This window comes from Entelurus aequoreus, linkage group LG07, assembly GCF_033978785.1.
Source record: "Entelurus aequoreus isolate RoL-2023_Sb linkage group LG07, RoL_Eaeq_v1.1, whole genome shotgun sequence".
Lineage (NCBI taxonomy): Eukaryota > Metazoa > Chordata > Actinopteri > Syngnathiformes > Syngnathidae > Entelurus > Entelurus aequoreus.
Genome location: NC_084737.1, coordinates 62,177,100 through 62,249,188, shown reverse-complemented (window position 1 = coordinate 62,249,188; position 72,089 = coordinate 62,177,100). Strand labels below are relative to the sequence as shown.

The following is a 72,089-nucleotide window of genomic DNA, read 5'->3' as shown; positions in this document are numbered from 1 at the left end:
TTCAATTTCAACTTGTCTGCATTTCTGGGTATTCTGTTACTTGCACTCACAACTTAATATGTTATCATCTTTTGCAGATTGATAATTTTTTTCAAGCTTCATGTGGCAGCCTCCTAATGTTAAGCATTACCAAGCTCCTTGTGGCAGCATAGTGATTGTAAGTAATAGGTTTAATGCTGGTACAAGCTGATCTCTATCATTGTCATCCTTTTGATGTGATACATGCTAATTCTCTTTATTCTCTATTTCAGGATTATGAATGTGGCAGTGTAAAGAATGCAGTTTGGAACTAGTTAGCAGGTATTTGTTGTTGCAGCATTTTAGGCAGACTCATGGGCATTTAAGGGGCAGTTATCGCTATCCATGTCCATACACAGATTGCCCGTGCAGTTTTAGTACATGGAGTAAGCTACTAAATCATACATACAAAGTTCATGGTAAACAGCAAACTCCCAAAACAGCAGAAGTAGCTACATTGAAGTGTCATGTGTGCACATGCAAAGACCTAACAACAGAAAGAGATTATTTTCAACACATAAATCGACATCTGAGGCGTAATGAAACAATTCCATGTACCGGTATGTTTTTAGGTTGCTCATTTAAAACAAATGTATATAGTACATTTAACACACACAAAAACAGGAAACACAACCAACATTCATCGATACATTTTAAAGCTAATGTTGTCAGCACAAGAGGTCAGTTGCGTGAGTCAGACAATTCTGAAGCTGGATTAATAGAGTCTGTCAATACAGATCATGAATTTGAAACACTTAGTTGTGATGATGCAACAGAATTGAACCTGCAAATATCTATTGAACAGAAAATTGCTTGCATTTTATTGAAGTTAGAAAATATTGTTCATATTTCAAAGTCAGTTATTGATGAGGTCCTTTCTGAATTTCACTACATATTAAGTACAGCATCTTGGCCTGTCACAAAAGCTTTAGTTTCGGATGTATTCCAGCATCATAAAATACAACTTCAAGAGTCACTAACTGATGAGCTGTCCACTGTCCTATGCCAATCTAATCCATTAGGCGTAGCTATCGCAAAGGATGGCCCCCTTGCTACTTCATATAAACGTAAACAGTACTATACATCTCACTTTTCTGTTTTAGAGCCAGTTGAGTACATACTAGATGCCCAGAGAAATAGAACATTTCAATACGTTCCAATATTACAATCTCTTCAACAATTGTTCACTCATAAAGGTGTTCTTGAGCATCTTGAAACTCAGAAAATACAAGACCATACAGGCTTCCAAGAGTACAGAACCGTAAGAGACGGTGAGTACTATAAACAAAATCTTTTTCTGTCTGGGGAAGGTTTTAGGATAGCAGTAAATCTATATGTTGATGATTTTGAGATTTGTAACCCACTTGGGACATCTCGTAGAAAACACAAACTCTGTGGCGTCTATTGGGTTTTAGGCAATTTACCACCAGGTTCCCATTCAACACTCGTGTCAATATATTTAGCGGTTTTATGCAAATCTGATGATGTCAAGGCCTATGGCTATGTAAAAGTTTTGGAACCTCTCTTGCAAGACTTAAGCATATTAGAACAGCACGGTGTCTTTATTTCTGAACTTGGTCAGTTTGTCAAAGGTACTGTCCAGTGTGTTATAGCTGACAACCTCGCAGCACATGGGTTAGGTGGATTTGTTGAGAGTTTTTCCAGTGGGTCTGTATGCAGGTTTTGTACTGGTGATAAATCAGAATTTCAGACCAAAGATGTAAAGTCGGGTGCTTTCCAACTTAGAAACAGACACCTTCATGATATTCATGTCCAGTCTGCTCAGGAGAATACAATTACTTGCTGTGGTGTCAAAAAACAGTGTATTTTAACAGAACACCTTTCACACTTTCATGTTAGCACTGGCTATCCTCCTGACATTCTACACGATCTCTTCGAGGGTGTTGTTCCTGTCGAACTTTCACGCTGTATTAGTTTATTGATCGCAAAAAAGTACTTAACGCTTGATGGGCTTAACATATCGATTCAGACATTCCCATACAAGTGTGTGGACAAAACCAATCGCCCCCATGCCATACCACGCTCTTTCACATGTAATAACACTATAGGTGGCAATGCGCATGAAAATTGGACCTTGCTAAGATTGCTTCCTTTGATGATTGGGCAAATTCTTCCGGAGGATGAGCCAGCATGGCAGGTGATTTTAGATCTTAAGGACATAGTTGAGTTGGTCACGGCTCCAGTTCACACAGATGAAACCATTGCATATTTGGAGTCCAGAATCTACGATCACAGACAGCGCTATCTTGAACTCTTTCCACATGTCAAACTCCTACCAAAACATCACTTCTTAGAGCACTATCCACAAATGATACGTTGCTTTGGACCTCTTATTGCCCTGTGGACGATGAGATTTGAGGCTAAACATAGCTTTTTCAAGCAGGTTGCTCGTCACACTAACTGCTTCAAGAATATTTCTCGTTCACTAGCTATAAAACACCAGTACATGCTTGCCTATCATGCACATTCATCCAGTCTTAAAAAGTCATCCCTAGAGGTCACAGATGTCTCAATTATGCCCGTTGATGTCCTTAATGAGGGAGTAGTGTCTGCTCTTAAGAAGTTACACCCAGATGTTACTGAGGTTCATGTGGCAAAAAAAGTGTCCTGCAATGGTCTGCATTACAGTGAGGGGATGCTTATTGTACACGGATTTGTAGATGGACTGCCTAAATTTAATGAGATCCTGCAACTGTGCATTCTTAAGGAGAAACTGTGTTTTGTAGTTAAAGATCTATGTGCTTGGTATTGGGAGCATTATGGTGGATTTGAGCTGTCGTCCCCACCCACTACAGAGGTTTCCCTTGTTGAGCTTGGTGACCTGGTAGATCCATATCCTCTTGTGGCGTACATGGTTGGGGGTTTGCGCATGGTAATGATAAAAAGATTCATCATTGTCAAAGGTTAGTGTCATTGTTAAACCTAAATGGTCTGAGCTCTAGATGCCAGGCTCTTGCACATTTTTTTAAACTTGAATTTTAAACATAACTCTAATGTATTGCTTTCCTCTCCTTCTCTTTTTCTTTGTCTGCTCAACATTAGATTAAAGGTGTTCCAACATGGGGAGCCCAGCTGTTCTGCGGATAATTTTTGGTGATGAGTCTGACTCTAGAAAACTAACACTCGATTCTGGAATTCCATCAGCAGTGGAGGACCTATATTTGTTAGTTAAGACATTCTTTCAACACAAAGAGGACTTCAGGTTGCAATATATGGATGCTGACTTCAACGAGTTTGTTAACTTAACTTCAGTGTCTGAAATTAAAAACAAAAGCACGCTGAAAGTTATATACATTCCTGTTTTTTCACCTGTGGAGCCCTGCATCACGCTGTATACAGTAGACTCATCTGGTGAGCTCTCAAATACCTCTTGCTCAAATCCTGAAACTCCTGCTTCATCTATAGACTCATCCTGCAGGGATGATACACCGTTCACATCAACCCCAGAGTCATCTCTAGAAACTCAGCTTTCAAAGTTGTCTTCCTGGCCCAAGGTGTTTTTGGTACCCAAATTCACATATGATGAAGAGTTTGAGCTACAGGACAAGAATAGAGAGTATGAGACAATTGGAACATACTTTAACCCTGGCCCAAAGTTAAAAGGAGTCATTCTTGATGGCCTAGCCCAAGAAATGTTGAAATACACAAAATATCCAAAAGACTATCAGTGTGAAGAGGTAGCAGCAGCATTGACGAGAGCTCATCCTTGTTTGGGACAGCTGGGATCCAAGACAGGATTTTGGGGATGGAAACAGTCACTGAAGTATAAAATGCAAAACTATCGAACAAAGCTGGGGCGACTCGGACATCCTGAAATACGTGTGAACTCCTTTAAGCACAAACGTGAAGGCCAAGGCAAAGCTGCAGCCAACATCAAGAAAGCGAGAAAGGCTGAAGTTTACTACATACCACTGCACCCAAAAGGCGAAACCACAGAAAGCTTGGAAAGTGAGAGAATCACTTTGTTGTCAGAAATAAAAAAACTTGACAATGAAGTGGTGATAAAAGCAAAAATGGAAAAAACCTTCTCCCACAGATGACGAGAGGTCGTTGAACAGAGGCCCATGATAGAGGAATTTAAAAACCGGTGGCCTGCCCTGTTCCAGCAGAGTGAAGTAAGTTAACTTGTATTTTTATTTATGGATATTTAAATGTAAGAAAATGGCAATTTTTTCGAAATACATTTTATTGAACATTTTTCAGATTAATGAGGAGTTCTTGAGGATCACTACAAAGCCACTGCTGTCAAAGTTTATGTCACAACTGGACCACTTTTCACTCAAGCTGATGCAGATCTTCAAAAGCAAAGGAGGCGTGAAGGGGCAACGAATCAAAGAAGTTCTGGCAAAAATAGATTTGGTAAGTACAAATAGTAGAACTGTTATATATATATATATATATATATATATATATATATATATATATATATATATATATATATATATATATATATATATATATATATATATATATATATATATATATATATATATATTGTGGATAATGCATATGTTTAAGAGCTATTTCTTTATTCATAATCATGTTTGAATCAGCTCATATTTTTTTCCTTAATTTTACTCTGTATACTAGTTTCTCTTTGTCTTCAGATTGCCTGGTTAGACAGGGTCGTAAACCATCAGGAATGTGAACACAACCCCCAAGTCTCTCTTCTTATCAGTGTTGAGGGGGGGGGAAATGGGGGCTTTCTTTGTGTGAAAAGAGTTGCTTTTGGCCGGTGGAAGGCCAGATCAACTTGGGCTGCGCATTTGTATGTGTTGTTCGAGGCTGGTCTCATTATTGCCAAAGCTTTGACAATAAAATTACAAAATACCTATTCTGTGCTTGGTGGTACGTTTGAGTTCAGTTGATATGTCATTAAGGAACTTGGGACTGACCAGCGTTTTACATCCCACTTGGAGGAACATCTGGTCAAACGCAACAATTTGGGGGCTTCGTCCGAGATGACACGCTGACAATTGGACCTTCTCTTGCAATCTTCTGGACAGACTCACATGGCCAAAACATAATTCAAGGTAAGCAGAACCTTTCTTTTTAGATAAAATCTGCATTAGGAGTCTGCCCAGAAGTCTGTAAGTTAAACACTGCTTTGTACCCCAGACACAGAATGGTGATTTTGATAGATTGATTGCATTTTTGCCGAGCCTGCCATTGCATTAAAATTGTAAATAAGTGGTCAACTCTCGTCATTGTGTCTCGATTACCGTGACGGGCAGTTTCATTGACGAGTGAACTAATAGTTGGGTGTGGCTCACCCTGGGTAGTTGGTCGCCGCCTAAAAGAGTAACGGGTTGGATGCCCATCATATGGTACAGTAAATACTCCCCGGTTGTGAGATCCCTGTTGACATTTTTATGTGCACACAAATTAAGGATGGGTCGGAGGCCATTTGTAAAATACAATAAATACTCCCTGGTTGCGAGTTCCCTACGGCATTAACGTGTGCGTTAAAATTAAGAATCGTACGGGAGGAGGCCCTTCTGTACCATATGATAAATTCCACGGCTGGAGGCCATTTGTAATAAATACAATAAAGATTCCCCGGTTGTGAGGTCCCGGCGACACTTTAGTGTGCGCTAAAATTAAGGAAAAATAGACACAATGGCCAAGGAGTGTGCCAGAAAAGAATGTGATGACGGCTGGGGAAAATGTGATGAATCATTACTGTTTAATAATCCATTGAATGCACTGTTGTCGACAATGGAATTAGCAGGTAAAGTTTAAAAAGAAAAAAAAAAAGAAAAAAAAAAAGAAAAAGAAAAGAGAACGTTCCTTGAAAGGGTTAAGAGGGAGTTTACAATACTCGAAAAGTTGTGAACTCAAACGTCTGGTAAAATAAAAAATAAAATAAAAAAGTAACTGGAAGTTTTATGGTAAAGTGAAACGCAGAGAGAGTGCTTACGTGTGCGTGGGTGTGTGTGCGTAGGGCTGTAGGCACTTGCTTGTGTGTGCGTGAGTGCTTACACGTGCATGTGTGTGTGTGTGCGCTGGTGAAAATGGTCAAGAGAAAAAAAGAGCAGGGTTGGTGCTCGAGAATTTAAGAGTTTAGCGTATGATAAAAGTAAACGGGGATTACGAGGAAAAACGAAATGCAGCAAAAGAACCGATGATTAATGAGACAAATAGGACAGACTAGACTGATTGGTGTTTTGCCTGCCGCGCATGCGCAAGACAATTCAAACGACCCGCCCAGACTTTGACTAGGCCACCGCCCCCTACTCCAGTGAGAAGGAGAGAGAGAGAAAAAGAGAGCAGGTGAAGGAAGATTGAGGGAGAAGAGGATGGTTTGAGAAAATATGGGAAAAGGATGTTTATAACCTTACGTTATGTGAATGGTTTCTAGGAGAACAGAAAATAGAAACATTGTGTGAAGTGTAAGGAAGAGATGGATACAGGATGTTGTTTGTAAAGGAAAACGAAAGTGAAGAAAAGATGAGAAAGTGACAAATGAAGGTATTCGTAAATGGTATGCTGTTGATTGTGGTTAGCTGCAAGTTTGTTTATTTGTTTGTTTGTTTAGTTGTTTGAGTGAAATGGGAAGAAATCAATAGGAGACTTTAGAAGCATTTTGTATCGTTGTGTTTCCACACAAGATGGCAAAAATACAGAACAACAAGTAGGATTAATGGCTGAATCTTCGACCTCACCGATAACACCATACGTTACAAACATAGCTACTGCTATGCGCAGTCTCTTTCTTCAAGATGAGGATGATAAGGCTAATGACAGAGCAGCAAGGAAGCAACTCCTTAATTTACAGATCGCTGAAAATAAAAGGTTAAAAGAACCAAAAGGTCAAAGATCAGCTAGGATATATTCAGCAGTGGGTGACCTTGCTTTTGAGTTCCAACAGGTGGAGGAAAGAATCCTCAACAGACGTGCGACCAGACGGTTGGACTCGGGTGGTGGACAACACGATGCTTCAAAGCCAGTCCGGGGTGGAAACTGTTTCGGCTGTGACCAGCCTGGTCACTGGAGTCGTGAACATTTTCGAACGGGAAAGGTTCCGTAGTGCCAACAAACGAACACAAAAGCGTGGCAAAGGACGCCCACCGCAGGAGCCCCAGCAGGAGATACAGACTGGCCCCCTGCTGGACATGAGTGTCAACGACAATGTTATCAGTTCGTGATTGACACTGGCGCCACCCATTCGATTCTGAATGCAGAGGTACCAAAGAAACTGTGTGCTTCCTCTTTAAAGGTCGAAGGCTTCGCTGGGGTCACAAGGTTACCTGTCACCAAACCACTTCCGGTTCAGATTGCTGGACCTCCTTTACAGACTGTACCCTGACATTCAAATCGCACAGAAGGAACATTCCTGGTGTTACCTGACGGCTTAACCACCAAGCTGCGACACCACTACCAAGGCTCCTACCACAGCCTGAAACAACAGGAATCCAACTGCTCTAACAGTGAAAACCCTGACTGGCTGAGATGCTTCCGTGTGTTCTGCCACCCGACTCGCCATATGTTATGATCACCAGTTAGACACTCATACCAGGAGACCTTTGACTCCTTTGTATATTTATATATGTTGGAACTCATGGAGTGGTTGCTCATGTTGACCTATCTTTGAAACAACTAGCATGGTATAAGATGGACACAATTGTGTCCCACATTGTTCACTTGCTCTCTGTCTCGCCTACAAAACCAAAGAACTTAGGTGCAATGATAAGACACGGCGTAGCTGCCAAACATTACACCGACACCCAAATACCACATTTTCAATTGTTTAGGTTTAGCACATAGTTGTGTTAAACACATAACTATGGGCTGCACTTTAGACACCTGTAGGCTACGAGGAGCTAGCAGCTACACAACAGCTGAGCTAAAACGACACATTACACATTTAAGCATATCAAATAATTATAGTTGCTCATTACATACACAAAGTTGTCAAGACAGAAGTCTGATAGAAAGTATTCAGTAACAAACGTGTCTGCATCATTCAACTTTCTACAACATGAGCTTGACTTAATGAATTATTGGGGCCACCAGGTGTGGTAAAATTTCAAAATACTATTGCTAAAGCATTCGCCACAAGGGTAGTATTTTTCTAGTATTGGTGACAATATAAATATAAGCATATTTGTTACTTTCACCATATTGAATAAGTTAAATATAAGCATATTTAGTGGAGTTTGAGTTATTTGTGATATTGCTAAGGGGTCCCCTACCCTAACAACACCCCCCAGTGGACCATAGAGGCTAAAGAGACAATCATTGACCTCAAACATGACCTGTCCTCCGCTACTTGACTATTAGCTGACCTTTTTCTTAGATGTTTCTGAAAGTGATAGTATGACTAACACAGTCCTTTTTTCAGAAACAGAAGGGGGTGAGTGAGGGCGGATACAGACTCCTTGGAACAAAATCGACAATCATTCGACTCTGACACATTCCATAGTTTTAACGTTTTTACCGTGGGTAAGAAGTTATAACTAATTTTAATTTGAAAATAACGATTTTACACATCGATAGTAGTTTAGTAGATCAAATTTAGAATATGGAGGAGGTGAGGGTGAACCACGTATAGTCTTTGATTTCACTGATATGATCAATACGGTACAAGGGAAAAGGTACGTACTGACTTGTGTTGACAATCACAGTGGTTGGCCGGAAGCAACAACAACCTCAAAAGAGGATGCAATATCAGTAATTAAATGACTTGTGAATGACCTAGAACCCCGACATGGTTTCCCCAAAAAGATTAGGTCAGACAACGGCAACCATTAAAAAAAAAACCTCACTTAGCCTTGGTCGAAAAGGCTTTCGGACTAGAACACAGGTTTGGGGTACCATCCTGAGTCCCAAGGTAAGGTTGAAAGGATGGACCAGAACATTAAAAACTAATTGGCTAAAATCTGTGCACAGACCAAATTTAATTGGATTGACATGTTGCAATTAGCGTTAATGATCATTCGAAGGTCCGTGAATAAAACTGTTTTACCGCCCTTTGAGTTTTTTCACCCTATGAGCTGCATACAGGTCAGCCCAGGACCAGCAGCCGCCATGGAAGGAGGACTCAGCGTAAAACCAAAATGGTATTTTACACAAAAAATGCAGAATTTGTGTGCCAGTTCTTCTGTACAGATACGAGGATGACAGCCCGCCACTCCAGATTCCCTTCCGGCCGCTGAGAGGGTCAAGATCAAGGTCATCAAACGCAAGTGGACGGAGCCCAGGTAGTCCCTTCAAGGTCGTGGAACGGACGTCTCACGCCCTTCGACTAGCTGGAAAAGGGGACACCTGGTACCACCTCTCCCTCTACACTCCTGCTGAAGAACCTGACAGATTACCAGCGGATGTCATTGCTGACATCGCCACTACATCTGCCCCACTCGACCCCCACCAGCGCCTTTTGAGCCTGAGGCAGCTGAAGAAGAACGGGAGCAGAAAACGACTCATTTTTAGTGTCATAGAAGAGCGAGGCTTTAATTACACACACATAATCCTACAGCCCAGAAGACGACGCTGAGAGAGAGATTTTCTACCTATATTACTCTTTTTAACTTCTATATTGTATATCCTTATTTGAGACCAGCCTTTATACTCGAAGTTATCCAATTTCTCTTGCTTGTTTTCAGCATAACTATCTGTGTCGTTATATTAAGTGAAAAGTTTGATGTTTATCCCCGTTTCGTTACCTGAATTACTCTGATTTTGATAGACGAAAAGCAGGATGTCACATCCGGTAGTGTTCCCTGACGGACTGGTGCTTGGGCGTGTTCTACTGTCTTTGTGTCTCAGTTCTTCCTTCCTGACGACAGTGACTGACAAGTGTCTAAGAACAAACAGCGGACTTTAAATAGACTGGGTCAAAGAGGATAGCAAGACTTATTTTTTGACCTATGCAGTGTGATTAATTACGGGGGACACAATAGCTATTACCGTGGTAATAACCTCTATTATCTATTGTGACGACTCAACCCTGAACCATCGGTGTCGGATGCAGACAACATACTATGGTAAGTGGTGCCCATCGTCCCTTTTATGTTGTTTTGGGGGTTGACCTGACTGATACAGACTCTAAAGGAATTATTAAAATTAATGTCCTTGAGAGGGCGTTAACTACCTCTACACCCTCTGTAGCACCTAAAGTACCACCCCACCTTGGTGGTGTTTCAAAGGCTCTCACATCTGTGCGTGCTAATGACATCACCACCGAAGGCCTGGTAACTTTGACCTTAGGAGTGGGTACAGGTAAACCTGTGGCTCAGGTGGATGCCAAAACCTGGGTGACTGTGTTGCTTGTTCCGCTGGACGTCCTTTTCCCCACACTTACCCCGCCCCTTTTAAGTTGACTGACATAAATGGCTCAAACTGTCTTATTTCCTTGTTCTCTGAACCCACGCCACCAGGGTGCGATTTGTTGGCTAGTGTGTACCCTCCTGTTGACAATTCCACCCGACTTCTTCCATTTGTGGCCCAAAAGCTGAATTACACGTGTTTTCAATTCAAAGGACCCTCTTCGTCCCCCAACAAATTGGGTGACATTAACCCTTCCTGGTGCACCACACTGATAGATGGCTCAAGGATAGGCCCTTGGGCACGAGCTGACTTATTCTGGTATTGTGGGGAGCACAGATTGTACATTAGAATCCCAAAGTTATCCGTAGGGCTTTGTGCTATGGTTAGACTGGTGACCCCACTCACCCTAGTGGGTACCAAATTAACTCCCCTTGTAACTCCTGTCTCAGCGGCCTCTCTAACTTCTCGCCGACGCCGCCATGTTTTATCTCGAAGGAGTGTAAAGGGCTCCTTTGATCTGATGAGAAACCCTGATGGTGTTTACTTTGATGCAATTGGACAACCAAGAGGGGTCCCCTCACAACACAAATTGTGGTGTGAATCCTGTGCAGGTTTCGAGAACCTTCCTATCATTGGTGCTATTTTCCCTGTGACTGCTACTAAAAATGTAGAACGCATTAACTATGTTTTTTATAATCTGTTGAGACTGACCAACCTGACTCGTGACGCCGTTGAGGGACTTGCTGAACAACTTGCCCCGACCTCCCTCATGGCCATCCAGAATCGCATAGCCCTTGACCGCATCCTAGCCAAGGAAGAAGGTGTGTGTGCAATGTTTGGTGACCAATGCTGTACCTTCATTCCTAACAATGCTGCCCCCGATGGCTCGGTCCAGAGCGCCTTAGAAGGCCTCAGAGCCTAAGAACTTACTGAAGTTTCCGGTGTCTCTGACCCCTTTAAAGATTGGCTTCATAACACCTTTGGCAGGTGGTCTGACCTAATTAAGTCGGCCCTGGTCTCCATTGGAGTTTTCTTGGCCGTCATAACCTCATGCGGATGCTTTATTGCCCCTTGTGCTAGGTCTCTATGCACCCGCATCATTGTTAGAGCTGTCAAAGGTCAACCCCACCCTGGTTCTGGGCTTGCTATGTCACTGAAGGGGGTCAAGCATAGTGGTGACTTTCAGGGACCGTTAGTTTCCTTCCCTGACAATGACGACATTGACGTTGACTCCCTCCTTCTCTCTCCCATGTAACTATGGTTTGATTGTGTATCGATAGCTTGCTCGAAAACCAAAACAGCACCTACTTTAATGTAGGGCGTGCTTTAGAGGTGTTGCTCTCGTAGGAGAGATCTTTTGGATAAGATCTGAAGGGGGATTGTGGATAATGCATATGTTTAAGAGCTATTTCTTTATTCATAATCATGTTTGAATCAGCTCATATTTTTTTCCTTAATTTTACTCTGTATACTAGTTTCTCTTTGTCTTCAGATTGCCTGGTTAGACAGGGTCGTAAACCATCAGGAATGTGAACACAACCCCCAAGTCTCTCTTCTTATCAGTGTTGAGGGGGGGGGAAATGGGGGCTTTCTTTGTGTGAAAAGAGTTGCTTTTGGCCGGTGGAAGGCCAGATCAACTTGGGCTGCGCATTTGTATGTGTTGTTCGAGGCTGGTCTCATTATTGCCAAAGCTTTGACAATAAAATTACAAAATACCTATTCTGTGCTTGGTGGTACGTTTGAGTTCAGTTGATATGTCATTAAGGAACTTGGGACTGACCAGCGTTTTACATCCCACTTGGAGGAACATCTGGTCAAACGCAACAATATATATATATATATATATATATATATATATATCCATCCATCCATTTTCTCCCGCTTATTCCCTTCGGAGTCGCGGGGTGTGCTGGAGCCTATCTCAGCTACAAACGGGCGGAAGGCGGGGTACACCCTGGACAAGTCGCCACCTCATCGCAGGGCCAACACAGATAGACAGACAACATTCACACTCACATTCACACACTAGGGACCATTTAGTGTTGCCAATCAAACTATCCCCAGGTGCATGTCTTTGGAGGTGGGAGGAAGCCGGAGTACCCGGAGGGAACCCACGCAGTCACGGGGACCACCGTGCTGCCTCTATATATATATATATATATATATATATATATATATATATATATATATATATATATATATATATATATATATATATATATATATATATATATATATATATATGGTAAATGTCCTGAGCTTTGTGCAAAATAGTTTAATGTTTCCCTTTCATTCATCCACTTTGTTGGTGTGCAAAACAACTACAAGCTCGTTTGGGGCCTTTATGGTTGTGTGCCCTGCTCAGAAATGTGTTAAAGATGCAATACTCTAGTCTTCAGAAGCTGTGCTCGTTTATCTAGTTTTCTTTACACCCTCTACTCAACTTGCCCCCCTCCCTGTGCCACTGTTGCACCAATATTTAGCTAAATTCTGTTTTGATTTTTCACCCCTGCTTTAGTGTGCCGACATTGACATCAGGAGGGAGTGCATCCTGAGAAGCCTTGTTATCTACCTCAATGAAGATCCAGACACATTCTTCAAGGAATATCTGGTAAGTTAATATTTTGTGTTACACAGTAGCATGAAATAATGTTACCCATTCTTACTTACATATATTTTGGTCCTTTGAGCTCAACACATTACAACTTTTTGAATAACTGGCATTTTGTAAACAATGGGGCTCTTTGAATGTTTACTTTTGTTTGAAATCACTGGTAGGTGCAAGAAAAGACAGAGTCAGTCTCCTAAGCTGGTAGTGGCAAACAGTAGTAAAACAGCTATTTCTGTCCCACAGGTCCATCTATCAGGATGTGGTTGCCTAAAGGATCATGTTGCAGCAATTCCATTATGTTCATGGCTGCTTGCTGAAGTTATTTACTGGCCAATTTCAAACATTACATATATATATATATATATATATATATATATATATATATATATATATATATATATGTATATATATATATATATATATATATATATATATATATATATATATATATATATACATATATATATATATGTAATGTTTGGAATTGGCCAGTAAATAACTATTATATATATATATATATATATATATATATATATATATATATATATATATATATATATATATATATATATATATATATATATATATATATATATAGTTAACTTTCCAATCATGTTTAACTCATGATACAGAAATGATTGATGTGACAAGCAATGAGGGCTTTTAAAAAAAAAGCAAATTCGTATATAACACATTACATATGCATGCAACAAAACAATTCCTTTTCTGCTAGTGGTGTTCAGCATTTTACCTAACACAAGTGTTCTGTTTTTGTGTTGTTGTTCAGGCCTCCGCCACTGAGGATGCAGAAAGGGACATTGCCCTCACAGTCATGGGGATAGACATCATCCGTGGAGATGGCGATAGGCAGCTAGAGGATGTGGGAGTTGTTATCGAAGGCATCAAAGTCCTAAGCAAGGTGGACACCGTCATCATGGGGATTATAATGATGTTTGGGCTCATTTATGCCCTTGATCTAAGCTTTCCAGACAACCTCAAGTACACATTTGAGTTTTTCCAGAAGATCCTAATGAACCTGGATGGGCAAAAGCTGAACACAAAGATACAGCAGCTGAAAATCAAGTTGTTTGCATGAGAGGTGAACACTTGTTGACAAAGTTCATCATCAGATCTTTATTTTTGGTTGTATTTTATTGCCTTCATTGTCACCCACTTAAGACAATATGACCTACAACATTTTGAACTTCAGAATTGGACCTAACTTTACCTCCCAATTGTATCTCTGAGTGTGACTACCCTCCACACTTCTCGCATCCATTTCTCTCCTCCGTTTCATCACTCAACCCTGGATAAATGGATTAAGTTCGACTCAAGACTTTGGAATTTTATTTTGTATTTTTTGAATAACTAGTACTGTTTTCATGTTTTGTTTTTACTTGCTTACATTCAAAGGATGTTTGCTGCTAGCATCCCATTAATATCAAATTCCTGATCTGCGAATGTTGAGTTTTTCTTATTTATTTTTGTTTGTTGCCAATTTGATCCATGTTGTTTCCTTTTATTTAACTCTAGTACATTAAGGCTAATGGCTACATTAGCACACTTGCGCAGTACTCAAATGTGTTTTTGCAGTTTCCTTTGTGGCGCTGAGTGTTAATTTTACACCACTTTAGGCTATTTTGGAGAACCGTTTCTCGTAAAGTTTTCCTTGCGTTATTTAAGAAAAGTTAAAAGGTGTTTTATAACTAAGACTGAGTTCTCTTGGCTTTTTATCAAGTCAATTTGACATATTTGTTAATATAAAACTAAGTTATTGGTCTGTGTTGGTACGCAAATCTGACATTGGTCTTTATGTAAAATTTACTTCTTGATGTTTTGTTTTCACTGAAACTCAACATGTTGGTTTGTGTTTTCAAGTAACATTGACATCTTGTGGTGTTATATTCAAGATTGTTGAATTAAGGATTATTCTACATTAAAAATACCAACCAGGTTTTGTCTGATGTGTTTTATGGGATCAAGGGTAATTTTTAGCTTGCTTAATTTCCAATAAATTTTGAGTTGGGCACATATAAATAAATTTCGCTTAGTAACCAAAATAATTTCCTTTTAGCTGTATTTGTTAAAAATGAGTCTGACAAATGTAAATCAATTTCGCTTAGTTATTGCAATAATTTCATTTTGGCTTTATTTGCTAAAAATTAGTTGGACTAACTCATTTTTATTGTGTTGCGAGAATGTAGTAATTTTGAGTTGGGGCAACATATATTTGTTGGATGGAAATCCTGCCCTCATTGTAATTGAGTTCATCCAATGAGTCATTTTTTTGAGTGTGGTGACTCCGGTAGCTTGGACATTTTGAGTGGCTCAGTCCTGGTGACTGGAGTGTTAGCCTGACAGGCTAGACAGGTTTTGATGATTGTCTCTGCTTGTTGATCAATGCCTGGAAACTGAGCAATACCTTTGTCTTGGCAATGGCTTTGTCTTGGCAATGCCTTGATGGCCTTCGTGAGCAAGTTCAAGGACATGGTGTTGTAGAGATGATGGAATTACAATTCTACAGCCTCTGAGTATGAGGTCCTCGCTTGCTGACAGTGTGAGTTCATTTCTGACATGTCTTTACTGCTGAAGTGTAACAGCATGCGGCACTTTGTCAGTGATTGTGTGCCATGAATTGTTCTTAATATGTGCACCGACCTGTTGCAGAATGTCATCTTTCAGTGTCTCTGCTTTGATGTGGTCCAGCATCATTGCCTTGGGCGTAGCCAACTGCGATATGAAGTTGACATATTCCTCTGCAATCTTGGAAGCTCTCGTGCTTCCGGAAGTCTGAGATGTAAGCGGATGTCGAGACATATAATCAGCAGGATTGTCAGCTCCCTTCCTGTAGACAATCTTAAAGTCGTAGGGTTGAAGTCGAAGTCCCCATCGCTCTATCCGGGCAGGTGGCTTTGACTTTGGGTTGTTCCATATCAGCTCCAACGGTTTGTGGTCAGTCACAAGGGTAAACTGATTACCGTAGAGGTATAGGTGGAAATGCTCACAGCTCCAGATAATCGCTAGGGCCTCTCGTTCTGTCTGCGAGTAGCGCCTTTCGACCTCCGTCAGTGCCCGACTGGCATATGCTATGACATGCTTCTCTCCCTTGTCCGTCTGAAAAAGAATCGCACCCAAACCACATGGGCTGGCGTCCACAACAAGTTCAGTGTCCTTATTTTAATCAAAGTAAGACATGGTAGTTTCACTAGTGAGGCGCTCTTTGAGTGCGTGTAGCGCAGCTGAATGCTCAGAACCCCAAGTCCAAGGTGCTCCTTTCTTGGTGAGCTCTCTGAGCGGTACAGTAATGGTAGTGAAGTCTTTGATAAACCTGGAGCAATAGTTTGCCATGCAGAGAAGGCTTCTGATCTCGGCAGGGTCTTTGGGGTCTGATGCTCGATGTATAGCTGCCACTTTTTGAGGGTCAGCTGAGATGCCGTCAGCTGAGAAGATGAAGCCAAAGAATTCCAGTCTTTGCTTGTTAAATTCACACTTGTTGCGATTCAGTGTGAGGCCGCTTTCTTTGAGTCTGCAAAAAACTGCTCGCAAAGCATCGTCATGGGCTTTCTGGGATGAGCCGTACACAATGATGTCATCACTTAAATTCTTGACACCAGGGATGCCGTGCAATACCTGACAGATGGTGTTCTGGAAGACTTCAGCAGCCGACTATATGCCAAAGCTCAGTCTTTTGTACCGTCTCAGGCCTAGGTGAGTTGTAAAGGTGGTGATGTAACGGCTATCCGGATGTAGCTCTACCTGATGGTAGCCTTTGTTGAGGTCCAATTTTGAAAAGATACGTGCACCGTTTAGTTCATGGATCACGTCGTCCATCTTGGGCGTGAGGTGACGTTCACGTTGTATTGCCACATTTGCTTGACGCATGTCAACACAGATCCTTACTTGATCCGGGTCTTTAGGCTTAGGTGGGGTAACTATTGGAGAGACCCAAGGTGTCGGTCCGGTCACTCTTTCGATTATGTCGTCCTCTTCCAGCTTTCGTAATTCCTTTTCGACCTTCTGTCGGATGTGGAATGGCACCCTTCTGTGTGGTTGACATGTTGGCTGTACATCTGGGTTAATGTGTAGCTTCACACTGAAATCTTTGAGCTTTCTTATCCCAGTGAACAGTTCTGGATAACTGTCAATCAGGTGATCTGACACACTCCTGATGGTGGGGTCCACAGCATTTACAATATGGATTAATTCAAGCTTACTTGCTGTGTCATAGCTCAAAAGAGAGTGTCCACTGCCCTTCAGCACATAAAAGGTTGTTTGCATGTTTCTGCCCTTTACTTTCACACAACACTCAAAAACACCAATAATAGGCAAAGCATGTTTGGACCCATATGAAAAAATCTTGATTTTGGCCGCACTCATTTTTGGCTGTGGCTTGAGCATATTGTTATATGTTTTCACTAATAATGTTAACTGCTGCTCCAGAGTCAATCAACACTTCAACTTGCACATCATTGAGCAGTATGTGTGTTCTGGGGTGTTTGGGGCAGGCTTCACCATTTACTGAAAATACATACAGATCATCACTGCTTGATGAATCCCTGCGTGTACCACAGTCTGATGCAGTCACTCGATTTACACGTCTTGTGTTTTCCTGTTGTCCAAATGTGGTGTATCTATTGTGATCATGACGTATATTTCTGTCTTGAGCTGATTTTCTTTGATTTGAGCGGCATACCTTTGCAAAATGGTTTGGTTTTCCACATGCATTGCAGTCCTTGCCTTTTGCTGGACAGTCTCCTCTGTGAGGATATCTCCCCCCACAGTTTCTGCATTCAGTGTCTTTGTTATAATTGTTATTTCCCCTCTGATCACTTACTTTTGGTTTATACTTGTGTTCAAGTGCGTTATCAGCAGTAGATGCACCTTGTTCTATGCTCTCTGCTTGCTGTTCTGATATTTCTAACGTTCTCCCAAAATTCAGCAGCGCTTCCAGCGTCATTTCATGGTCTCTGAGCGCCCTCCTGCGGATTTTCGAGGAAGTGCAGCTCTGAATGAGCTGTGCTTTTATTTCACTCTCCATATCGATAAATTCACAGTCTTTGGATAGCATGCGTAACCTCGTGTGATATGTGTCCAGATTTTCTCCCGGTTGTTGTGTGGCTTTCCTAAACTTGTACACAAGATATTGAGTGTTTTTCTTAGGGGTGAAGTATCCATCAAGTTTCGTTTTTGTTGTTTCAAAATCATCATCTTCGCCAGCAAGCGTGTCATATATGTCATGCACACGTTCCCCAGCTAAGTGCAGAAGCAAAGCCCTTTTTCTTCCATCATTCACAATGTTCATTGCAACTAGAAAGTTGTCAAATCGTTGGATCCACTTACTCCATCTTGTCCCGACAGAAGTTGGATCCATCTCCGTGTCAAACGGCAGAATAGCGGCATGGCTTGCTATGGCAGAGTTCAGCATTTTTATTTTTACCTTGCTAGTTTCTTAGGATCCACTGTATGTGCTAACTGGTTAGCTTTTAGCTTTATAACTCACGTTGCGAGTTGTGAATGTTCAGCATCGGAACTTCCTCCTTTCCTTTTGAACAGTCTTCACGCGAATATCCATTTGAGTCCTCGTCGCCACTGTAATGTTTGTAGGTGTGCTTTGTTGCTAGTTCAATATTGAGACGGTTAGATTGATTTGGATGCTTTAATCATCAACCTCGCTTGCATGCACCTGTCTCATGGATCAGGCGTAACTGTTCTCACATTGTCCACTAGTGCGTGATGACGTCATCAAGCAGCCAGCGTATATCTAAATATAACACCGTGTATTGGTCAGGGAGGAAACGCAGGGTCTGCTCCGCTGAACGGGTTAATCGCCGTTGTATTAGAAGGGACCTGTGTTCGTGTTATGAGACGGCCATTCCACAAAAAGCACGCGTGCATAGTTGTTTATATTTGTCCGGACATGTGGTGGTTTGTGATTTGTTAATGCGTGTGCATATTGGTGAATGTTGAGAAGTGTGTGTGTGTGTGTGTGTGTGTGTGTGTGTGTGTGTGTGTGTGTGTGTGTGTGTGTGTGTGTGTGTGTGTGTGTGTCTGTGTGTGTGTGTGTGTGTGTGTGTGTGTGTGTGTGTGTGTGTGTGTGTGTGTGTGTGTGTGTGTGTGTGTGGAGTGATTCAGTTTTTGTTAGTACATTTATATATATGCATATTTTAATAACACTTGTGTATGTACCTGCGGGTCTGATCTGTTTTATTTCCCTCCTTTGAAAGGCAAGCATTACTCCCACACTCCCGCATCCCCCCTTCACACTTTCTCTCTCACATCCCTGCTAATCTGTAAAAGTTTGGAAATTGTCCAAAATGTGTGTGTTTATGAGTAGATAGACAAAGTTTATGTTCAGAAATCATATGAGTGAATGATCCATCCATCTATTTATCTTCTTCCGCTTATCGGAGGTCGGGTCGCGGGGGCAGCAGCCTAAGCAGGGATGCCCAGACTTCAATCAATCAATCAATGATTAGATTTCCCTCTCCCGAGCCATTTTGTCCAGCTCAGAGTGAATAATAAATGTTGTTTATTATTATTAGGTTCTGGTATAATACAGCTGTGCTTCTGGGTGAGAAAAATAGTTGACTGTTGAGGTTTTTTATTTTTATTTTATTTTTTATAACTGTACCAGGTTAACTGTGTGGGTGTGATTGTGACTGTGCGATATTATAGTTTTGTAAAGAAGGGTCTGAGATTTTGATTACGGAAAAAGACTCTCGCTCTTTGTTGATTTTTTGTGTGCGCGTGTGACACAGTAAGAAGAAGAGGAGGCACTGTTAGGAGACATTTTGAGATAAGAGGTGTGTCGTTGTGACGAGGGCGTGTGACGTGCTGCACGTTAGACGTGGGCCGGAGAGATGTGTCACTGTTAGCATAGCATTTAGCTAGGTTAGCATTGAGCTAGCTTAGCATTGAGCTAAGTTAGCAAAAATTACCTTACTGAGGCCTAGTAAGGCTAGGTTAGCATTTAGCTTGGCATTACTAAGTGTGTTTGAACAGCTGTTCTCACCCTGAGAGTGTACTGGTAGTTGTGCTTGCTAATTCCAGTAAAATAAAAGATATATGAATAAATACACATTTAAATATCAATAAATAAATTTGGATTATGGGACATTGAAGCATAGTTTGATTCATCATTTATTTTTATGTGTTTAGTATACTGTTTTGTACAGCCTTGATGCTCTGCTGATCCATACAGTTCCTGTGTGGGAGTTAAGACAAACACACACACGCACATACATCATAGATTAGAACACATTGTAGCTTTAAATTAATATTTATATAGCAAATACATTAAATAAAGTTAAATAAGTAAATTCAATTAAATTGAGTTTAAATTTAATAAAGGTAAATTGATTATTTAAATATATTAACATTTTCATTATTTTAAGAATAATCACGATAAAATAAAATTTAAATTTATATTCTAAAACATTTTTAACTTTTATCTGTGCAACTGGTATTACTCATAAATTGTAAACGTTTATAGTCACACCTGTGTGAATCATGGAGTCTGAGTCGCAGGTGAGGAAGAAGTACAGACAAAAGTTGCCACACTCAGCGCTCCAGTCATAACAAAACGTAGAGCAGCGTTAAACAAATTCTAATCAGAGGACATACTAAGTTATGAGGACTTAAGTAAACAGACAGTAGTGATGGGTCCGGCAACACCGATGCATCGGCGCATGCGTCGAGCTCATAGAGTGAAACCCTGTGTCTGTGTGCGTACCGCTTTTAGAAAGTCACGTGACCGATCATGAGCTGTTTTGGTCACGGACCGATACGCGAACTGTGTCGCACTGACGCCTCCTCTGTGCCCTGTGAGCAACGTTCCCTCTAAGGTGCGCGCCTGCGCAATTGCGCACTGCTCAAGCGTCCTCTGCGCACAGCAAATATATGCCGCGCACCAAATCAAACCCATCTGAATTCTAAACAAAATAAACATTTATTCTGTGTAATTTTGCAATGCAACTCTGAGTGACAGTGACAACAAGCGGCCCTAACGGTGTCGTCAACACCGTTCAATTATTGTAACGTCTATCGAGATGATTCGAGGACAGAAATGATATCGATCACTTTACTGAGCAAAACTGTTTATATTCGGCCATAACCACACCAAAAACAAGAGTAAAACACTTCTATCTCGAAAAACTAGTCATTTTCTGCTGTACAAACCAGGCCAAAACCAACTTGTCATCTGTCACCAACACGCATACCACTAAACCACTGGTGCGTTTATGGCCACACAAAAAGTCGGACAACTCAAACACCACACAAAGTTACACTATGACTACTCAGTCATACGTGTGCTTATTCTACTGTCATTTATTATTAATGTTAATTTATTGATATTAATCATGGAATGCTGTTACTAGAGAATACAGGAATGCACACTTCATCCTATGCTTACATTTCATTGTGCAACATGAAGATGTTTAAGGGGAACTAAATGTGATCTCTGAATGGGGTACAAATGATTTCCAAAGCAGGACCCCCACCCAGACATATTGTACAACACTAATCCATAGCTTATGAAAAACAAGATTTCTTTTATTTTCATTACAAGTGGGCCAAATCACTAATATTACAAAATAATCTCATGAAAATGACTCCTCTCATTTGAGTGTTATAATAAAAGATTGGTTTGAGACAGGTGTGTTGCTGGTATTGCCACGTGTGATGTTGCTCACATGTGCTCCACTGAATGCTCGGAGTTTTTGTGTTTGCTCAGACACATGAACAATTAGAGGGAACATGTGAGCGGGTCTTTTCTACAGCCGGAGAAATAATAAATAAGAGAAATCGTCTAAAATTTAATACGTTGGAAAAACTGTTTTTTTTAAAATAAAAATGTGGAAGAAAAAAAATAAAAAAAATTCCCAGTCCACAAGCATCCTCATTCACAACACGTTCTCTTAGATTTTCATGTTATGATCAGTGTTGGGTTAGTTACTGAAAACCAGTAACTAGTTACAATTACTAGTTACTTTATTTCAAAAGTAACTCAGTTACTAACTCAGTTACTTACACCAAAAAGTAATGCGTTACTGTGAAAAGTAACTATTTAGTTACTTATTTTTTCCCCCTTTTTTTTAAGGCTCCCATTAATGCCCTTTTAGCCTTCATTTCAGTACTGTTATTGCACTGGAGAATAATACAATCTGTTGATCAACTTGACATGCACTGAACTCAGAAAGCAATGTGGTCTACATACAACACACAAAGACAAAGATATGTTTCAAAGGGCCAATTTTTTTCAGGCCAGAAAAAATTGACAAAACTATTTTAAATAGCTGCAACATAATGGCACTTTAACTTTAATCTAAGTAGATAGGATCTTTGATCCAAGACACAACTTAAATTTTAACTAAAATGTTATTTTCTTTGTGCTCGACAAAAGAAAAGTATTGAGAATGTCTCCATGTTAAAAAACTCGACTTCTGGCTTCACCATGATGTCTTGTTAGTTGTTATGAGAGTAACGTATGTGTGTGTGTGTGTGTGGCCCTTTAAGATATGACAGCAGGAGAGGTCAGTGACGTCAGTGAGTGAGTGGGCGAGAGAGGTGAGGGAGCGGCGACAGTGAGTGCGTGCAGGTGCTCTAGCTTGGTGGATGGCTGCGTCCAATAAAGTCACAAAGTTGCAACAAACCGCCGGGCTCGTCATTCACCCTCAGCTGTAACCCTCTTCCGGGTAAAGTGAAGGTTGTTAGCCCCGAAGTACGGCTCTGGAGGAACGTCTCCCCTGCGGGGAGGGGCGTGCTTTCCCCCACCCACAGAAAGCACGCCTCTTCTTTTCCACCGGAGCGCTCCAATAAAACACACTCAGATCTTCTGTTTCTAGCCGATACTACATAAAAATAACGTAAAATAACGCAGTAAAGCATCATGCAGTAACGGTAACTGAGTTACTGCATATAAAAAATAACGCGTTAGATTACTAGTTACCGCCGAAACTAACGGCGTTACAACACTGGTTATGATACATGTTCACATTATTTATTGACTGTATCTAAAAAAGATACAAATATATTTTTATTTAAATGAAGGTATGAAATAATCCTAAATGAAATCAGTGTCAGTTGAGTCGGTCCATAGGTTGCCTGTAGGGATTTTTAATGTCCAGCAGATGTCAGTATTTAGTTACACAGTATCGACACAGTATCAATACAGTTTTGCAATGTGTCGAAACGCTTCATGACGCCTCATCAACCCATCACTAACAGACAGCAAGCAAACCACAAATAATAATTGAATTAAATAACAAAATAAAAAACATTTCTATGTGACAAATGAAGGTGCATGTAGAATTACATGTAGAGAATAAAACTAATTCGAAATAAATGTCTGCAAGATAAGCAGTCTGTCCAGTGTTAGAGCTAAGATAGGATAATGGCATAACATAAAACAAATAAGGAGGCACACCAAATCTCAACAGCTTTTAGTTAGCTATAGACTTTTGATAGTATAATGCGAATAACTATAACTTTTACAACCGTTTGCTTTGAATAGTGTTGAATAATAATTAAAAATAAAAGCCTAGATTAATAACTATAATAAGAGTCGATATGTAAAGTGTTATAAAGGAGAGAAGTGTTGTTCGGCTTATCACTTAGCACACGGCCTTGTGTGTGTGTGTGTGTGCCACGCTATCAAAATGACTGGAGCCCAACACTGTGTGTGTGTGTATGCATGTTGTGACTGAGTTGAATGAGCAGGTGGAGGAACGAGAATAAATACATGCTTTTATTTTGTAGAATATCACGCACGACAGGAAGTCAGAGTGCACAAGTGAAGTGTAGCATGACGGCGTGCTCGAATGTAACTGATAGACACAAATTATAGTTTTATTAACTTATAGATAATCTTTAGTTTATTTAAAAAGTTACTTAAATATACATGAAGGAGTACATAGAATCTTTGAATTAGGAGTATTGATTAATGTTTAATAGGACAATTAATGCTGTAATTTTAAACGTAATATGCAGAATTGAACTAAGCAAGAGGATAACGACAAGGCTGTGACAGAGCAGCAAGGAAACAACTCTTTAAATTACAGATCGCTGAAACTAAATGTCAAAAGAACCGAGAGGATAGGAAAACAATGGGTGTACGTGTTTTGAGCTCCAACAGATGGAGGAAAGAAACCTCAACAGCATGAAACCAGACAGTCAGACTCGGGTGGTGGTCGCGGTGATCCTAGGTCAAGCCAGGGTGGAAACTGTTTTACAGCTGGGTGACTGGTCATGTGACTGTACCAACTTCTCTAAACAAGACAAGCTCCAATTTACAGCCAGAACATCATACAGGTGTGGCAGAGGACGCCTACAGCAGGACGAACAGCAGGAGATACAAACAGACCCCCTGCTGGACATAAGTGTCAACGGACAATGTTATCAGTTCATGATTGACACTGGTGCCACACAATCATTGAAACATCCCTTTGTGGTCAACCTGCACACACCTTGCCTGTTTGGTAATGACCTGCTTTACAAACTATACCCTGACATTCAATATCGTACAGAAGGAACCTTCCTGGTGTTACCTGACGGCACAACCACGAAGCTGCGACACCACTACCAAGGCTCCTCCATGAGCATGAGCTCATACCACAGCCTGAAGCACCAGAAATGACTGACATCTACTGATGCTCCAACTGCTCTATCAGTGAAAACCCTGGCTGACTGAGCTGTTTCCGTGTGTGCCGCCACCTGACCTGCCATATGTTATGATCACCAGTTAGACACTCATACCAGGAGGCCTTTGACTCCTTTATATATATGTTGGAACTCAAGGTGTGGCTGCTCATGTTGACCTATCTTTGCAACAACTAGCATGGTATAAGATGGACACAAATGCTGTCCCACATTGTTCCCTTGCTCTCTGTCCCGACTACGAAACCAAAGACTTAGGTCCAATGATAAAACACGGCGTAGCTGCCATTGATTGAATCGACACGCAAATACCACATTTCCAATTGTTTCGGTTGTCTGTTAAAAACATAGCTATGAGCTGCAATTTGGACACTCCTGCGTAGGCTACGAGGAGCTAGCAGCTACACAACAGCTGAGCTAAAACGACACATTACACATTTAAGCATATCAAATAATTATAGTTGCTCATTACATACACAAAGTTACCATGGCAGAAGTCTGATAGAAAGTATTCAGTAACAAACGTGTCCGCATCATTCGACTTTCTACAACATGAGCTTGACTTAATGAATTATTGGGGCCACCAGGTGTGGTAAAATTTCAAAATACTATTGCTAAAGCATCCGCCATAAGGTTAGTGTTTTTCTAGTATTTATGTCATTATAAATATAAGCATATTTTGAAGCTTTCACCATATTGAATAAGTTACATCAAATTTAGGGTTTAGTTAAATTATTTCTGATATCGCTAAGGGGTCCCCTACCCTAACACCACCCCCCAGTGAAAAGACTAAAAATACTTTCATTGACCTCAAACATGACCTGTCCTCCGCTACTTGACTATTAGCTGACCTTTTTCTTAGATGTTTCTGAAAGTGATAGTATTACTAACACAGTCCCTTTTTCAGAAACAGAAGGGGTTGAGTGAGGGTGGACTCCTTGGAACAAAATCGACAATCATCCGACTCTGACACATTCCATAGTTTTAACGTTTTTCCCGTGGGTAAGAAGTTATACCTAATTTTAATTTGAAAATAACGATTTGCACATCGATAGTAGTTTAGTAGATCAAATTTAGAATATGGAGGAGGTGAGGGTGGATTGCATATAGTTTTTAATTTCACTGATATGATCAATCCGGTGAAAGGGAAAAGGTACTTACTGACTTGTGTTGACAATTACAGTGGTTGGCCGGAAGCAACTACAACCTCAAAAGAGGATGCAATATCAGTAATTAAATGACTTGTGAATGACCTAATACCCCGACATGGTTTCCCCAAAAAAGATTAGGTCAGACAACGGCAACCATTTAAAAAAATACTCACTTAGCCTTGGTCAAAAAGACTCTCGGACTAGAACACATGTTTGGGGTACCATCCTCAGTCCCAAGGTAAGGTTGAAAGGAAGGACCAGAACATCAAAAACTAATTGGCTAAAATCTGTGCACAGACCAAATTGAATTGGATTGACATGTTGCAAGTAGCGTTAATGATCATTCGAAGGTCCGTGAATAAAATTGTTTTACCCCCCTTTGAGTTTTTCACCCTATGAGCTGCATACAGGTCAGCCCTTCCCAGGACCAGCAGCCCCCCATGGAAGGAGGAATCAGCGTAAAACCAAAATGGTATTTTACACAAAAAATGCAGAATTTGTGTGCCAGTTCTTCCGTACAGATTCGAGGATGACAGCCCGCAACTCCAGATTCCCTTACGCCCGCTGAGAGGGTCAAGATCAAGGTCATCAAACGCAAGTGGACGGAGCCCAGGTGGACTGGTTCCTTCAAGGTCGTGGAACGGACGTCCCACGCCCTTCGACTGGCTGGTAAAGGGGACACCTGGTACCACCTCTGCCTCTGCACTCCTGCTGAAGAACCTGACAGATCACCAGGGGATGTCATTGCTGACCTCGCCACAACATCTGCCCCACTCGACCCCCTCGCCACATCATCTGCCCCACAGTCCAGAAGACGAGAGAGATTTTCTACCTACATTACTCTTTTCAACTTCTATATTGTATATCCTTGTTTGAGACCAATCCAGTATGCTAAATGTTTCTTAGTTTTTCTTGCTTGTTTTCAGCCTAACTATATGTGTCGTTACATTAAGTGAAAAGTTTGATGTTTATCCCCGTTGTGTTACCTAAATTACTCTGATATTGATAGACGAAAGGCAGGATGTTACACCCGGTAGTATTCCCTGACGGACTGGTGCTTGGGCTTGTTCTACTGTCTTTGTGTCTCAGTTCTTCCTTCCCGACGACAGTGACTGACAAGTGTCTTAGAACATACAGCGGACTTTAAATAGACTGGGTCAAAGGGGATAGCAAGACTTTTTTTTTTTTTTTACCTGTGCAGTGTGATTAATTATGGGGGACACAATAGCTATTACCGTGGTAATAACCTCCTGATTTGTTACGACTCAACCCTGAACCATTGGTGTCGGATGCAGACAACATACTCTGGTAAGTGGTGCCCATCGTCCCTTTTATGTTGTTTTGGGGGTTGACCTGACTGATACAGACTAAGGCTGAAACGACGCGTCGACGTAGTCGACGTCATCGGTTACGTAAATACGTCGACGCCGTTTTTGTGCGTCGACGCGTCGCATAATGACGTCACACTACCGTCATGGCGAAGCGCAAAGCAGACGATCAAAGAAGACGATGCGAGCGGTGCGAGCGAGGGGGGAAAAGCATGCCAAAAGTGTGGGAGTACTTCAATAAACGGCCTAATAATGTTGTTGTATGCACACTGTGTCGAGCGGAAATGGCCTATCATAGCAGCACAACGGCTATGAACGAACATTTGAAAAGAAAACCATCAACTAGTCAATCGTCCGCGCGAGCATACGTTGTCATCATTACACAAAAACATGAATGTGCCATTTGTATCTGCTAGGGGTGTAACGGTACGTGTTTTGTATTGAACCGTTTCGTATGGGGCTTTCGGTTCGGTACGGGGGTGTACCGAACGAGTTTCTAAGCTAAAGTCTTAACAAGCTGCTTTGCTCCGTCTGCCTCTGTCTCAGCACGCAGCATTGTCCCACCCACACAACCATCTGATTGGTACACACGCAGCATTGTCCCACCCACACAACCATCTGATTGGTACACACGAAGCATTATCAGACAATCAGCAGTGCGTATTCAGAGCGCATGTAGTCAGCGCTTCAGGGTGGAGCAGATAGGTGTTTAGCAGGTGAGCATCAGGCAGCGGACTCTCCCCAAATGATAATAAACATCTCCCAGTCAACTACTACTAACATCACTATGAGCCCGTTGACCTTCTAGAAACTTAAACTGCAGCTCAGCTCGCTCGAAATCCTGGCTTGAGGTGAAGGCTAATTAGCTCTCAGTTCCAGCCACATCGACCCCTTCTGAGCGCCTATTTTCAGCTGCTGGGAATATTATAAACAAGAAAAGAACCAAACATGTACACATGCTAACCTTTCTTCATTACAACTGTTAGTCACTCACTGGAATGAGTAGAATTGGTTATTGTGTACTGTGTTGGACTGGATGTTTATTTTGCACATTTTAAAAGCAATATTTAATGTTTACAGTACTCCAGAATATTTAGATTGGCACTTTTTTGTATTGGATGTTTATCTTTATTTTTGCACATTTTAGCAAATAAGCAATACTTTCACTTTTGTTGAAATGTTTACACTGTTGTTACAGAATATTTCGTTTTGCACTTTTTTGTATTGGATGTTTATCTTTATTTTTGCACATTTTAAAGCAAAATAAGCAATACTTTTACTTTTGAAATGCTTATACTATTGCAGAATATTAAGATTTGCACTGGATGTTGACTTTTATATTTGCACATTAAAAAGCAAATAAGCTACTTTTAATTTTGTTAAATGTTAAAAGTTTTAAATGTTTACATTGTTACAGAATATTTAGTCATGTTGTTGTCAATGTTGACTGAGTGGCCATACTTCTTTTTTTTTGTAAATAAAAGCCATGCCTTTTGAAAAAACGGGCCTACATTTATTTTTTCATCTTCATTTTGAATAAAAAAATAATCGGCAAAAGGAAAAAATAATCTATAGATTAATCGAAAAAATAATCTATAGATTAACCGATTAATCGAAAAAATAATCTATAGATTAATCGATAGAAAAATAATCGTTAGCTGCAGCCTTAATACAGACTCTAAAGGAATTATTAAAATTAATGTCCTTGAAAGGGCGTTAACTACCTCTACACCCTCTGTAGCGCCTAAAGTACCACCCCACCTTGGTGGTGTTTCAAAGGCTCTCACATCTGTGCGTGCTAATGACATCACCACCGAAGGCCTGGTAACTTTGACCTTAGGAGCAGGTGCAGACAACCTGTGGCTCAGGTGGATGCCAAAACCTGGGTGACTGTGTTGCTTGTTCCGCTGGACGTCCCTTTCCCCACACTTACCCCGCCCCTTTTAAGTTGACTGACATAAATGGCTCAAACTGTCTTATTTCCTTGTTTTCTGAACCCACGCCACCAGGGTGCGATTTGTTGGCTAGTGTGTACCCTCCTGTTGACAATTCCACCCGACTTCTTCCATTTGTGGCCCAAAAGCTGAATTACACGTGTTTTCAATTGAAAGGACCCTCTTCGTCCCCCAACAAATTGGGTGACATTAACCCTTCCTGGTGCACCACACTGATAGATGGCTCAAGGATAGGCCCTTGGGCACGAGCTGACTTCTTCTGGTATTGTGGGGAGCACAGATTGTACATTAGAATCCCGACGTCAGCCGTTGGGCTTTGTGCTATGGTTAGACTGGTGACCCCACTCACCCTAGTGGGTACCAAATTAACTCCCCTTGTAACTCCTGTCTCAGCGGCCTCTCTAACTCCCCGCCGACGCCGCCATGTTTTATCTCGGAGGAGTGTAACGGGCTCCTTCGATTTGACGAGAAACCCTGATGGTGTTTACTTTGATCCAATTGGACAACCAAGGGGGGTCTCCTCACAACACAAATTGTGGTGTGAATCCTGTGCAGGTTTCGAGGACTTTCCTATCATTGGTGCTATTTTCCCTGTGACTGCTACTGAAAATGTAGAACGCATTAACTATGTTTTTTTTAATCTGTTGAGACTGACCAACCTGACTCGTGACGCCGTTGAGGGACTTGCTGAACAACTTGCCCCGACCTCCCTCATGGCCGTCCAGATCCGCATAGCCCTTGACCGCATCCTAGCCAAGGAAGAAGGTGTGTGTGCAATGTTTGGTGACCAATGCTGTACCTTCATTCCTAACAACACTGCCCCCGATGGCTCAGTTCAGAGGGCCTTAGTCTACTGAAGTTTCAGGGGTCTCTGACCCCTTCAAAGATTGGCTTCAAAGCACATTTGGCAGGTGGACTGACCTAATTAAGTCTGTCCTGGTCTCCATTGGAGTTTTTTTGGCCATCACATTCTCATGCGGTTGCTTTATCGCCCCTTGTGCTAAGTGTCACTGAAGGGGTCTAGCAAAGTGGTAACTTTAAGACTTTCGAGAATTGTTGGGTTCCTTCCCTGACCATGACGACATTGACGTGGACTCCCTCCATCTATCTCCCATGTAACTATGCTGTTGTTTTATTGCTAGCTTGCTCAAAGAAAAAAACAGCACCTACTTTAGTGTTGTACAAGTAATTAAGATCTTTTTAGAAGATCTTGAAGGGGGAATTGACGAAAGGAGATTTTTTCCATACATCCATATTTAAGTGTTACTTCTTTACTTCCATAGTCATATTACAAAATAGCTAGTATTCTTAATTGTTGCGTTGACCAGCTCTTCCTCCCAGGGATTTTAAGGTGCTGGTCACTCCCAAGTTCTTTTTATGGCACATAAGCTGAAGTTTAAATTCATCACCAGGCAGTAGTTGGTATTTTGTGGTTTATTCTCAAAGCTTTGAAGACAAACGTGAGACCAAATCCAGTACAGAAGCGTTCCCTAGCCCAGTCTAGATCGATCTAGACTGGGCTAGGGAACGCTTCTGTACTCCAAAACAAAACATGAAATATGTCTAAAAATACCCGAAATATTGTAACTATGTGAGTTTTAATAGAATCAGATGTTTCTGTAATGTTTACAAATACAAAATTGGGTTTTTACTCAATATGACAGTATAACTGTCAAACTCATTGTGACAGTTATTTAAACATAACTCCTAAACCAAACATGCAATATGTCTAAAAATGATTTGTATGAGAATCAGGTGTTTTGTAAGGTTTGCAAATACAAAAAATGTATTTTTACTCAATACGACAGTATAACTGTCACAATCAATGACAGTTATTTAAACATAACTCCAAAACCATCTATGCAAAATGGCTGGTGATGCCTGAAATAATGTATCTCTGTGAGTTTTAAAAGAAACATAAGAATTCATAAGGTTTGCAAACACAAAATTTCATTTTTTACTCAATATGACTGTAATGTTCTTAAAATCCTGAGATAATGCGAAAAAAGCAATAAAAATGTATTCAAACATAACTTTAAAAGCAAACATGCAAAATATCTATTAATGCTTGGAATACTGTGTCTTTGTGAGTTTTACTAAAGAAATGATCTTTTGTAAGGTTTGCAAATAAACAAATTAGTTTTTTTTACTCAATATGACAGTATAACTGTCATACTAAATATGAAAGTTATATAGACATTACTCCAAAACTAAACATGCACTATGTCTAAAAATGCCTGTAATAATGTATCTATGTGATTTTTACGAGAATCAGGTGTTTTGTAGGGTTTGCAAATACAAAAATGTGTTTTTACTCAAATGACAGTATAATTGTCACACTAAATATGACAGTTATTTAAACATAACTCCTAAACCATCGATGCAAAATGGTTAGTAATGCCTGAAATAATATATATTTGTGAGTTTTAAAAGAAACATACGAATTTATAAGGTTTGCAATTACAACATTTAATTTTTTACTCAATATGACAGTAATGTTCTTAAAATCCTGAGATAATGCGAATAAAGCAAAAAAAATGTATTCAAACATAACTTTAAAAGCAAACATGCAAAATGTCTATTTATGCCTGAAATATAGTTTTTTTGTGAGTTTTACTAAAAAAATTATCTTTTGTACGGTTTGCAAAGACAACAAATTAGTTTTTTTAGTCATTAAGACAGTATAACTGTCATACTAAATATGAAAGTTACGTAAATATAACTTCAAAACCTAACATGAAAAACGTCTAAAAATGCCTGAAATAATGTATCTATGTGAGTTTTAGTAGAATCAGGTGTTTCTGTAAAGTTTGCAAATATAAAATTTGGTTTTTACTCAATATGACAGTATTACTGTCGAACTCATTATGACAGTCATTTAAACATAACTCCTAAACCAAACATGCAAAATGTCTAATAATGCCTGTAATAATGTCGATTTGTGAGTTTTAAAAGAAACAAAAAATGTTGCAAATACAAAAATTTTGTTTTTTACTCAATATGACAGTAATGTTCTTAGAATCCTGAGATACCGTATATTACCAAATAGACGCCCTTGTGCAAATAGACGCCCTAGTCCTAATAGTCGCCCGGGGTCTGAGCCCATTTTGTGAATTAACAGCCTCTTCCTAATAAACGCCTATGTCCAAATAGCCGCCCATGGGCTGTTATTTGCATAATTTAGATTAAAATCATATTGATTTCATTTTCATTAAACCCAATTTATAAGCTAAAAGGAAAAGCAAGGGTGCAATAATTCTGGTCATTACGGTAACAGCAGACGTCACGTGGGGATTCTGGGTAATCAACATATTGCAAATGGGTCACCGCATATAGCGTAACACACAACAACAAACCCACGAGGAAAAGTTTCAACATGGCAAGCAACAGTAGCAGTGAGTTGAATGAACAGGATACCGCTACACCACAACTGATGGACGGGAATACTTTAAGGGGGAAGAACAGAAAGTTTGACTTTAAGGGGGAAGAAGAGAAAGTTTGACTTAAAGTTCAAGCTAGCGATTGTGAAGTATGCGGAGCAGAATTCTGGTTTGGCAGCGGCCAGGCAGTTTAACGTTGACCCAAAACGTGTACAAGAATGGAAACAAAAAAAGGGAGAACTACTATCTCAGTCGGCAATCGATGGAAAACGCCCCCCCCCCCGGATGGAGGTAGGAAGAAAGTGAGCGACGAGCTTGATGCTAATTTGTGTCAGTGGATACATCACGTTCGTGGACTGAACCACCGTGTGTCCCGCAAAATATTATTTTTGATATATACCGTAAGATAAATAATAATAATAATAATAATAATAATAGTAATACTTCAACATAGTGTGTGTAACAGCATTCCATGACTAATATATATAAATTAACATTAATAATAAATGACAGTAAAATAAGCACACGTATGACTGAGGAGTCATAGTGTAACTTTGTGTGGTGTTTGCGTTGTCCGACTTTTTGTGTGGCCATAAACGCACCAGTGGTTTAGTGCTATGCGTGTTGGTGACAGATGACAAGTTGGTTTTGGCCTGGTTTGTACGGCAGAAAATGACTAGTTTTTCGAGATAGAATTGTTTTACTCATGTTTTTGGTGTGGTTATGTCCGAATATAAACAGTTTTGTTCAATAAAGTGATCGATATAATTCCTGTCCTCGAAGCATCTCGATAGACGTTACAATAATTGAACGGTGTTCAATTGAACGGTGTTGACGAACACCGTTAGGGCCGCTTGTTGTCACTGTCACTCAAAGTTGCATTGCAAAATTCCATAGAATAAATATGTTTATTTTGTTTATAATTCAGATGGGATTTGATTTGGTGCGCGGCATATACTTGCTGCGCGCAGCGGACGCTTGAGCAGTGCGCAATTGCGCAGGCACGCACCTTAGAGGGAACGTTGCTTGGCAGTTCATGTGTTGTTGAAAACACGCCATTCCTCATCAACTTTTCTCTTTTTGGCGTCTCGGGTGTAAACCGTGCATCACTTGTCGCTGCATGTGCACCTTCACTCGCAGGTTACACACGGACACACGCCCATAAATAATACTTTTCAAAATAAAAGCAGCACAGTTGTATTGCGCGCACGACATAGATGTTTTTTCAACTTTATTTTGTAATTGCAGTTGTTCACATTCACTCACGCACACGCATACGTCCACACGGAAGTAATACAAATAACGATTTTCAAAACAAAAGCAGCACCGTTGTATTGCACACTCGACATAGATACTTTTTAAAATTTATTTTGTAATTTATAATTGGCCTCACGCGGGCCGGACAGGGACGCACAAAGGGCCGGATGCGGCCCGCGGGCCGCAGAATGCCCAGGTCTGTCCTACAAGGTGTGTGGGCTGACGGTGGCAGCTGATGGGAGTGAGGATCAGCTCATTTACTGCTTCAAGGAGGGACAGCCATGTCAGGCAGGCAGAGAGATGCTGTTGAGGGCTAGACAGCAGGCTGCTGCTGTGGTTCAGGAAGAGGAGGAGAGTGATGAGGAACAGCAGTTCCTCAATGAACTTGTGATTGAAAAGGAGGATGATGATGAGGGGGGTGAGGGAGAGGAGGAGGAGGAGGATGATGAGTGGGGTTGAGTTGTATTTGGGGTTGCGTTTGCTGCAGTATTATTGTTTTGATGGTTTTATAGAGTACTTGGTACCATAATTGTATTTTTCCTGTAAGCTGCTTTATTTAAAACTTGGAGTACTGTAGCCTTTATTTTATTTAAGTGACAGTATTATTGTTCTGTTTTGATGGTGTGTTTTTTAATACTTGAGTACTTGGTACCATAATTTTATTTTTCCCGGTAGGCTGCTTTATTTAAAAAGTGTATTTATTTTTAGTATTGGTAGTCTATTTGACAATTGTTGCAGTACTGCCATGTTGAGGCCTTGTTGATCTCTTGTCTTTTGATAGTCTTGTTTTTTTGTTTGTATGTTTACAATAGCTTTTACATTTAAAATTGTTTGTACGAAAAAAAAATACTGGACAGTAACCATTGTAACCAAATAATGGCCTGGTGCAGGCTGGTGCAAAAATAAATAAAAGCCTTGTGCAAATAACCGCCCATGTCCTAATAGCCGCCCGGGGTCTGACCCCATTTTGTAAAATAAACGCCCGGGCTACTATTTGGTAATATACGGTAATTCAAAAAAACCAATACAAATGTATTCAAACATAACTTTTTAAGCAAACATGCAAAATGTCTACTAATGCCTGGAATATTGTATCTTTGTGAGTTTTACTAGAAATTATATCTTTTGTAAGGTTTGCAAAGACACAAATTCGTTTTTTTACTCAATATGACAGTATAACTGTCATACTAAATATGAAAGTTATATAAACATAACTCCAAAACCAAACATGAATTAAAGCTGCAAGCAGCGTTGGTCGGGTCCGCATTTTGGCAGGTGCTAGTCCTAGGTGTCCAATACTTTTGTCCAGTGGTAGTCCTGAGTGAGACCTACATAGGTTTTTGTTTCGTTTCTCTACGATATTGGTACTGGTAGTAGTTATAGCTGTAATACCAGTAGTAAAACTAGTAGTTTAGGTGTTAGTAACAATTGTAGTATTATTAGTAGTAGTTATAGTACTATTAGTAGTAGTAGTAGTAATTGTATGATTACTACTAGTAGTAGTAGTAGTAACTGTAGTATTATGATTAGTAGTTGTAGTATGACTGTTAGCAGTAATTGTAATAGCAGGATCATTAGTAGTCGTAGTTGTAGTATTACTATTGGCAGTAATTGTAATAGTAGTATTATCAGTAGTAGCAAAAGTAAATGTATTTGTAATATTAGTAACAGCATTTGTAGTAGTAGTAATTGTAGTATTAGTAACAGCATTTGTAGTAGTAGTAATTGTAGTATTAGTAACAGTAGCATTTGTAGTAGTAGTAAGTGTAGCATTGTGACTGGTAGGCGTAGTAATTGTAGTATTATTATTAACACATATTGTAATAGTAGTATTAGTAGCAGTAGCAGGTATTGTAGTATTTTAATATAAGTAACAGCAGCATGTGTAGTAGTAATTGCATTATTTGTAGTATTAGTAACAGTAGCATTTGTAGTAGTAAGTGTAGCATTGTGACTAGTAGGTGTACTAATTTTAGTATTAGCAGTAATTGTAATATTAGAAGTAGCAGCAGTTTTTGTAGTATTTTTAGTAATAGTAACAGCAGCATTAGTAGTAGCAATTGTAGTATAATTATTAACAACCGCAAAGGTATAAGTAGTAGTAGTCGTAGATGTAATATCAGTAGTAGTAGCAGCAGCAGCTATTGTAGTCTAATAAGTATTGTTAGTAACATTTGCAATTTTAATAGTAGTAATTGTAGTAGTATTAAAATCAGCAATTGTAGCATGGGTAGTGATAGTAATTGTAGTAGTATTAGTAGTAGCAGCAGCAGCAGCTATTGTGTATTATTAGTAGTAGTAGTGGTAGTAACAGCAGCTATTGTAGTATTAAGTTATTATTAATATGTGTAGTAGAAATAGTAGTAGTAGTAGCAGGGGCAGTTATTGTATTAGTTGTAATTGTAGTATGTGACACGTCTTGTGGCGTGGGGTTCTTTCAGGACCGACAGACTGACTGCCAGCCGGCTTTTCCAGGTTTACAATCGTTTATTTCTCACAATGTCTTTTCTCCTTCAGAAAGTATTTCTTTTTCTTTTTTCCTCACAAAGTCTTTCCTTGCTTCTCAGCTGTCTTCTGTGGTCACCAACGCTGCTAATAAAGACACAGGTGATTAGATAACTGGATAACTGGCTCCAGCTGAGATATCCACTCACCTGACATCTGCTTCACAGCCGGCTCCTGCACATGCCCCGTGTATGTCACGCTACGCTGGTGCTTCCTGCCATCACCCAGTCATATCATTACCTGCACATTACCTACCTTCTCTGTATCCTGGTATCTGTACATTTAAACCCCATACAAACAAGACGTGCAAACAGTCCCTGAGAGAATATAAAGATGTACAGGTGGGATCATTGGTTTCCCCAGGTGAACGTGGGTACTGACAGGGGACGCGACGTGAACGCTGATCCATTGTCCCCCAGGCATGCAAACGTTGAACACGGAACAAAGCACGTACTTATTGGGGTGTTACCATTTAGTGGTGAATTGTACAGAATATGTACTTCACTGTGCAACCGACTAATAAAAGTCTCAATCAATTAATCAATCAAAAAGTACTTTGTTCCGGCATGCAAAGAAAAGTGGCGGGAGATGGCGTGAAGGTAAGGGTGCAAAGAAAAGGCGCGCACAAGGCGGAGACAAAAAAATTAACACTTAGCCTCAACTATAGACAAACAAAAGTCGCTAACTGTGGCTATGAATAAACAAAACAAACATACTGTGTAAGGCATGCAGCATGAGAAAAGCAGAGGTACTGCATGAAACAGCATGAACAGAACATGAAAAAATCAGCGATGACACCAGAAGAAGCAAAACATGCAAACACCAATCTAAACGCTGCGGTCAGGTGCAAGCCTGGCTAAGGGAGGAGGACGCCTATCAGGAGTGCAGGATAAAAAAGCACTAAGGTGCATATATAAATAAATATATAAAAATACTCTATAATAAATATATATATAATAAATAAAAAAGCAATAAGGTGCATATATAAATAAATATATAAAAATACTTTATAATAAATATATATATAATAAATAAATAGATTACTGTACAGATAAATATATTGCACTTTCACATGCATGTTAAAAATGTCTCTTAGTCCAGCAAGCTAATCCATCTTGGGGGTTGAGACGATGCTTAGGGACCCTCTTCATCAGCAAACTGCTCTGCAAACAACAACTCCAAATTAAACGCATCACCTTCATCTTGACCACGAAAAGCACACAGGATGGCTTCGTGGTCACTGAAATAAGTGGACAGCACTGCACAATCCACAGCATACTGCGTTGTTTTGACATAAACGTGGTCAATTAATGTCCCTTTCTCTGTAGTCTCTTGTGTTACATGCTGCGAAAATCCATTTTGGCCCATTAATTTAGAAATTGATGAATGTTTGAGAAGATCTTCATTAAAATCTCCCATTATAACAATTGTGTTACTGAGTGGAGTGACCCAATCAAGTAACTTAACCAGATTGGATTTAAAAAGTAAATTTGGATAACATGGCGGACGATAAATGACTGCCATCAAAATGTTTTCTTTGGTAAACAGGCACACCAAACACTCCAGATTTAAATCGGGCACCTGCAGAATCTCACAGTCCGAATTGTCTACAACATATAAACCTACTCCGCCATGTTGTAAATCTCTAATCTCAGCTAATTTGACATCATTGCTACTGTAACACAAGGCTCGGGGACGACTGTGGAAAGTATATCCCTGTATTTGGACACAGTCTGTTGAGGATTGTGCAGTGAGCCACGTCTCTGTGACAGCAATACAGGTAGGCTGTAAATGCTGCGTACAAGACATCAAATGAGCGGCGTGGCAAGGTAAACTTTGGACGTTCAGTAAATACGAGGAGAAACTGCGGGGTTCTAACGAGGGCTCTGGCTGTTCAAGTAGAAATGGGGGCATGCTATCCAATGCCTCCTTGACGGCGTCCTTGCAGTAAATGGCCTTTTCCTTAAAGTCAGTAATGACAAGGCCGGATATATCCCTGACACGGCTGAGGGCGACATACGCCTGCCCAGCTGCAAAAACCTTGTGTAAACACACAACAGCCTCATCTACAGTTAGACCTTGCACTTTGTGAACAGTGCAGGTCCACGCGAGTTTAAGCGGAAACTTGACGACGCAAACCGCCGCGTTTTGTCGCCGAATCCTCCACGGGATCAATGGCGGTAGAATGCGGGCATTCTACAGCAGCATGGGAACGTTCCTTTCTCCTTTGTGAGCCTATTTTTGGGTCATCAAATTTCACATAAACTGTGAGGAGGAAGTCTTTATCGGCTCCAAAATGAATATAAGTGACCGTTCCACATGCGCCATTGACCAGACCGTCTGCCACGGCAATGTTTTTGCACAGCATTACACGTGCGTTCGGAGCCAAGCACAAACTCTTGACCAAACACGTGTACGACGTTTTAGCGTGATGATCAGCCACGCGCTCTAATTGACCCGTCTTCCTACTGTTGATAAAATCTTGCGCCTCGATTGTAACATAATCTGGACAGATTGCGAATAACCTCTCCAGATTATGGTGGCTGGTTTGCATATTCGTGGGATAAATATGCAAAGCTGCGCTCTCTTCCCCCGTCTCCCGGGACTTGAGGATATCGACGTCGCTTTGCAATAAGGGGGTTCCCTTCGCCCGAACTCTAAGCCTATTGAGCAGCTCAGAAAAGACACTATCTTTTTGCCTCACAACTGTTGTTAGTGCTACTTTTGTAAAATGACACCAGAGGTCCACACCCACCTGACTGGCGTACAGCGGCCTCCCTTTAACGGGCGGCAACTGATAAGTCACCGACAGCTACAACGCTAACGTTTCCAAATGGAGAAAAGTCCCCCGTCTGCTTCATTTGCCTTAACCGGCCGTGCACATAGGCTAAAAGATGGTGATCTACCATACTGATTTCGTCAATGATGAGAATTTGTAGGTGACCAAATTGAGCCCTCAAGGAGTTTATCTTATCTTCCCCCAGAGGGATATAGGGTAAACTAACCTGTATGCCAATACTGAAGGTGTGGTGAATAGTGGCTGCATGTAAACTGTATGCAGCTATGCCTGTGGGGGCAGTTAAGAGCACGCAGGTTTCATCTGGTTTGTACAGACGCGACAATAGTCTCCCTGCCTCGTACTGGATAGCTCTAATCAAATGGCTTTTTTCAGTACCTGCCCCACCATTGACGAACACATGGAAAGGTTCCGGGTTTTTTCCCCTCACCTTTTCTAAGCACCATTTCCTAATCGTATCCAAAATGCTCCTCTGCGTCTCATTGAGAGAATGGACCAGAGCTAAACCCTCCCCTCTAGACAAAATGTTGGTGTTTCTCTCGATTGTAGCTACTTGTTTACCACCAACAAACAAATCGGGGACATTTTCCTCAGATTGAATTGATTGTCATCGACGACGTCTCGCACCGGCTGTGCGGTCCCGCCAGCCAACGTCACATTACCTTCGTCGTGGAACTGTTTGTAGAAGTCAAAGCCTTCCGGCTTGAGTTCACAATCAGTTCTATAAGGAAGGAACAACTGCAGCAAACTCTGAAAGTGGGCTTCCTCCTGTTTGTCTAATTTAAAGCGCATGTAGCGGACGACGGCAAACTGAGTTCGTGTTCGCCGCAAGATGAACCCTAAACCCCCTTGAAGTGCAATTTTTTTGTCAGAGTCTTCATTCTGGCTGAGAACACGATACTCCGAACAAAACGTGGCTATGCACATATCGGCAAATACGACACCGTCGGGCCTGTTCTGGTACCTCTCGACAACACTCGTCATCCACATGTTTTCGGACCTGAGACCCTCTGAGGAAGCCCTTTGCAACAACACGCTGAGGGGTAAGCTCATCCGCACAATGTTATTCCCTGTTGGAATAAACACCACCTTCCTGGAACATTCTTTCAAATGCATGCTCATTAGCCTATATACTGCCTCCTGAGCGCAGACATCTCTGTTGTGTAAATATACACTGCCCAGTTTCTTTAAAGCCTCTTTAGCACAGAGATTTCCTAGCTTATTGGCTTCTTTAAGGGCATTGCTCAATAACAGACCAATTTCATTCTCTGCTTTTGTGATGTACTTGATTATGTAGATGATGACTGCGTAGGCGTCAGTGACAAAGCTAATGTCCATGTTAGCGTTCCAACACTTCAATAGATTCCTATTGTACTGGTTAACCCAGGTGTCGTTTACCCCTCGCCTATAAACCACCTTATTCTTAGTCTCCAGCCGCCAATAAGCGAGCTCAAAGACGTCCTGGTTGATGCCCACACTGGCAAACAACTCTTCTACGCTACCAAAGGGCTCCTCCCTCTCCATGGCGTCCATGACTTTCTCCATAATCATCTGCGCAACCTCCTTTCGCATCTTTTTGTCCTTATCCAAACAGGTGCACTTTGGCCGGTTTTCTGGAAGGCACTCACTCTCTGTCCCCGTTCCCTTTTTAGGACAAACACATTCTGGGATTTTGCAGATGAATGTGCGTGCAGAGATGGGTTTGGGAAAATTGAAACGGCATTTGGTGTTATTTTTACGACACGACTTTGAATGCCGTTTCGAATGCAGTTGAACCGATGACACAACTTCCGATAATGTGTCATCGGCAGAGGGTAGCTCACATGTCACATATTGATCAATAAATTGTGCGACTTCTAAATCTGTGTTTTTATAAAACTGGGGAGCTCCCTCAATCCAAAACAGCGCATGAACATGGGGGGACCCACGCTGCTGGAACTCAATGCGATAAAAGAAATCCAAAATCTTGCCAATTGGGTTAGACGGGGACATGAGTACTTCCTTCAGAAAACAGTGCCACCTGTAGTCAAACATCCTCGCGGCTGTGGCCGGGTTGCGCCGCAACAGCTCGCACCTATCGGCCCACTCTAACTGTTCTACTGTCTGCCGTCTGCCTTCCTGTCTCAGGATGCTGGCAAGGAGATTCTGCCAGCGCAGATCAGCAGACGAAAAGGAGCAGAACCATGTTGGGATCCCCAATTGGCGGACACAAGCCATAAGGTCTTTCTGAACGGAAGACCAAAAAGCTGGCGTCCCGCGAATGGGCCGAAGGAAACGAAAACCGTCATCGAACTGTAGCAAGCGCTTCAGAGACTCGTCGTCTTTGAGCATGTCCGGCAAAATCCGCTGAGAATGCTGACCCCCCTTACCTTTACGCATGGCGACCGAAATGCTACTTATGACCTGGTCCAATTCGGACATATACTGACAAAAGAATATGTATTCCACGTTGCGCGCAAAACGGCCGTCTGCATGCATAACCCGGTTGTTAAAATAGCGCAACAATGTTATACGACGCGCGCGGTCGGCGTGGAATGTATTTCTGCTGTTCGGAAACAGCGCAGGAAAACACATGGCCTCATTGAATTTGTCAGAAAGCATTCTAACCGGACTATTACCTTCCGCGGGGGCCAGACATACAACATCCTTAAAATAGTGATCTAATGCTTCCTGACCGATATCAACGGGCATAAGACAAGTGTCCTGAAACATGCAGTGCTGTTGTCTGTCATGTAACAGTTCATCTTGCACAATGTCTTCGGATTCCTCTTCTGGGCCACCTTTCTGCTCTACAGCCTCATCCTCACTGGACTGTGGGTCAACAACAACCTGGTCACCCTGACCAGCCTGACCATCCTCTACAACAACCTGGTCACCCTGACCAGCCTGACCATCCTCTACAACAACCTGTTCACCCTGACCATCCTCTACAACAATCTGGTCACCCTGACCATCCTCTACAACAACCTGGTCACCCTGACCATCCTCTACAACAACCTCTTCCTCCCTACAAAAAGCATTTGACCATTCCTCGTTGAACTCAATGTCTTTATACAAGACATTGGTTCTCTTTAAGTACTCTATAGCACGCCTGACACGCCACGAGTCAACAAACTGATACTCGTAGTGTCCTTTGTAAGTCAACTTCCGCTTTAACTTCACTTGAAGCAGAGACCCCTCCATACTGGAGCGCGGCAACACATTGGTGGTTTGTACAATGTTGGCCGGAACACAAGTAACGGGCCCATGTACACCATTCTGACCACCCTTCGGCAACGCCACCGCCTTCATAAAAGGGATGCGTAAAGCAATCAGGTGCTGCTCTAAGCTATTCAGACATCCCAGTTCTGGAGGAATGGGGTGTACAGCTAAGTTGTTGTTCCAACATTCAGCTGGGATTTGACCTTTACTGATCTTACTATGACAACTAAAGCAAATCCACAACTGACCTCTGGACACAACAAGGGGACAGGGCTCAACACACCTATCATCACAACTATGCAGATAATGCTCACTAATGCAATTATTTGCAATGCCAGCCGTTGCTAAACATGCTGCATATACTTCCCTCTCACAGTGCAGCACCTGATATCTAAACAGCAGCCTATGACAAACACTACACACGAAATCCGGTCCGTGTCTAACCTTATCCAAACAACTATCCATGACAAAACCAAAATCTACAGACCTCTCCAGCCTCTGCTTCCGACTCAGCTGTACACTAGCTTTCACTTGCTGCCTATGTTTTAAACTAACACTATACTGCCTTTTGCTGCCTAGTTTAACCTTGTCTCTGTGTTGTATATGGTCCCGGTACTTTCCTACACTGCGTGCTTTAACCCTGTGTCTGTGTTCAATATTTTCCCTGTATTTTATTTTACTCGCCACTTTACTCCCGAGTGTAACCCTTTCCCTGTGCTTGATATCCCTGTATTTTATTGTACTCGCCACTTTGCTCCTGAATTTAACCCTTTCCCTGTGTTTGATATCCCTGTATTTTATTGTACTCGCCACTTTGCTCCTGAATTTAACCCTTTCCCTGTGCTTGATATCCCTGTATTTTATTGTACTCGCCACTTTGCTCCTGAATTTAACCCTTTCCCTGTGCTCAATAATATCCCTGTACTTCCCCGCACTCCGTGCCTTAACCACGTGCCTGTGCTCCAAGCTATATCTGTATTTCTCTACACTTCGTGATATACAGCTCTCCCTGAAGTTCAAGTCCTCACTATACATTTTCCTATAAAGCAGGGCACGTCTCTCTCGATGTTTAATAGTAACTGTATCCTGCAGTCTTCCCTTACACTTTGAATACTTTGTCGCACTAGAATCCCTACTTATTGTACTGCCCTCTACAACCTCTATAACATCTTTACCTGAATCTAGACAATCTATCACATCTACTGCCTGCCCCGCTCTATCTTTCGCTGAAGACCTAGTGCTACAGCCTATATCCCAGCCTAATTCACAATATCCATGACAACTTTGCAGTCCAGGCTTGAAAACACAAAGAACGCAGTCAAAATGCTGGCCCCCGACATTCTCCAAATAAATGCAGTCCGCTGACAAACACTTACTGCTGCAACGATATTTTAGCCAACGAGCATCATGAAATGTAAAAAAGGCAATGCCTAAATAATCTGCAGTGGCCTGGATTTCAACCTCTGTGGCCCAAGTCTTGACACACTTCATCCTGGACTGCTTGATGTACTCTAAAAGTGACATATCACTCCTCAAAAGACCCCGATACCTAGCCTCATTCTTTTCTAGCTGTCTACAGGCTGCCAGTCTAATCTTACGATGGTTCTTCTGTGAACCACTGACAGCGTGAGAAACGGCTCTGAAAAAGCAGTTCCCATCCGGAACAATTTTCTCCCTGAGGCAGGGAACACCTAAGTAGCCCACCTCTCTGTGCACCAGACCACCGACTTTCATAAAATCTATTTTTAATAGACTACACAAAGCCCTACAAACGTCATCACCGAGGGGACGGAAAAACTGTTTCTCACTCTCTGATGCAGCGATAAACACTACATCAGAGTTTACTGTAACGCTATCAAAACGCTTGGATTGTTTAGACTTGCGTTCACGAGGCAAAATCGTACGCTTTTTGCCATCAGTGGCAACAAATTCTGCTGTTGAGCCACTGCTAACTTCACTTAAAAAAGTGAGAACAGATGCGCCAGACAGTGCTGGGCTCGCTTTAACACCAGCCCCACTCTGACACACAGATGGGGCTGCAAAATCTTTTTCAAGGTCACTAAATCCAGGTGCCGGAGCAGTGCTCATCTCTATGAAGCCACTCTCCACAGGAACACCGGATTGTGCGTGGCTCACAGCTGGACCTGCATCACTGTCAAACAAGGAGGTGGTGGCACAAACATCATTGATGTCACTACGCTCAGGTGCTGCAGCAGTGTTCATCTCAAAGATGCAACTCTCTACAGAAGCTCCAGACAACGCTGGACTTGCACCTACACTAACCCTAACGCCACACAGCTCAAAAGGCTTCAGCCCTGAACAGAGAGCGTCAGCCAAACAACAGATGTAGTGATGCAGGTCATCTAAACAGGAAAAGTGCAGTATTACACTGGTACCGTTGTGATCTAGCAGGCCACAGCTACTACGAGAGTGACTGTCGACCACAGCAAACTGTCCATCCTCACAGATGATGGCAGATGTATACGCTACCAGTGTCAGCAGACACATCCTGTACTGCCTGAAAACTCCCTCTAATCCATGACGCAGACTCAAAGGGACCATTTTCCTGCTCAACTCCCACAGCACCTGATGCCGGGTGTTGACTAAAATGAAAACTAAACAACTGCTCGTCAATATCTACATTACTAGGTAGATCCGGCACGGACAAAAACTGCGACGGATGGTTAAAAATACCCAGGTTGCGCAAACTACTGTACAATTAATCGCCTAAATACAGGATGCGATCGAGATCCTGTGTCTCCCACGAAAACACACTTTTCACCACGCGCTTAGCTATACTAGTTAAAGCAATGGCCATGCATTGCTTCCCTCCGTAACTAAACCTGCCATCCCCCTGGTGAAAAGATCCGCGCACAACCGTAGCTACGCTAATTCCCAGACGATCCCTCTCGACCATTGCCACACGACCGCAGACGGACTGAGGTTTACTAACCCTACCACTATCACTAGGGAGAGGAAAAGAAGCAACCTTATCCGTGAAGACCTGCAGCGGCACCTGGGCTTCCTCCTGGACAGCAGGCTCCTCCCTGATGACCGTTGGCTCGCCACGGACCGCAGGCACCTGAAATTGTAAGGGAAAAACGTTGACACCAACCTGCTCCCTCCGCCCGGCGCACCTGACGGCCACAGGTCTCCGACGACACCTCCCAGGAGAAGCCTATTGAAAGTAAAAGAAAAATTTATAGAGGCTGTCTACTTAAGGCATACTTTATTGGATAGTTTACAATTATGTATCACGTACTCAGAAAATTCCCAACATTTGATTAACAACTAGTGGTAATAGTAATAACAGTTGTAAAATGGCTTGGCATTTTATTAGGACGCCTTGCTGTTGTTTGCTGAAATAATGAATCATTGGGAGTTTTACTGAGTTTTACATTTTGCAAAGACAAAAAGTAGTTTTTTACTTGACTTTAAAGTTCTTAGAACCCTGAGATAATGGGAAAAAAGCAATAAAAATGTATTTAAACCTAACTCCTAAACAACACATGCAAAATGGCTAATAATGCCTAGGGAGACATGTAACGTTGTTAGTTTAAAAAAATGATCTTTTGTAAAGATATCAAAGACACAAGCTAGTTTTTTTTATTCAATATGACAGTATAACAGTCATACTAAATATGAAAGTTATATAAACATAACTCCAAAACCAAACATGTGTCATGTCTAAAAATGCCAGTAATAATGTATTTATGTGAGTTTGTAAGGTTTGCAAAAACAAAAAGTAGTTTTTTACTCAATATGAAAGTAATGTTCTTAGAATCCTGAGATAATGCGAAAAAAGCAATACAAATGTATTCAAACACAAATTTTAAACCAAACATGTAAAATGTCTAAAAATGCCTGTAATATTGAATCTATATAAGTTTTACTAGAATCAATTGTTTTTGTAAGGTTTGCAAATACAAAAATTAGGTTTTACACATAATGACATTAAAACTGTAACACTCAATATGACAATTATTTATTTATAACTCCTAACCACACATGAAACATGTCTAATAATGCGTGAAAAAATGTATCTTTGTGAGTGTTACTAGAAACATTTTCTTTTGTAAGGTTTGCAAAGACAGGTTAGTTTTTTTTACTCAATATGACAGTATAACTGCCATACTCAATATGACAGTTATTTAAACATAACTCTTAAACTACACATGAAAAATGACTAACAATGCATGAAATAATGCATTCTTGTAAGTTTTACTCGAAACATATGCTTTTTTAAGGCTTGCAAACACAACAATTATTTTTTTACTCAATATGACAGTAATGTTCTAAAATTCTGAGATAATACGAACAAATTAATAAAAATGATTCCAACATAATTCCTAAACCAAACATGCAAAATGTCTAAAAATGTCTGTAATATTGAATCCATGTGAGTTTTACTAGATTTAAAGGATTTTGTAAGGTTTGCAAATACATAAATTAGGTTTTACTTACTATGTCATAACTGACAGTATATGACAGTTATTTAACCATAACTCAAACCAAACATGAAAAATGGCTAATAATGCCTGAAATAATGCATCCTTGGCCGTTTTACTCGAAACACATGCTTTTTTAAATCTTGCAAACACAAAAAGTAGTTTTTTTTACTCAATATGACTGTAATGTTCTTAAAATCCTGAGATAATGCGAAAAAAGCAATAAAAATGTATTTAAACATTACTCCTAAACAACATATGCAAAATGGCTAATAATGCCTGGAAACATGTATCTTTTTTAGTTTTACTGGAAAAATGATCTTTTGTAAAGTTTGCAAAGACACAAGCCAGTTTTTTTTTATTCAATATGACAGTATAACAGTCATACTAAATATGAAAGTTATATAAACATAACTCCAAAACCAAACATGTGTCATGTCTAAAAATGCCTGTAATAATGTATTAATGTGAGTTTGTAAGGTTTGCAAAAACAAAAAGTAGTTTTTTACTCAATATGAAAGTAATGATCTTAGAATCCTGAGATAATGCGAAAAAAGCAATAAAAATGTATTTAAACATAACTCCTAAACAACCCATGCAAAATGGCTAATAATGCCTGGAGACATGTATCTTTGTTAGTTTTACTAGAAAAGTTATCTTTTGTAAAGTTTGCAAAGACACAAGCTAGTTTTTTTTATTCAATAAGACAGTATAACAGTCATACTAAATATGAAAGTTATATAAACATAACATCAGAACCAAACGTGTGTCATGTCTAAAATTGCCTATAATAATGTATTTATGTGAGTTTGTATGGTTTGCAAAAACAAAAAGTAGTTTTTTACTTAATATGAAAGTAATGATCTAAGAATCCTGAGATAATGCGAAAAAAGCAATACAAATGTCTTTAACATAATTCCTACACAACCCATGCAAAATGGCTAATAATGCCTGGAGACATGTATCTTTGTTAGTTTTACTAGCAAAATGATCTTTTGTAAAGTTTGCAAAGACACAAGCTAGTTTTTTTTAATTCAATATGACAGTATAACAGTCATACTAAATATAAAAGTTATATAAACATAACTCCAAAACCAAACATGTGTCATGTCTAAAAATGTCTGTAATAATGTATTTATGTGAGTTTGTAAGGTTTGCAAAAACAAAAAGTAGTTTTTTACTCAATATGAAAGTAATGACCTTAGAATCCTGAGATAATGCAAAAAAAGCAATAAAAATGTATTTAAACATAACTCCTAAACAACCCAGGCAAAATGGGTAATAATGCCTGGAGACATGTATCTTTGTTAGTTTTACTAGGAAATGTATATTTTGTAAAGTTTGGAAAGACACAAGCTAGTTGTTTTTATTCAATAAGACAGTATAACAGTCATACTAAATATGAAAGTTATATAAACATAACATCAGAACCAAACGTGTGTCATGTCTAAAATTGCCTATAATAATGTATTTATGTGAGTTTGTATGGTTTGCAAAAACAAAAAGTAGTTTTTTACTTAATATGAAAGTAATGATCTAAGAATCCTGAGATAATGCGAAAAAAGCAATACAAATGTCTTTAACATAATTCCTACACAACCCATGCAAAATGGCTAATAATGCCTGGAGACATGTATCTTTGTTAGTTTTACTAGCAAAATGATCTTTTGTAAAGTTTGCAAAGACACAAGCTAGTTTTTTTTAATTCAATATGACAGTATAACAGTCATACTAAATATAAAAGTTATATAAACATAACTCCAAAACCAAACATGTGTCATGTCTAAAAATGTCTGTAATAATGTATTTATGTGAGTTTGTAAGGTTTGCAAAAACAAAAAGTAGTTTTTTACTCAATATGAAAGTAATGACCTTAGAATCCTGAGATAATGCGAAAAAAGCAATAAAAATGTATTTAAACATAACTCCTAAACAACCCAGGCAAAATGGGTAATAATGCCTGGAGACATGTATCTTTGTTAGTTTTACTAGGAAATGTATATTTTGTAAAGTTTGCAAAGACACAAGCTAGTTGTTTTTATTCAATAAGACAGTATAACAGTCATACTAAATATGAAAGTTATATAAACATAACACCAGAACCAAACGTGTGTCATGTCTAAAATTGCCTATAATAATGTATTTATGTGAGTTTGTATGGTTTGCAAAAACAAAAAGTAGTTTTTTACTTAATATGAAAGTAATGATCTAAGAATCCTGAGATAATGCGAAAAAAGCAATAAAAATGTCTTTAAACATAATTCCTAAACAACCCATGCAAAATGGCTAATAATGCCTGGAGACATGTATCTTTGTTAGTTTTACTAGAAAAATGATATTTTGTAAAGTTTGCAAAGACACAAGCTAGTTTTTTTAAATTCAATATGACAGTATAACAGTCATACTAAATATAAAAGTTATATAAACATAACTCCAAAACCAAACGTGTGTCATGTCTAAAATTGCTTATAATAATGTATTTATGTGAGTTTGTATGGTTTGCAAAAACAAAAAGTAGTTTTTTACTTAATATGAAAGTAATGATCTAAGAATCCTGAGATAATGCGAAAAAAGCAATAAAAATGTCTTTAACATAATTCCTAAACAACCCATCCAAAATGGGTAATAATGCCTGGAGACATGTATCTTTGTTAGTTTTACTAGAAAAATGATCTTTTGTAAAGTTTGCAAAGACACAAGCTAGTTTTTTTTTATTCAATATGACAGTATAACAGTCATACTAAATATGAAAGTTATATAAACATAACTCCATAACCAAACATGTGTCATGTCTAAAAATGCCTGTAATAATGTATTAATGTGAGTTTGTAAGGTTTGCAAAAACAAAAAGTAGTTTTTTACTCAATATGAAAGTAATGATCTTAAAATCCTGAGATAATGCGAAAAAAGCAATAAAAATGTATTTAAACATAATTCCTAAACAACCCATGCAAAATGGGTAATAATGCCTGGAGACATGTATCTTTGTTAGTTTTACTAGAAAAATGATCTTTTTTAAAGTTTGCAAAGACACACGCTAGTTGTTTTTATTCAATAAGACAGTATAACAGTCATACTAAATATGAAAGTTATATAAACATAACTCCAGAACAAAACGTGTGTCATGTCTAAAATTGCCTATAATAATGTATTTATGTGAGTTTGTAAGGTTTGCAAAAACAAAAATTAGTTTTTTCCTCAATATGAAAGTAATGATCTAAGAATCCTGAGATAATGCGAAAAAAGCAATAAAAATGTATTTAAACATAATTCCTAAACAACCCATGCAAAATGGGTAATAATGCCTGGAGACATGTATCTTTGTTAGTTTTACTAGAAAAATGATATTTTGTAAAGTTTGCAAAGACACAAGCTAGTTTTTTTTTTATTCAATATGACAGTATAACAGTCATACTAAATATAAAAGTTATATAAACATAACTCCAAAACCAAACGTGTGTCATGTCTAAAATTGCTTATAATAATGTATTCATGTGAGTTTGTAAGGTTTGCAAAAACAAAAAGTAGTGTTTTACTCAATATGAAAGTAATGATCTTAGAATCCTGAGATAATGCGAAAAAAGCAATACAAATGTATTCAAACACAACTTTTAAACCAAACATGTAAATTGTCTAAAAATGCCTGTAATATTGAATCTATATAAGTTTTACTAGAATCAATTGTTTTTGTAAGGTTTGCAAATACACAAATTAGGTTTTACACATAATGACATTATAACTTTAACACTCAATATGAAAGTTATTTAATTATAACTCCTAAATACACATGAAACATGTCTAATAGCGTGAAAAAAATTATCTTTGTGAGTGTTGCTAGAAACATTTTATTTTGTAAGGTTTGCAAAGACACAAGTTAGTTTTTTTTAACTCACTATGACAGTATAACGCCACACTCAATATGACAGTTATTTAAACATAACTCCTAAACCACACCTGAACAATGGCTAATAATGCCTGAAATAATGCATCTTTGGGAGTTTTACTGGAAACATATGCTTTTTTTAAGGATTGCAAACACATAAATTATTGTTTTACTCAATATGACAGTAATGTTCTAAAAATCCTGAGATATTGTGAAAAAAGCAATACAAATGTATTACAACATAATTCCTAAACCAAACATGCAAAATGTCTGAAAATGCCTGTAATATTGAATCCATGTGAGTTTTATTTGAATCAGTTGTGTTGTTTGCTAATACAAAAATTGGGTTTTATGACAAACACAAGTTAGTTTTTTTACTCAATATAACAGTTTAGCTGTCATACTATATATGAAAGTTATATAAACATAACTCCAAAACCAAACATGTATTATGTCCAAAACTGCCTGTAATATTGTATATATGTGAGTTTTACTAGAATCAGGGTTGCAAATACAAAAATTGGTTTTATGACAGTATACTGTCACACTCAATATGACAGTTATTTAAACATAACTCAAACAACACATGCAAAATGGCTAATAATGCCTGGAGCATGTATCTAGTTAGTTTTACTAGAAAAATTGTATTTTGTAAGGTTTGCAAAGACACAAGTTAGTTGTTTTTTTTATTCAATATGACAGTACAGCTGTCATACTAAATATAAAAGTTATATAAACATAACTCCAAAACCAAACGTGTGTCATGTCTAAAATTGCTTATAATAATGTATTTATGTGAGTTTGTATGGTTTGCAAAAACAAAAAGTAGTTTTTTACTTAATATGAAAGTAATGATCTAAGAATCCTGAGATAATGCGAAAAAAGCAATAAAAATGTCTTTAACATAATTCCTAAACAACCCATCCAAAATGGGTAATAATGCCTGGAGACATGTATCTTTGTTAGTTTTACTAGAAAAATGATCTTTTGTAAAGTTTGCAAAGACACAAGCTAGTTTTTTTTTATTCAATATGACAGTATAACAGTCATACTAAATATGAAAGTTATATAAACATAACTCCATAACCAAACATGTGTCATGTCTAAAAATGCCTGTAATAATGTATTAATGTGAGTTTGTAAGGTTTGCAAAAACAAAAAGTAGTTTTTTACTCAATATGAAAGTAATGATCTTAAAATCCTGAGATAATGCGAAAAAAGCAATAAAAATGTATTTAAACATAATTCCTAAACAACCCATGCAAAATGGGTAATAATGCCTGGAGACATGTATCTTTGTTAGTTTTACTAGAAAAATGATCTTTTTTAAAGTTTGCAAAGACACACGCTAGTTGTTTTTATTCAATAAGACAGTATAACAGTCATACTAAATATGAAAGTTATATAAACATAACTCCAGAACAAAACGTGTGTCATGTCTAAAATTGCCTATAATAATGTATTTATGTGAGTTTGTAAGGTTTGCAAAAACAAAAATTAGTTTTTTCCTCAATATGAAAGTAATGATCTAAGAATCCTGAGATAATGCGAAAAAAGCAATAAAAATGTATTTAAACATAATTCCTAAACAACCCATGCAAAATGGGTAATAATGCCTGGAGACATGTATCTTTGTTAGTTTTACTAGAAAAATGATATTTTGTAAAGTTTGCAAAGACACAAGCTAGTTTTTTTTTATTCAATATGACAGTATAACAGTCATACTAAATATAAAAGTTATATAAACATAACTCCAAAACCAAACGTGTGTCATGTCTAAAATTGCTTATAATAATGTATTCATGTGAGTTTGTAAGGTTTGCAAAAACAAAAAGTAGTGTTTTACTCAATATGAAAGTAATGATCTTAGAATCCTGAGATAATGCGAAAAAAGCAATACAAATGTATTCAAACACAACTTTTAAACCAAACATGTAAATTGTCTAAAAATGCCTGTAATATTGAATCTATATAAGTTTTACTAGAATCAATTGTTTTTGTAAGGTTTGCAAATACACAAATTAGGTTTTACACATAATGACATTATAACTTTAACACTCAATATGAAAGTTATTTAATTATAACTCCTAAATACACATGAAACATGTCTAATAGCGTGAAAAAAATTATCTTTGTGAGTGTTGCTAGAAACATTTTATTTTGTAAGGTTTGCAAAGACACAAGTTAGTTTTTTTTAACTCACTATGACAGTATAACGCCACACTCAATATGACAGTTATTTAAACATAACTCCTAAACCACACCTGAACAATGGCTAATAATGCCTGAAATAATGCATCTTTGGGAGTTTTACTGGAAACATATGCTTTTTTTAAGGATTGCAAACACATAAATTATTGTTTTACTCAATATGACAGTAATGTTCTAAAAATCCTGAGATATTGTGAAAAAAGCAATACAAATGTATTACAACATAATTCCTAAACCAAACATGCAAAATGTCTGAAAATGCCTGTAATATTGAATCCATGTGAGTTTTATTTGAATCAGTTGTGTTGTTTGCTAATACAAAAATTGGGTTTTATGACAAACACAAGTTAGTTTTTTTACTCAATATAACAGTTTAGCTGTCATACTATATATGAAAGTTATATAAACATAACTCCAAAACCAAACATGTATTATGTCCAAAACTGCCTGTAATATTGTATATATGTGAGTTTTACTAGAATCAGGGTTGCAAATACAAAAATTGGTTTTATGACAGTATACTGTCACACTCAATATGACAGTTATTTAAACATAACTCAAACAACACATGCAAAATGGCTAATAATGCCTGGAGCATGTATCTAGTTAGTTTTACTAGAAAAATTGTATTTTGTAAGGTTTGCAAAGACACAAGTTAGTTGTTTTTTTTATTCAATATGACAGTACAGCTGTCATACTAAATATGAAAGTTATATAAACATTACTCTAAAACCAAACATGCATTATGTCTAAAAATGCCTGTAATATTGTATCTGTGTGAGTTTAACTAGATTTAGTTGTTTTTGTAAGGTTTGCAAATACAAAATAAGGGTTTTACTCACTATGACAGTTTACTGTCACACTCAATCTGACAGTTATTTATTTAAACATAACTCCTAAACCACACATGCAAAATGGCTAATAATGCCTGGAGATATGTATCTTTGTGAGTTTTACTAGAAACATTATATTGTGTAAGGTTTAGTTAGTTTTTGTACTCAATCTGACAGTATAACTGTCATTCTAAATCCATCCATTTTCTTCCGCTTATCCGAGGTCGGGTTGCGGGGGCAGCAGCCTGAGCAGAAAATCCCAGACTTCCCTCTCCCCAGCCACTTCGTCCAGCTCTTCTCGGGGTATTCCGAGGCGTTCCCAGGCCAGCCGGGGACATAGTCTTTCCAATGTGTCCTAGGTCTTCCCCGTGGCCTCCTGCCACACCTCCCTAGAGGCGTTCGGGTGGCATCCTGAGCAGATGCCCGAACCACCTCATGGCTCCTCTCAATGTGGAGGAGCAGCGGCTTTACTTTGAGTTCCTCCCGGATGACAGAGCTTCTCACCCTGTCTCTAAGGGAGAGACCCACCACCCGGCAGAGGAAACACATTTCGGCCGCTTGTCCTTTCGGTCATAACCCAAAGCTGGGAACGTAGATCGACGGTAAATTGAGAGCTTTTCCTTCTGGCTCAGCTCCTTCTTCACCACAACGGATCGATATAGCGTCCTCAATACTGAAGACACCGCACCAATCCGCCTGTGGATCTCTCGATCCACTCTATCCTCACTCGTGAACAAGACTCCTAGGTACTTGAACTCCTCCACTTGGGGCAAGATCTCCTCCCCAACCTGGAGATGGCACTCAACCCTTTCCTGCGCGAGAACCATGGACTTGGACTTGGTGGTGCTGATTCTCATCCCAGTCGCTTCACACTCAAGGACCCTGCCGAGAGTATAGACCTGGTCTACCGTTCCACGACCAGGACGAAAACCACACTGTTCGTCCTGGATCCGAGTTTCCTCCTCTCCAGTACACATGAATAGACCTTACCGGGAAGGCTGAGGAGTGTGTTTCACGATAGTTGGAACACACCCTCCGGTTCCCCTTCTTAAAGAGAGGAACCACCACCCCGGTCTGCCAATCCAGAGGTACCGCCCCCAATGTTCACGCGATGTTGCAGAGTCTTGTCAACCAAGACAGCCCCACAGTATCCAGAGCCTTAAGGAACTCATCCACCACCGGGGCCTTGCCACAGAGGAGCTTTTTAACTACCTAGGCAACCTAAGCCCCAGAAATAGGAGAGTCCACCACAGATTCCCCAGGCACTGCTTGGCCTGTCGGTATGCCCGCTGCCTCTGGAGTCCCATGAGCCAAAAGGACCCGATAGGCTCTTTCTTCAGCTTGACGGCATCCCTCACTGCTGGTGGCCACCAGCGAGTTCTAGGATTACCGCCACGACAGGCACCAAACACCTTGCGGCCACAGCTCCAATCAGCAGGCTCGACAAGAGAGGCACGGAACATGGTCCACTCAGACTCAATGTCCAGCACCTCCCTCGTGACATGTTCAAAATTCTTCCTTATGTTTGAACATTGTGTTTGTTATGGACAATCCGTGACGAGCACAAAAGTCCAATAACAAAGCACCACTTGGGTTCAGATCCGGGTGGCCATTTTTCCCAATCACGACTCTCCAGGTTTCACTGTCCTTGCCAACATGAGCATTGAAGTCCCCCAACAGAACAAGGGAATCACCCGAGGGAGCACTCTCCAGTAGTCCCTCAAGGGAATCCAAAAAGAGTGGGTACTCTGAGCTGCTGTTTGGTGCGTAAACACAAACAGTCAGGACCCGTCACCCAACCCGAAGGCGGAGGGAAGCTACCATCTCGTCTACTGGGTTAAAGTCCAACGTGCAGGCTTTGAGCAACAACAATTGCCACCCCAGCCTCTCATTGCTTGCAACGCCAGAGTGGAAGAGAGTCCAGCCCCTCTTGAGAGAACAGGTTCCAGAGCCCTTGCTGTGCGTCGAAGTGAGTCCAACTATATCTAGCCGGAACTTCTTCACCTCGCGCACCAGCTCAGGCTCTTTCCCTCCCAGCGAGGTGACGTTCCACGTCCCAAGAGCGAGCTTATGTAGCCGATAATCGGACCGCCAAGTGCCCTGCCTTCGGCTGCCGCCCAGTTCACACTGCATCCGACCTCTATGACCTCAATGGGCCCATGAGTGGTGAGCCCATTGGAGGGTTGACCCACGTTGCCTCTTCGAGCTGAGCCCGGCAGGGCCCCATGGAGACAGGCCCGGCCACCAGTCGCTCGCCATCGTGCCCCACCTCTGCGCCTGGCTCCACAGGGGAGCCACGGTGACCTGCGCCTGGGCGAGAAAAAGTCTAGGTCCTCGATTTGTACTTTTCATAAAGGTCTTTGAGCTGCTCTTTGTCTGATCCCTCACCTAGGACCTTTTCTCAGGGGATCCTGAGGCGTTCCCAGGCCAGCCGGGAGACATAGTGTTCCCAATGTGTCCTGGGTCTTCCCCGTGGCCTCCAGGATGACAGAGCTTCACCTTCACCAGGGGTGTCAAACTCAAATACAGAGTGGGCCAAAGTTTAAAACTGAACAAAGCCGCGGGCCAAGGTTGAACAAATTAACCTTTTAATAGGGACCCAAACAAGTTTTGCATTGAATATTGAACAAGCAAGGCTTATATAACTTTATAGTGACATGCAAAATGGAGTTTCAAATAATAATAATAATAATTAAAAAATATCAATTTTATATCAAATACAATTTAAATAAAAATTGAATGCCTCTTTTCTATTTGCAGCCTTCTGAGGTAAATATCAACATTAACTTTTTCCACAGGCTAATAAATTTGAAAATAAAATAACAATGAATAAAACAACCATTCAGGACTTTAAACTGCTCAGTTTGCAACACACTGATCTAATTTGATGTGCCCAAGCCAGACACCTGGCATCTTTTTTTAGATGCTAGTTCTTTAACGTCGGGGCTCAGGCTTTGAGCTGAGGCAACTTTCATTATCGAACGAAGGTGTTCAACAGTCATATCTCGTACACCCAATTCTAACATCATTCACACCCAGTCACAAGATATGTGCAGCTTCAGCACGCATACACAAATGAATGCAACGCATACTTCATCAACAGCGATACAGGTTACACTGAGAGTGCCAGTATAAAAAACTTTAACACTGTTAGAAATATACGCCACACTGTGAACCCACACCAAACAAAAATAAAAAACACTTTTCAGGAGAACATCCGCACCGTGACATAACATAAACACAAAAGAACAAATACCCAGAATCTTTTGCAGCACTAACTCTTTCGAGACGCTACAAAATACACCCCCGCTACCACCAAACCCCCCCCCCCCCCCCCCCCACACACACACACACACACACACCTTGTAGCGTCCCGGAAGATTTAGTGCTACAAAGGGTTCCGGGTATTTGTTCTGTTGTGTTTATGTTGTGTTACGGTGCGGATGTTCTCCCGAAATGTGTTTGTCATTCTTGTTTGGTGTGGATTCACAGTGTGGCGTATATTTCTAAAAGTGTTAAAGTTTTTTATTTGGCTACCGTCAGTGTAACCTGTATCGCTGTTGATGAAGTATGCGTTGCATTCAATTGTGTGTGGGTGCAGAAGCTGCACTGACATGAAACTGGGCAGGCACTCGTTTGACTAGCTGAAAAAAAGAAAAAAAAATTCGGGAGGAGTGCTGGATTCACTCCCGGTAGGGTTGGCAAGTATTAGAAGTTGCGGTGAATGCGGTGTTACCGCGGCACTGCCGCAATGTATAATCGACGGTCCAGCTTTAGTGTTAATTTGATATTGCCTCAAGAGCCAAGTCAAATTACACGTTGGGCCAAATTTGGCCCACGGGCCAGAGTTTGGCACCCATGACCTTCACTGTAAAAAATTACTGTAAAAATAAAAAATAAAATTACAGTTATATACTCCATCCATCCATCCATTTTCTACCGCTTATTCCCTTCGGGGTCGCGGGGGGCGCTGGAGCCTATCTCAGCTACAATCAGGCGGAAGGCGGGGTACACCCTGGACAAGTCGCCACCTCATCGCAGGGCCAACACAGATAGACAGACAACATTCACACTCACATTCACACACTAGGGCCAATTTAGTGTTGCCAATCAACCTATCATGTTCTTCTTAAATGCAGTTAAGTACTGTAAATTTTGTTGCATTTTTCAAAAAAAATCGACCAGCAGTAAGTAACTGTAAAACCTACAGTGTAATTCAGTATTTTTCAAACTTGTTTCTTGGGTCCGCCCACAATTCGTCCAACCGAGCTTCATTTCACCTGGCCGACCCTGCTAAATCCATCCTACTGCATCGTGTGTTTTTGATAACAAGGTAAGAGTCACTTGTACCTTGATGTGTCATTTTCTGTTTGAATTACTTTATATATATATTTATAAAGTCCGAAATGACATAGCGTCACAGTCAGCATCACAGACACTATCGTTGACCATGCGCATGTACCGCCGCATGCTAGCTAGCTAAGTGTTCTTCTTTTTTGTCATAGTCATCATAAAAGATGATAACTTGCAACATATGTGCTACGACTTGCAGCAATGTATTTGCGTATGTTAGACACATGCGAAGTCATAGTTGTATGCCTAATGCATCGTTTAAGTGTGCTTTCCCTAAATGCACAAGAGTTTTTTCCAACTTCTCAGCCTTCAAAACTCACAGCCGTCGTCATAAATATGGCAAGAGTAGGACTGATATGTATAGCGCAGAAGGTTTACCTTGTAATATTGTCTCATGTAGCGCGAAGTGCGATGATATACGGGCCTTTCTCCTGCATTTGAAAAGTCATATTACCGAAGGTAGGACAGTTACGTGCCCCTTCAGTCAATGTGAAAAAAGATTTACAGTTAAGTCTACTTTCACATCGCACGTGTCAAGGAAGCACTACGGCTACACTGAACGAAGTTTGACTTGATCAACAGCAAATCCAAGCAGCTCTTGTGTTATTAACACTGATGATGACTATTGTGATATGCAACTTGAGAATTCAGGATATTCCTGTTATGAAGACATGGAGGTCTACTTGCATTAAAAAAATGTTCACAGCACTGAAAAAAGGTTGAGAACCACTGCCTTAGGACAGTGGTTCTCAACCTTTTTTCAGTGATGTACCCCTGTGAACATTTTTTAACTTCAAGTACCCCCTAATCAGAGTAAAGCATTTTTGGTTGAAAAAAAGAGATAAAGAAGTAAAATACAGCACTATGTCATCAGTTTCTGATTTATTAAATTGTATAACAGTGCAAAATATTGCTCATTTGTTGTGGTCTTTCTTGAACTATTTGGAAAAAAAGATATAAAAATAACTAAAAACTTGTTGAAAAATAACCAAGTGATTCAATTATAAATAAAAATATTTACACATAGAAGTAATCAACTTAAAGTGCCCTCTTTGGGGATTGTAATAGAGATCCATCTGGATTCATGAACTTCATTCTCAACATTTCTTCACAAAAAAAGAAATCTTTAACATCAATATTTATGGAACATGTCCACTACGCTTTAACCAAGCCTCCATTGTTTTCTACATGGATAGTTGATTAACAGTTGGTGCCGTGTGGCACCGCCAGGTAGGGTCAAACCATCATGGCATGGGGGAAACTCTGGCTTTATGGTAATGAATGGAATAGCCTACTTGATTAGTTGTTCAGTTTATGAACTTACATTCATATTTTGTCGAAGTATTATTCAATAAATATATTTATAAAGGATTTTTGAATTGTTGCTATTTTTAGAATATAAAAAAAAAATCTCACATACCCCTTGGCATATCTTCAAGTACCCCCAGGAGTACGCGTACCCCCATTTGAGAACCACTGCCTTAGGAGACTAGATGTAAACAGAGGAAAGAGAGAGCGAGTGAGGTGGCCATTCCAAATACTTTTAAAATGCTACCCATATTGAATACTGTTTAGGAACATAAACTGCATTTCTTGACTGTACCAGTTGCTGGTGACAAAGTCACAATAAAACGTTGGATGCATGGAAGGTGATGTCATCTGCAAAGGCGTCCAACCTAGCTTAATCTCAGGGCTTGCTGCCCTCCTTGCCACCTACTATGTGTTCAACTTGGAATACCAAGAGGAAGGTCCTCGGACATTGGAATTTGTTCAAAGGTAAATCCTCTTGATACTGTTAAAATACTGTTAGGATATTTTATTTTATATTTCTCACCTCTGTTCAGGAATTTGACTTGTCATTTCCCCAATTTGGTGCCTTAAATCAATGACTCTTCTGTTCCTTTGTGGAACTTCTTATTTGGGACCAACGCACCAGTTTGACTCTAGGATACAGAGAAGGTAGGTAATGTGCAGGTAAAGATATGTTGACTGGGTCAAAGAAGGAAGCACCTGTTTGACCCCAGGATGCAGAAAAGTAGGTAATTTGCAGGTAAAGATATGTTGACTGGATGATGGCAGGAAGCACCAGCTTGACCCGAGAATGCAGAGCAAGTAGGTAATGTGCGGGTGAAGATATGTTGAATGGGTAAAGGCAGGAAGCACCAGTGTGACCCCACTATGCAGGGAAGGTAGGTAATGTGCGGGTGAAGGTATGTTGAATGGGTGAAAGAAGGAAGCACAGGTGTGGTCGAGGCCATGCAGACAAGGTAGGTATGTGCAGGTGAAGATATGTTGTATGGTGAAAGAAAGAAGCACCAGTGTGACCCAAGGATGCAGGGAAGGTAGGTAATGTGCAGGTAAAGATATGTTGAATGGGTGAAGGCAGGAAACACCAGCTAGACGCCAGGATACAGAGAAGGTAAGTAATGTGCAGGTAAAGATATGTTGAATGAGTAAAGGCAGGAAACACCAGCTTGACTCCAGGATACAGAGAAGGTAGGTGATGATATGTTGAATGGGTAAAGGTAGAAAGCACCAGCGTGACCACACTATGCAGAGAAGGTAGGTAATGTGCAGGTAAAGATATGTTGAATGGGTAAAGGCAAGAAGCACCAGTGTGACCCCAGGATGCAGAGAAGATAGGTAATGAGCAGGTAACGATATGTTAAATGGGTGAAAGCAGGAAACATCAGCGTAAATACACGGTCCCGTAGATGGAGAGAAAACATAAATAGAGAGAGGGATTGGGGAGGCTTTAGCATTGTCTTCCTCTCTGAATTTGTCTTAATGGGTTTTAGAGCATTCACTCATCTACAGCTGTGGTTATGGTATAGGCTCACATATATCCTAAAATTGATATTAATATTTGTGCAGTGCATATTCCTAAATAACAATGTGAGGGGGGTTCTGTATCGACTGCAAGTAATCTTCAATCACAACAGAATATCTAATATGCTTTCTCTATTTTTTAGGCGATTCATTGGCGTTAACCCTGAGAGGGGATCAAAGGCTAGCCAGGGAAAGGTGGTGTCCAAGAAGACCGGGAAGCTGGTCCAGAAAAAGGCAGCAACTGTAAATCCTCACGTAGCCACCCTTATAAAACATCTCACAGACTTTGAGTGGGGCTTTATGTAGCCGACAACTAAACACTGGACTCGTGTTCAGTGTTTTGTCTCCAGTTAGAAATTAAGTGGACATGTTATAAATGTTAAAATGCTTTACTGAAAATAAGAAGAATGCACTAAATGTACATTGAATGTATTTGATGCACTTTAAAATAATTGGTTAATAAAAACATAATCTTGCAAGGCCATTTCTCCAGTCATTTTTATGCCAGCAGATTGCAGGGGTTTTGATTTTGAAAAATTAAAAGTTCAACTCATTAACTTCTAGTGGCATTATACTGTAAAGCTCAGTCTATAGTGCTTACAATTATTTTACTGTAATTAACTGTTAATGGATATTACAGTAGATACACTAAAATAACAGTGTAATGCCGCTTAACAGATGACAGTATTATGCTGTGAAGTGTATATTTGATACAGCACAGTACTGTGATACTTTTTAAAGTAATAAACTGTAGTGATAAATCACAGTATGTGTGCTGTAGAAAAACAGTTTTATACTGGAACCATTAGCTGCCAGTAGGTTACTGTAATTAAACGGTGAAAATTCTTACAGTAAGGGAAAGACCCGCCACCCAGCGGAGAAAACTCATTTCGGCCACTTGTACCCGTGATCTTGTCCTTTCGGTCATAACCCAAAGCTCATGACCATAGGTGAGGATGGGAACGTAGATTGACCGGTAAATTGAGAGCTTTTCCTTCTGGCGCAGCTCCTTCTTACCACAACAAATCGATATAGCGTCCTCATTACTGAAGACGCCGCACCGATCAGCCTGTGCATCTCACGATCCACTCTTCCCTCACTCATGAACAAGACTCCAGGTACTTGAACTCATCCACTTGGGGCAAGATCTCCTGCCCAACCTCGAGATGGCACTCCACCCTTTCCCGGGCGAGAACCTTGGACTTGGAGGTGCTGATTCTCATCCCAGTCGCTTCACACTCGGCTGCGAACCAATCCAATGAGAGCTGAAGATCCTGGCCAGTTAAAGCCATAAGGACCACATCATCTGCAAAAAGGAGAGACCTAATCCTGCAGCCACTAAACCGGATCCCCTCAACGCCATGACTGCGCCTAGAAATTATGTCCATAAAATGTATGAACACATTTGGTGACAAAGGGCAGCCAACACGAGGGTTGGACTCCGGTCCAACCCTCACTGGAAAGGGGTCCGACTTACTGCTGGCAATGCGGACCAAGCTCTGACACTGATCATACAGGGAGCGACCCGCCACAATCAGACATGCCGATACCCCATACTCTCTGAGCACTCCCCACAGGACTTCCCGGGGTGGCCACGGTCGAATGTCTTCTCCAAGTCCACAAAGCACATGTAGACTGGTTAGACAAACTCCCATGCACACTCAAGGACCCTGCCGAGAGTATAGAGCTGGTCTACCGTTCCACGACCAGGACGAAAACAACACTGTTCGTCCTGGATCCGAGGTTCCTCCTCTCCAGTACACATGAATACACCTTACCGGGAAGGCTGAGGAGTGTGATCTACGATAGTTGGAACACACCCTCCGGTTCCCCTTCTTAAAGAGGGGAACCACCACCCCGGTCTGCCAATCCAGAGGTACCGCCCCTGATGTCCACGCGATGTTGCAGAGTCTTGTCAACTAAAACAGCCCCACAGCATCCAGAGCCTTAAGGAACTCCGGACGGAGCTCATCCACCCCCGGGGCCTTGCCACCGAGGAGCTTTTTAACTACCTTGGCAACCTCAGCCCCAGAAATAGGAGAGCCCACCACAGATTCCCCAAGCACTGCTTGGCCTGTCGGTATGCCCGCTGCCTCTGGAGTCCCATGAGCCAAAAGGACCAGATAAGCTCTTTCTTCAGCTTGACGGCATCCCGCACTGTTGGTGGCCACCAGCGGGTTCTAGGATTACCGCCACGACAGGCACCAAACACCTTGCGGCCACAGCTCCAATCAGCTGGCTTGACAAGAGAGGCACGGAACATGATCCATTCAGACTCAATGTCCAGCACCTCCTTTGTGACATGTTCAAAGTTCCTCCGGAGGTGGAAAAAGAAACTCTCTTTGACAGGAGACACTGCTAGGCATTCCCAAAAGACTCTCCCACCATCGGAGCCAGCTCACCAGGTGGTGATCGGTAGAAAGCTCGCCCCTCTCTTCACCCGAGTGTCCAAAACATGAGGCCGCAAATCCCATGACACAACTACAAAGTCAATAATGGAACTGCGGCCGAGGGTGTCTTGGTGCCAAGAGCACATATGGACACCCTTATGTTTGAACATTGTGTTTGTTATGGACAATCCGTGACGAGCACAAAAGTCCAATAACAAAGCACCGCTTGGGTTCAGATCCGGGTGGCCATTTTTCCCAATCACGACTCTCCAGGTTTCAAAGTCGTTGCCAACATGAGCGTTGAAGACCCCCAGCAGAACAAGGGAATCACCCGAGGGAGCACTCTCAAGGGAATCCAAAAAGAGTGGGTACTCTGAGCTGCTGTTTGGTGCGTAAACACCAACAACAGTCAGGACCCGTCACCCAACCCGAAAGCAGAGGGAAGCTACCATCTCGTCTTCTGGGTTAAGTCCAACGTGCAGGCTTTGAGCCGGGGGGCAACAAGAATTGCCAACCCAGCCTCTCATTACTTGCAACGCCAGAGTGGAAGAGAGTCCAACCCCTCTTGGGGGAACAGGTTCCAGAGCCCTTGCTGTGCGTCGAAGTGAGTCCAGCTTTATCTAGCCGGGAACTTCTCCACCTCGCGAGGTGACGTTCCACGTCCCAAGAGCGAGCTTATGTAGCCGATAATCGGACCGCCAAGTGCCCTGCCTTCGGCTTCCGCCCAGCTAACACTGCACCCGACCTCTATGACCTAGCCCATGAGTGGTGAGCCTATTGCAGGGGGGACCCACGTTGCCTCTTCGAGCTGGGCCCCATGGGCACCAGTCGCTCGCCATCGTGCCCCACCTCTGGGCCTGGCTCCACAGGGGAGCCACGGTGACCCGCGTCCGGGCGAGAAAATATCTAGGTCCTCGATTTGTACTTTTCATAAAGGTCTTTGAGCTGCTCTTTGTCTGATTCCTCACCTAGGACCTGTTTGTCTTGGGGGACCCTACAAGGGGGCATAGAAGCCCCCGGACAACATAGCTCCTAGGATCAGTGGGACACGCAAACCACAAAGGTGGCAGCTCAGAAAGCAGGTTATATAAACATAACTCCAAAACCAAACATGCAAGATGTCTAAACATGCCTGTAATATTGTATCAATGTGAGTTTTACTAGAATCGGTTGTTTTTTTAAGGCTTGCAAACACAAAAAGTTTTTTTTACTCAATATGACAGTAAGTTCTTAAAATGCTGAGATAATGTGAAAAAAGCATTACAAATGTATTCCAACATAATTCCTAAACCAAACATGCAAAATGTCTAAAAATGCCTGTAATATTGAATCCATGTGAGTTTTACTAGAATCATTTGTTTTTGTAAGGTTTGCAAATACAAAAATTGAGTTTTATGACGGACACAAGTTAGTTTTTTTAATCATTATAACAGTATAGATGTCATACTATATATTAAAGTTATATAAACATAACTCCAAAACCAAACGTGCATTATGTCCTAAATTGCCTGTAATATTGTATAGATGTGAGTTTTACTAGAATCAGCAAATACAAAAATTTGGTTTTATGACAGTATACTGTCACACTCAATATGACAGTATAACTGTCATACTAAATCCATCCATTTTCTTCCGCTTATCCGGGGTCGGGTTGCGGGGGCAGCAGCCTAAGCAGAGAGCCCAGACTTCCCTCCCCCCAGCCACTTCGTCCAGCTCTTCTCGGGGGATCCTGAGGCATTCCCAGGCCATAGTCTTTCCAATGTATCCTAGGTCTTCCCCATGGCCTCCTGCCGTTCGGACCTAGGGAGGCGTTCGGGTGGCATCCTGAGCAGATGCCCGAACCACCTCATCTGGCTCCTCTCAATGTGGAGGAGCAGCGGCTTTACACTGAGTTCCTCCCAGATGACAGAGCTTCTCACCCTATCTCTAAGGGAGAGACCCACCACCCGGCGGAGGAAACTCATTTCGGCCGCTTGTACCCGTGACCTTGTCCTTTCGGTCATAACCCAAAGCTCATGACCATAGGTGAGGATGGGAACGTTGATCGATCGGTAAATTGAAAGCTTTTCCTTCTGGCTCAGCTCCTTCTTCACCACAACGGATCGATATAGAGTCCTCATTACTGAAGACGCCGCACCGATCCGCCTGTAGATCTCACAATCCACTCTATCCTCACTCGTGAACAAGACTCCTAAGTACTTGAACTCCTTCACTTGGGGCAAGATCTCTTTCCCAACCTCGAGATGGCACTCCACCCTTTCCCGGGCGAGAACCATGGACTCGGACTTGGAGGTGCTGATTCTCATCCCAGTCGCTTCACTGCGAACCGATCCAATGAAAGCTGAAGATCTTGGCCAGTTGAAGCCATCAGGACCACATCATCTGCAAAAAGCAGAGACCTAATCCTGCAGCCACCAAACCAGGCGCAGTCATGGCGTTGAGGGGATCCTCAAAGCCATGACTGCGCCTAGATATTCTGTCCATTAAAGTTATGAACAGAATCGGTGACAAAGGGCAGCCTTGGCGGAGTCCAACCCTCACTGGAAAGGGGTCCGACATACTGCCGGCAATGCGGACCAAGCTCTGACACTGATCATACAGGGAGACACCCGCCACAATCAGACATGCCGATACTCCATACTCTCTGAGCACTCCCCACAGGATTTACCGGGGGCCAAGGTCGAATGTCTTCTCCAAGTCCACAAAACTTATGTAGACTGGTTGGGCAAACTCCCATGCACACTCAAGGACCCTGCCGAGAGTATAGAGCTGGTCTACCATTCCACGACCAGGACGAAAACCACACTGTTCGTCCTGGATCCGAGGTTCCTCCTCTCCATTACACGTGAATAGACCTTACCGGGAAGGCTAAGGAGTGTGATCTACGATAGTTGGAACACACCCTCCGGTTCCCCTTCTTAAAGAGAGGTACCACCACCCCGGTCTGCCAATCCAAAGGTACCGCCCCCGATGTAGACGCAATGTTGCAGAGTCTTGTCAACCAAGACTGCCCCACAGCATCCAGAGCCTTAAGGAACTCCGGACGGAGCTCATACCCCCGGGGCCTTGCCACCGAGGAGCTTTTTAACTACCTTGGCAACCTCAGCCCCAGAAATACGAGAGCCCACCACAGACTTCCCAGGCACTGTTTCCTCATAGGAAGACGTGTTGGTGGGACTGAGGAGGTCTCGCTTGGCCTGTCGGTATGCCCACTGCCTCTGGAGTCCCATGAGCCAAAAGGACCCGGTGGCTCTTTCTTCAGCTTGACAGCATCCCTCACTGCTGGTGGATTACCGCCACGACAGGCACCAAACACCTTGCGGCCACAGCTTCAATCAGCTGGCTCAACAAGAGAGGAACGGAACATGGTCCACTCAGACTCAATGTCCAGCACCTCCCTCGTGACATGTTCAAAGTTCTTCCGGACATGTTCAAAGTTCTTCAGGAGACTCTGCTAGGTGTTCCCAGCAGACCCTTACAAGCGTTTGGGCCTGCCAGGTCTGACCGGCATCCTCCCCTACCATCGGAGCCAGCTCACCACCAGGTGGTGGTTGGTAGAAAGCTCTGCCCCTCTCTTCACCGAGTGTCCAAAACATGAGGCCGCAAATCCCATGACACAACTACAAAGTCAATCATGCGGCCGAGGGTGTCCTTGTGCCAAGTGCACATATGGACACCCTTATGTTTGAACATTGTGTTTGTTATGGACAATCCGTGACAAGCACAAAAGTCAAATAACAAAGCACCTCTTGGGTTCAGATCCGGGTGGCCATTTTTCCCAATCACGACTCTCCAGGTTTCACTGTCGTTGCCAACATAGCGTTGAAGTCCACCAGCAGAACAAGGGAATCACCCGAGGGAGCACTCTCCAGTACTCCCTCAAGGGAATCCAAAAAGAGTTGGTACTCTGAGCTGCTGTTTGGTGTGTAAACACAAACAACAATCAGGACCCGTCACCCAACCCGAAGGCTGAAGGAAGCTACCATCTCGTCTATTGGGTTTAAAGTCCAACGTGCAGGCTTTGAGCTGGGGGGCAACAAGAATTGCCACCCCAGCCTCTCATTAGTTGCAACGCCAGTGTGGAATCTCTTCCACTCTGGCGTTGCAAGTAATGAAAGTTCAGCTCAGTCCAGCCCCTCTGAGAGAACAGGTTCCAGAGCCCTTGCTGTGAGTCCAACTATATCTAGCCGGCAACGTCTCCACCTCATGCACCAGCTCAGGCTCCTTCCCTCCCAGCGAGGTGACGTTCCATGTGTAGCCGATAATGGGACCACCAAGTGCCCTGCCTTCGGCTGCCGCCCAGCTCACACTGCACCCTCTATGACCCAGCCCATGAGTGGTGAGCCCTGGAGGGGGGATCCACGTTGCCTCTTCGAGCTGAGCACGGCTGGGCCCCATGGGGACAGGCCCGTCAATCGCCATCGTGCCACACCTCTGGGCCTGGCTCCACAGGGGAGCCACGGTGACCTGCGTCCGGGCGAGAAAAAATCTAGGTCCTCAATTGTACTTTTAATAAAGGTCTTTGAGCTGCTCTTTGTCTGATCCCTCACCTAGGACCTGTTTGTCTTGGGAGACCATAGAAGCCCCCGGACAACATAGTTCCTGGATCACTGGGACACGCAAACCACAAAGGTGGCGGCTCAGAAAGCAGGTTATATAAATATAACTCCAAAACCAAACATGCAATATGTCTAAACATGCCTGTAATATTGTATCAATGTGAGTTTTCCTAGAATCGGTTGTTTTTGTAAGGTTTGCAAATACAAAAATTAGGTTTTACTCACAATGACAAAATCACACTCGATATGACAGTTATTTAAACATAACTCATAAACTACACAAAAAAATGGCTAATAATGCCTGAAACAATGAATCATTGGGACTTTTACTGAGTTTTACATTTTGCAAACACAAAAAGTAGTTTTTTACTTGACTGTAATGTTCTTAGAACCCTGAGATAATGGGAAAAAAGCAATAAAAATGTATTTAAACCTAACTCCTAAACAACACATGCAAAATGGCTAATAATGCCTAGGGAGACATGTAACGTTGTTAGTTTAAAAAAATGATCTTTTGTAAAGATATCAAAGACACAAGCTAGTTTTTTTTATTCAATATGACAGTATAACAGTCATACTAAATATGAAAGTTATATAAACATAACTCCAAAACCAAACATGTGTCATGTCTAAAAATGCCTGTAATAATGTATTTATGTGAGTTTGTAAGGTTTGCAAAAACAAAAAGTAGTTTTTTACTCAATATGAAAGTAATGTTCTTAGAATCCTGAGATAATGCGAAAAAAGCAATACAAATGTATTCAAACACAAATTTTAAACCAAACATGTAAAATGTCTACAAATGCCTGTAATATTGAATCTATATAAGTTTTACTAGAATCAATTGTTTTTGTAAGGTTTGCAAATACAAAAATTATGTTTTACCCATAATGACATTAAAACTGTAACACTCAATATGACAATTATTTATTTATAACTCCTAACCACACATGAAACATGTCTAATAAAGCGTGAAAAAATGTATCTTTGTGAGTGTTACTAGAAACATTTTCTTTTGTAAGGTTTACAAAGACAGGTTAGTTTTTTTTACTCAATATGACAGTATAACTGCCACACTCAATATGACAGTTATTTAAACATAACTCTTAAACTACACATGAAAAATGACTAACAATGCCTGAAATAATGCATTCTTGTAAGTTTTACTCGAAACATATGCTTTTTTAAGGCTTGCAAACACAAAAATTATTTTTTTACTCAATATGACAGTAATGTTCTAAAATTCTGAGATAATACGAACAAATTAATAAAAATGATTCCAACATAATTCCTAAACCAAACATGCAAAATGTCTAAAAATGTCTGTAATATTGAATCCATGTGAGTTTTACTAGATTTAAATGATTTTGTAAGGTTTGCAAATACATAAATTAGGTTTTACTTACTATGTCATAACTGACAGTATATGACAGTTATTTAACCATAACTCAAACCACACATGAAAAATGGCTAATAATGCCTGAAATAATGCATCCTTGGCCGTTTTACTCGAAACACATGCTTTTTTAAATCTTGCAAACACAAAAAGTAGTTTTTTTTACTCAATATGACTGTAATGTTCTTAAAATCCTGAGATAACGCGAAAAAAGCAATAAAAATGTATTTAAACATTACTCCTAAACAACATATGCAAAATGGCTAATAATGCCTGGAAACATGTATCTTTGTTAGTTTTACTGGAAAAATTATCTTTTGTAAAGTTTGCAAAGACACAAGCCAGTTTTTTTTTTATTCAATATGACAGTATATCAGTCATACTAAATATGAAAGTTATATAAACATAACTCCAAAACCAAACATGTGTCATGTCTAAAAATGCCTCTAATAATGTATTAATGTGAGTTTGTAAGGTTTGCAAAAACAAAAAGTAGTTTTTTACTCAATATGAAAATAATGATCTTAGAATCCTGAGATAATGCGAAAAAAGCAATAAAAATGTATTTAAACATAACTCCTAAACAACCCAGGCAAAATGGGTAATAATGCCTGGAGACATGTATCTTTGTTAGTTTTACTAGAAAATGTATCTTTTGTAAAGTTTGCAAAGACACAAGCTAGTTGTTTTTATTCAATAAGATACTAAATATGAAAGTTATATAAACATAACTCCAGAACCAAACGTGTGTCATGTCTAAAATTGCCTATAATAATGTATTTATGTGAGTTTGTAAGGTTTAAAAAACAAAAAGTAGTTTTTTCCTCAATATGAAAGTAAGGATTTTAGAATCCTGAGATAATGCGAAAAAAGCAATAAAAATGTATTTAAACATAATTCCTAAACAACCCATGCAAAATGGCTAATAATGCCTGGAGACATGTATCTTTGTTAGTTTTACTAGAAAAATGATATTTTGTAAAGTTTGCAAAGACACAAGCTAGTTTTTTAAAATTAAATATGACAGTGTAACAGTCCTAATAAAAATGAAAATTATCAAAACATAACTCCAAAACCAAACATTTGTTATGTCTAAAAATGGCTGTAATAATGTATTTATGTGAGTTTGTAAGGTTTGCCAAAACAAAAAGTAGTTTTTTACTCAAAATGAAAGTAATGATCTGAGAATCCTGAGATAATGCGAAAAAAGCAATAAAAATGTATTTAAACATAATTCCTAAACAACCCATGCAAAATGGGTAATAATGCCTGGAGACATGTATCTTTGTTAGTTTTACTAGAAAAATGAACTTTTGTAAAGTTTGCAAAGACACAAGCTAGTTTTTTTAATTCAATATGACAGTATAACAGTCATACTAAATATAAAAGTTATATAAACATAACTCCAAAACCAAACATGTGTCATGTCTAAAAATGTCTGTAATAATGTATTTATGTGAGTTTGTAAGGTTTGCAAAAACAAAAAGTAGTGTTTTACTTAATATGAAAGTAATGATCTTAGAATCCTGAGATAATGCGAAAAAAAGCAATACAAATCTATTCAAACACAACTTTTAAACCAAACATGTACATTGTCTAAAAATGCCTGTAATATTGAATCTATGTAAGTTTTACTAGAATCAATTGTTTTTGTAAGGTTTGCAAATACAAAAATTAGGTTTTACACATAATGACATTATAACTTTAAACCTCAATATGAAAGTTATTTAATTATAACTCCTAAATACACATGAAACATGTCTAATAGCGTGAAAAAAATTATCTTTGTGAGTGTTGCTAGAAACATTTTATTTTGTAAGGTTTGCAAAGACACAAGTTAGTTTTTTTTTAACTCAATATGACAGTATAACGCCACACTCAATATGACAGTTATTTAAACATAACTCCTAAACCACACCTGAACAATGGCTAATAATGCCTGAAATAATGCATCTTTGGGAGTTTTACTGGAAACATATGCTTTTTTTAAGGCTTGCAAACACAAAAATTATTTTTTTACTCAATATGACAGTAATGTTCTAAAAATCCTGAGATAATGTGAAAAAAGCAATACAAATGTATTACAACATAATTCCTAAACCAAACATGCAAAATGTCTGAAAATGCCTGTAATATTGAATCCATGTGAATTTTATTTGAATCAGTTGTATGGTTTGCTAATACAAAAATTGGGTTTTATAACAAACACTAGTTAGTTTTTTTACTCAATATAACAGTTTAGCTGTCACACTATATATGAAAGTTATATAAACATAACTCCAAAACTAAACATGCATTATGTCCAAAACTGCCTGTAATATTGTATATATGTGAGTTTTACTAGAATCAGGGTTGCAAATACAAAAATTGGGTTTTATGACAGTATACTGTCACACTCAATATGACAGTTATTTAAACATAACTCAAACAACACATGCAAAATGGCTAATAATGCCTGGAGCATGTATCTAGTTAGTTTTACTAGAAAAATTGTATTTTGTAAGGTTTGCAAAGACACAAGTTAGTTGTTTTTTTTATTCAATATGACAGTATAGCTGTCATACTAAATATGAAAGTTATATAAACATTACTCTAAAACCAAACATGCATTATGTCTAAAAATGCCTGTAATATTGTATCTGTGTGAGTTTAACTAGATTTAGTTGTTTTTGTAAGGTTTGCAAATACAAAATAAGGGTTTTACTCACTATGACAGTTTACTGTCACACTCAATCTGACAGTTATTTATTTAAACATAACTCCTAAACCACACATGCAAAATGGCTAATAATGCCTGGAGATATGTATCTTTGTGAGTTTTACTAGAAACATTATATTGTGTAAGGTTTAGTTAGTTTTTGTACTCAATCTGACAGTATAACTGTCATTCTAAATCCATCCATTTTCTTCCGCTTATCCGAGGTCGGGTTGCGGGGGCAGCAGCCTGAGCAGAAAATCCCAGACTTCCCTCTCCCCAGCCACTTCGTCCAGCTCTTCTCGGGGTATTCCGAGGCGTTCCCAGGCCAGCCGGGGACATAG

General features: G+C 40.3%; 2 protein-coding genes and 1 pseudogene across 3 annotated transcripts in view; 2 read left to right on the top strand and 1 right to left on the bottom strand.

Annotated features, from left to right (window-relative positions):
• The window catches only part of LOC133654400 (uncharacterized), a 2,691-nt gene extending 949 nt beyond the window's left edge, over positions 1-1,742 (top strand). Inside the window, exons 2-4 of the mRNA XM_062054716.1 lie at positions 78-157; positions 252-1,448; positions 1,699-1,742. Coding sequence (XP_061910700.1) covers positions 260-1,448; positions 1,699-1,742 — 1,233 coding nt within the window. The 5' untranslated portion in view covers positions 78-157; positions 252-259. The remainder of the gene's footprint in view (positions 1-77; positions 158-251; positions 1,449-1,698) is intronic.
• A 1,242-nt stretch (positions 1,743-2,984) lies between these two features.
• Positions 2,985-14,838, top strand: LOC133653153 (uncharacterized). 2 transcript variants are annotated; one of them, XM_062052185.1, is made up of 5 exons: positions 2,985-3,987; positions 4,076-4,154; positions 4,243-4,398; positions 12,827-12,919; positions 13,707-14,838. In XM_062052185.1, the coding sequence occupies exons 2-5, from the start codon at positions 4,104-4,106 to the stop codon at positions 14,013-14,015; spliced, it is 609 nt and encodes a 202-aa protein (XP_061908169.1). In that variant the 5' UTR covers positions 2,985-3,987; positions 4,076-4,103; the 3' UTR covers positions 14,016-14,838. The 2 variants fall into 2 exon arrangements, with proteins under 2 accessions (XP_061908169.1, XP_061908168.1); XM_062052184.1 differs by lacking the exons at positions 4,243-4,398; positions 12,827-12,919; positions 13,707-14,838 and having other exon boundaries at positions 4,076-4,113.
• Positions 14,839-37,277: 22,439 nt separating this feature from the next.
• LOC133654399 (uncharacterized) lies at positions 37,278-44,710 on the bottom strand (annotated as a pseudogene).
• Between the last annotated feature and the right edge of the window lie 27,379 nt (positions 44,711-72,089).

Bases quoted from the DNA above. Each gene is read 5' to 3' on its own strand.
- LOC133653153 (XM_062052184.1), top strand. From the start codon at position 3,099: ATGGGGAGCCCAGCTGTTCTGCGGATAATTTTTGGTGATGAGTCTGAC. The intron at 3,988-4,075 runs GTGAGAGAATCA...CTTCTCCCACAG, and splicing joins AACCACAGAAAGCTTGGAAA to ATGACGAGAGGTCGTTGAAC.